The 70,367-nt window shown below is 42.6% G+C and overlaps 4 protein-coding genes across 10 annotated transcripts; 2 read left to right on the top strand and 2 right to left on the bottom strand.

Moving 5' to 3' along the window:
- Positions 1–9,576: 9,576 nt before the first annotated feature.
- Positions 9,577–40,699, bottom strand: LOC142993689 (eukaryotic translation initiation factor 4 gamma 1-like). Of its 6 annotated transcripts, none has more exons than XM_076144413.1 (32): positions 40,648–40,699; positions 34,874–34,927; positions 34,408–34,529; positions 33,058–33,141; positions 31,925–31,957; positions 30,164–30,355; positions 29,419–29,521; positions 25,125–25,264; positions 20,932–21,024; positions 20,519–20,609; positions 18,896–19,987; positions 18,561–18,649; positions 18,175–18,370; positions 17,446–17,579; positions 17,115–17,240; positions 16,568–16,981; positions 15,988–16,131; positions 15,672–15,908; positions 15,473–15,577; positions 14,905–15,192; positions 14,681–14,795; positions 14,457–14,571; positions 14,007–14,251; positions 13,374–13,498; positions 13,044–13,216; positions 12,796–12,921; positions 12,624–12,705; positions 12,429–12,527; positions 12,180–12,311; positions 11,885–11,966; positions 11,416–11,556; positions 9,577–11,112 (listed from the first exon to the last, which is right to left on the bottom strand). In XM_076144413.1, exons 3-32 carry the CDS (start codon positions 34,480–34,482, stop codon positions 10,931–10,933), a joined length of 5,253 nt encoding a protein of 1,750 aa, XP_076000528.1. In that variant the 5' UTR covers positions 34,483–34,529; positions 34,874–34,927; positions 40,648–40,699; the 3' UTR covers positions 9,577–10,930. The 6 variants fall into 6 exon arrangements, with proteins under 6 accessions (XP_076000528.1, XP_076000527.1, XP_076000529.1 ...); XM_076144412.1 differs by having other exon boundaries at positions 18,175–18,376; positions 40,648–40,698; XM_076144414.1 differs by lacking the exon at positions 31,925–31,957 and having other exon boundaries at positions 18,175–18,376; positions 40,648–40,698.
- Positions 40,700–41,810: 1,111 nt separating this feature from the next.
- psmd2 (proteasome 26S subunit ubiquitin receptor, non-ATPase 2) lies at positions 41,811–50,457 on the bottom strand. Its single transcript, XM_076144419.1, has 21 exons — positions 50,276–50,457; positions 48,830–48,886; positions 48,566–48,730; positions 48,029–48,150; positions 47,627–47,851; positions 47,167–47,325; positions 46,819–46,963; positions 46,622–46,682; positions 46,278–46,424; positions 46,038–46,144; positions 45,784–45,911; positions 45,529–45,616; positions 45,279–45,441; positions 45,062–45,163; positions 44,752–44,909; positions 44,370–44,453; positions 44,084–44,252; positions 43,853–43,947; positions 43,617–43,743; positions 43,064–43,182; positions 41,811–42,499 (listed from the first exon to the last, which is right to left on the bottom strand). The coding sequence occupies exons 1-21, from the start codon at positions 50,399–50,401 to the stop codon at positions 42,317–42,319; spliced, it is 2,730 nt and encodes a 909-aa protein (XP_076000534.1). The 5' UTR covers positions 50,402–50,457; the 3' UTR covers positions 41,811–42,316.
- Positions 50,458–51,232: 775 nt separating this feature from the next.
- Positions 51,233–61,614, top strand: prss59 (serine protease 59, putative). The gene is made up of 9 exons (XM_076144420.1): positions 51,233–51,476; positions 51,802–51,983; positions 52,242–52,474; positions 53,383–53,518; positions 56,191–56,299; positions 59,154–59,355; positions 60,217–60,307; positions 60,553–60,755; positions 61,325–61,614. The coding sequence occupies exons 1-9, from the start codon at positions 51,270–51,272 to the stop codon at positions 61,432–61,434; spliced, it is 1,473 nt and encodes a 490-aa protein (XP_076000535.1). The 5' UTR covers positions 51,233–51,269; the 3' UTR covers positions 61,435–61,614.
- A 1,985-nt stretch (positions 61,615–63,599) lies between these two features.
- On the top strand, positions 63,600–70,192 carry serpine2 (serpin peptidase inhibitor, clade E (nexin, plasminogen activator inhibitor type 1), member 2). Of its 2 annotated transcripts, none has more exons than XM_076144421.1 (9): positions 63,600–63,711; positions 65,460–65,741; positions 66,246–66,473; positions 66,714–66,911; positions 67,426–67,624; positions 68,012–68,109; positions 68,735–68,821; positions 68,907–68,990; positions 69,651–70,192. In XM_076144421.1, exons 2-9 carry the CDS (start codon positions 65,477–65,479, stop codon positions 69,686–69,688), a joined length of 1,197 nt encoding a protein of 398 aa, XP_076000536.1. In that variant the 5' UTR covers positions 63,600–63,711; positions 65,460–65,476; the 3' UTR covers positions 69,689–70,192. The 2 variants fall into 2 exon arrangements, with proteins under 2 accessions (XP_076000536.1, XP_076000537.1); XM_076144422.1 differs by having other exon boundaries at positions 63,677–63,801.
- The last annotated feature ends 175 nt before the right edge of the window (positions 70,193–70,367 follow it).

Genomic DNA, 70,367 nt, shown 5'->3' on the forward strand with positions numbered 1-70,367 from the left:
CAAACTTCTAGATGACTTCCCTTCATGAATAGAAGAGCCACACACCTCCACTGGCCCCACAAGGCCCCCCTGTAGGTTGAGTCCATACTGATGAAAGTGTGGGGAAGCTACCTCGGATTCCCGCGACCCAGACGCAGGGCTTGGAGCCCTCCAGCTGGGGTAAAGCAGGTAGGGTTTCAGTGATACAAGGTGCAAAGTCAGCACTCCCCCAGACTTCAATTGATTTGGTCTATTGGGCGATATTAGAAAATGATTCCCTGCTTCAGTGATACACTGCAATGAAAGCCAGAACCACCCAAAGAGCTCACCTAGACACAGAGGCAAAGGAAAGTTGAGCTCATGTATTTATGTATCATGTTCTGGCAGTTTCAATGTGACTACAGCTGTGATCGGGTAAATAATAATTCATCCTCAGTGACATTACTAATGCCAAAGATCACTACAATGGGAATATGTGTCTTCTTAATCATTTAAAATCAGCTTTAGATGTATCTAAAGGGGCAGGAAGTGGTTCTACATACCTTTAAGTCGTTTGAGGCCGAAACCAGATCAAACAAGTGTTGCATTGATTAGAGATAACCACAACAATTAAAGTTTTGTTGCAAAGCTGCTGCATACTGTGGATGCTGATTTATGTAAAGATTGGCGGACAATGCAAATCATCAACTTCATGTGCCAGAAAAAGACAAGGATTAACCACTGAAAGCTTAAAAATAATCTAAACATGGAAAACAATCACAACAAATAGCTTGGTTCTTGATGTGCTGATTTGGAAAAGATCAAACCAGGTGGTCCTATGATTTCTCAACTGTGTCTGATGCTGTGTGCATGTGTGTATTTACATGAGCGGTTTCATGTGTGTGTATGAACCTCAGTTTGAACAAACACATCCTTGCTGAGTAATGGCCAAGATTTCTGGAAGTAATAAACACATTGGCTCTCGACCTACAAAAACAAACTGCACTGATTCTTACTGATCCTGTAGACAGACTTTTCCCATTTAACGTACCTGAGTAATGACAACATCAGTGCACACCTGAGGAAGAGTGTGTGTGTGTGTGTGCGTGTGACTCAGGGGTCAGAGGTCAATAAACTCCTAACGGGGCTGTGTGTGTGTGGGTGTCTCCTCCGTAGGTTATGATTTAGAAAGGTGGAGGGAGAAACTATATACTAAAACTGGCCTGAGTGAGCAAACTATCCAATAAAAATATGTAAACATCTATTGAATGATTGTTTTTGAACCTTTTCAACCTTGCGACCATTTTGTTTCAATCTACTGTTCCATTGATCACCTTTGAAAGAGTTGAGGAGACTAATGTAAGTATAAAGTGATTCTGATATATGAGACATACTGCGCCAATTTACTCTTCTTGAACGTCAACACCGCCCTCGACTGGAGACTAAGAGGAAGTGCATACAAAACAGTAAAGCCAGGACAGAATGCAACAGCTTTGCAGATTCAAACAGGACCAATAAACGAATCACCAAACTCTTTTGTGCACCGATATGTTTTGGAAAGCATTTTCATGGTTTTGACTTGGGTTGAGTTCTGTTCCACAGATTATTTTGTCACTTGTGCACATCATAAAAGCAATTTCTCATTCTTTTGAACAATTTGCAAATGCTCTGGCACATTCATGCAAATGCTTATGCACAATTGTCTGCTGTTTCCTACCTTATTGTACCTTATTGTTGTCATGTTGATTAAAATTAAAAGTATTATACTGGATCTGTGTTGAATAGTCTCACCCTCCAAAACATCAAGGCATTAGTTCATTGTTTAAGTCATTACATACAGAATGGGTGAACAAGTTGTCGTAACATGTCTAGCCTGCCTACTTTCTAAACATTTCTATTAGACTTTGATTTTAATTTGTCCTGAATTGATGAATTGCTCTCAGGTGAAGCGTGACTTTCACAAATGAAAAGGAATGTTTGAACCTCAAATAGCTTAGAGGTGCAGCTTATCAACCTTCAATTGGCAAGACAGAGCACAACACAGTGCTCCATTTTCTTACATGGAACAACAAGGAAATGAACAGGGTCAACAGCCGGTAAGAAGAGGAGGAGTGAGGCTGCGTAGTGGAAAGCAAAAAATGTGAAGAGGTAGAAGAGTTCGAGACCAAGGACATAGTACATTCCTGATTAAATAAGGGCCACGATTGTTGACCTGATCTCAATCATGGCCGAACAATGGCTGAGGCTGGTCGACCGATCATTTAGATGTTTTGTAGAAAGACAAGAACAGACAACAAAAGTTAAGGATGATTCCAGAAATGAACCAAAGCGAAAGTAAATATATCTTTGCATTCTCAGTGTGACTCTCCTCCCCAACACGACCTCCTCCACTCCTACACCACAGCACCCTCTTTTGGCAGTACGCCATATAACAACATAACTGAACACAGCACCCATGTCACCATGGGAAAAGATTACAAAATGAATTGTCTCATTGACTACCACATGGATAGATAGATGTGTTTTGATTGATTGATTTATTAAGCATTTCTTTCAGATTCAAAGGGTTGTGCCTTGGTTTTCAAATCCACTTTTGCTGTCAATTTATTTTCTTTACATAATATATGTTGTATTATATATTTTGATACTGTATACCTCTTTATTCTGTGCAAGGTCTTTGACATAAACATTAACATAGTTCTCTCTGCTAAAATACTGAATTGAATTGAACCAAAATGATGATAGTAAAGAATGCTACTCAATGCCTGCTGCATAATCTATCACAATAGCAAAGCATGGCATTCTGATGGCATAAAGACACAGTATTACTGTCCAGCAACTTCCAGTAAACATCTGTGTCATTCACGCAGGGGCTTCAGGTTCAAATAGTTATGACGAACATGCAGACACACGTGCGTGAAAACAGTAATTTAAAAGCCAATTCATTGCTCTTTTGTACTACGCGGCCTCTGCCAACCTCAACAAACAAAACACAGATTAACTTTGGCAAAACCGGCCGAGATGAATCCTTTCTCCAAACAGAATCACACCAGCTGTGTAATGGTTGAGTATGAATTTGGAGGCTAGTCCAATTATGGCTTTAAAAACAAACAGCAGGACCTTTAAGTCAGTCTTAAATCATACTGTGGGCCAGTGAAGGGAGGCAAGACTTGGGGTAATATGGTCTCTCTCTCTCTGGAACCTGTCAGAAGCCAAGTATTTTAGACTAGTTGTAGGCATGATAGGGTTGATTGGCCAATCCCTGTGTAGTAATCACAGTAATCAAGGCAAATGGTAATGAAGGCCTGGATGACCGTTTAAAGACTGCTGACGGAGAGAAAAAGTTGTATTCACGAAATGGTGCACAGCTGAAAGAAACTGGCTTTTACTACTGCATTAACTGTTAGCAGAGTCAAATGTCACACCGAGGTTTTTGACACAAGGCTTGAGGTAGGTGGACAGTTGACGTATAGTATGCTGGTTAACACCTTAATGGAGGCTGGGGGGGCCAAAGAGAAATTTGGAACCATCCAACATTTGATGTCGTCAAGGCAACCTCTGAGTTCAGTTCAGATTAAAGTGACTGTTTGCCTCTAGAGATCTCATGTTTCTGGATGATTTTGCCAAATAGCAACATGTAGATAGAAAAGAGAATGGAGCCTAGGATGGAACCATGGCTCCATTCTCCCTCCCCTGCCAATCACAGCAGAGATTGGCAGGGGAGGAGGAGCAGTTTCCTATATTTACCATGAATTCCTCAGATTGGAGGAAAACCAATTCAGGACAGCTTCCTCAAGACCAACCCCATTTTTAAAACGGTGAATATATCCGCAATCAACGAAATTGTGTCAATAGCTGCACTGATATCCAAAAACATTAAAATAGCAGTTACCGGAGCCGACAGTGGCGAGGTCATAATAGATTTTCTGTGACGCAGACTCTGTATTGTGAGCTGTCCTTGAAGCCTGATTGAAATGTATCTACAATGTTATTTTGGTTCAGATAAGGCATCATTATAGATAGTGACCTTTTCTAGAACCCTCGAAAGGAAGGGTCATTTTAAGATGGGCCTGCAATTGTTGAGTACTCCGTAGATTAGAAAAGGGCTTTTTTAGAAGTGGTTGGATCAGAGAATGTTTTGAAATAGGATGGGACAGAGTGGGTGGGGAGACAGCTGTCAAGTCAAATCAACTGTATTTGTATAGCTCAATATCACATACAATGTTTTAAAGGGCTTTACAGGCCCACATCAGGAAAATCCCACGATTCCACCCAAAGCTATTCAGGACGACAAGGAAAAAATCCGGAGAAAACTTTAATGTATAAGGAAAAAAAAGGAAGAAACCTCAGGAGAGACAATTCCAAGAGAGATGCGCCCTAGGTACTTCAAGTGGGATTATACAAAGGTGCAATAAAGCATGCAAAGTAGTAAACAGATACGGTGATGGATGAAGTCAATGTCAAGAGGGCAGGTGGAAAACTTCATGGTAGAAGTGGACAGTTTGAGGACAAGACAATGGGATGGGTTTGCTATAGAGAGGAGCTGAAATATTTGATTTAATGTATCTGACTTTGAAGAACAGCGAGAATTGGGATTGTGACAGTTATTGGAAATTAAAATCAAAGAAATATTTTGCTCTCGCTGTCTTCACTGCCTAACTGAATCTGTCAAATTTGTGCCGATTTTAGAATTGTTTCAAAATTCCAGATATTAATCCAGGTGATGCTCAAATTCATTGGGTGATCCACAAATACATGAAAGAGAGCAGAAGGTTTGTGAGTGAGTGAGTGTGCTAATGTTCTGCTGTGTTGGCAAAAGAAATGATAAGACAAAACCAGACATTGGAGTAATTGCTGTCTGTTTAGTTGTCCTGCCTTCTACTGGTTTGCATTTGGCTACCCTCCGATTCCCAAGCCGAGTCCCCTCTGGACTGAGCCACTGCCGCATGTAATGGATCATATCATGCTGATAAATGACGGAAAAGGAGAAATAAAATATAAAAGGTGGAGGTCAGCACAAGGATAACGTGACTCAAGACATTCAAATGCACTGATTTGTCTAGAGTGCGATTTTCCTATCCAAGCATGGAGAGAGAGCTGTTTTGAATGCAGGGAATTTGAATGGCAGATTAAACGAAGCAAAACATGTTTTTCCAATATGCAAAATGAAGTTAAACCAAAATAAATGAAGTGTAAAATATTACACCACACCAGCATTCGATGCGATTTCAGGTTTGTTCTATCTGAATGAAGATTTAATTAAAAGATTGATTTACTTGTGGAATGGAGCCAGGAAATTAAAGAGTGGGAGAAAAAAGAAAGGATCAAGAAAGAGGCAGCAAGTCATCATTCATTGGAATGTGTTGAGAAATAAAGCCAAGCAGGAACACACACACACACTCCTCATAATGTGCTGCTCTCTGATGCATATTCATGAGCTCCGATTTTGAAGATTCAGGCTGAAACCTTTACACTGCACACACATAAAGTTAACAATTACTGAAACGCACTTAACATGAGTGAGGTTGGCAACATGTCGCGCCCCTGCAGGAAGCCTGTTTGAGTTACTGCATCAAATATTGTTTGCTGGATTGTGTTAGATTGCTAAGCAGTGAAAAGGTTTTGGAATACAACAATGGTCAACGTTCTTCACCGTCATTGCGTAACACAGTAGAGGATCTGGACTGTGAGGATGTGGCCAGATGACACTGGTTTACTGGATCTGGTGAGGCGTGTCTACCTGGGAGTGGTCAGGTATGTGACTGCTATATGAACAATAAGAAATGCACACTGAGCTGATTGATGGAGGTAGAACAGCTTTTGCTGGCTCGGCACATCATCTGTAATCTACAGATCAATGTGCTGCTTCTCCACGGATTAACTATTGCTTGAAAAACATCCCTTGAATTGAAGTAGCAGTCATGGTAAACAGTAGGCGCTCTTTGATTTACCTCTTGCTCACGCTCATTGTTACTCTTTGCTTGGGTTCAACAGTCTTGAGGAGGCACTTGTTCTATAAAAAGGAACCCATGACTTGGAAAGATGCTCGACAGTACTGCCTGCATCGTTACTTTGACCTCTGTAGAGTATCACTAGGTTTGGTTAGTTTTTTGGAGGAAAAAGGCGTCAGCCAAGTTTGGACTGATCTGCATAGAGACCCAGCGATGGAATCAGCCTGGAGGTTTATAACTGCACGGTGAGTATCCTGTCTCAATAAAATCTTTTATGTCAATATCTTTAAGTGAAGAAGTGCATTTTTATATGTTTGTTTGCTTTTGTAGTAAAGAAGAACTGACTGGAGCAGATGGCTCTACGGTCGGTGCATGGGCGACGGGAGAGCAGGCTGGTCATTGTGTGTTTGCATATACGGATGGCAAGTGGTACAGTCTGAAATGTTCACATCAAATGGGATTCTTCTGCTCTATAGGGAATAATGTTACACATCACCTTCAGCTGCGGCTTTCCTGGTACTTAGCACAACAGCACTGTCAAAGAGCTCATGATGACTTTTCCACAGTAACCCTGGCAAACACAAACCAGTTTCAAAATGGTTGGATTGGACTGTACAGAGTGGCAGAAGACCAGTGGGCGTGGTCTGACAAAGATACATCTGACTACAGAAACTGGGCACCCGGAGAACCGCGTGTCAGTGACTGCGGTGTTTTCCTTAATGACACTAGGAAGGTCCACAGCAAACCATGCTCGGATAAGCTGACCTTTTTCTGTTACGATTACAACCTAGTCCTGGTGGATGAGAGGAAGACGTGGGAAGAGGCCCTGGTGCACTGCAGGTCCATGATGGAATGTGAGGGAAACGGCACGTGTGAGCATAAGCACGAACTAGTGAGCCTAAACATGCATGAGCTCCACGCCACAGCAAAAGTGATGGAAGGGGCCACCACAAATGAGGTTTGAGGACTGGGGGTGCTTGGGGTGGGGAGGCACATGTTATACATTGACTGACTGACCCTGGAATTCAATCTTAATCTTTGAACTCTCTTTTTTGTTCCTCAGGTTTGGACAGGGTTGCGTTTCTTGGCAGGTTCTTGGTTATGGGCGAATAACGCGTCGCTGGACAGCCAGATCAAAATGCCAAACTGTCCGTCCGCATGGCAACATTGTGGGATTCTGTTCAAGACAAATCCAAACAACTTCCACGCCAGAGACTGCATGGAAAGAAAGAATTTCATTTGCCACAAAATATAAGTTTGGGATTAATGGAAAGGGAATGACTGACTGACTGACTGACCCTGGAAATCAAAGTGGTGTCCTTGATAAGACAAATGCTGAGGAACCAAATATTCAAGTTGACTCTTTCGTACTCTATCGCCATGGTAACTTATGCTCCACGTCAATCCTGTTCTGGAGCAGCATTTATTGGATCTTAATCACTCAGAAATATAAAAAAGCAACACCTCTTGACCTATCACCTCGCTTAGCAAACGGCGTCCCAGTACATGCAGGATCCCCTTTGACACATCTTTAGGGGGTTTCCCCGCACAGGCAAGGAATCACATGTCCTAATTAGTTTCCCGTATTTGTTCCTGCCCTTTTACTACAAGGATAGACTACAGAAGCCTGGCTAGCTCAACACACTGAAGTTGACAGTGTGCCCTTCGGGATTTGCTTTGGCACTTTTGTTTGAAACTAAGGTTCAAAATATAGATCATACACACATGTAGGGATTGTTTGAATGTTTAGCTGCACTAGTATTGGGGTGCTGTTTTGGCTGTGTTTTGTGGATGATGTTGGGATTAAATAATGAGGATATGATTTGTTTATATTCATTTCTTTGTTATAAACAGCACTGATTTGTCCTTTCTTTTCTTTGTCATTGTTTAAGCTCCTTAATAAATAAATCACTTTAATGTGACCAAAGAACAACTCATTGCTTCTCTTTTTCTCACAATGTGGGTGTATTTCCCCAACCCCACCACAGGAGGATCTCTATTTATGTCTGTATAAAACAGGTGACTGGTGCCTGATGGATGTATTTATTAACACATACCATTAAGTGGGAAATGCTCAATTTGATAATAGTCCATGAAGTTTATTCATGACAAAGCATGCCTGAAGTTTGCTAGAAAGTATGAGTGCGCTGGGTAATATGGTGATAGTCTTGACTGATGGCTTCTTTCTAACCAGAGTCCAAATGTAGGTTAGAAGTTGTTCTGAGGCCATTGAAACTCATTCTGAGTAGAGGAAGATCACATTTGCATTTGCTTTCCGCTCAACAGGTAATACACAACAGTACAGGCAAAGGTTTGCAGTCATGGATTACAGACTTAATACACATATGCTGGTTAGGTCTGGAAGACGTTTCACCTCTCAACTGAAAGGCCTTTTAAGTTCTGTCAGACAGGTGGGGATTCACAGGATTTAAGCTCTGTGGAGTCGTACTCACGGTCATTGTTACTCCTGATTAGTCCCCCTGGTTGTGATGATCGTCGTTGGAGTGATTGGAGTCACCTGGCCAGGTGTGGACGATGGAGACAGTCTTTGGAGTTCTTCTCCTCTCTGCTGTAACGATGTTCATTGGTCTCCTGTAGAGGGATGATAGAAGAGCATTGTACGTGACTGATAGGTGGTGTAGACCTTCTCTGTTTAGAGATGGTTACTCTACCTTTAAATACTTTTACTCCTTTCAAACCATCTGTCTTCTCTGTCCAGGATGTGTACATTTTTGTCCTCAAAGCTCACCACTATCCACACAAGACCACAGGTGACTCCAATCACTCTAACGACCATCAGCACAACCAGGAGGACTGATCAGGTGAGCTGATCAATGAGCCTGATTAGGACTCCACAGAGGTTAAAACCTGGGAAGCACACCAGTCTACCAGAACCGAAGAAGCAAGAATGACTGAAGAAGATTGCGGTTCCTTGGATACCGTGACCTGGATGACTGAGAACCTTCACTGACAACGACCTGGATGTCATTGTACAAAATCCCATATTTCTACGAGGGATTTCCATGTAGAACCTTGTGTTCACATTGAAGGAAAAAAGCAGATAAGACTTGTTGAGACTGAGTACAGCCATGACATTGGAGATAAATCATTTTTATGAAATACATACTTAATACTAAATATAAATATGTTCCACCTTTTATAATCAAGTATATCAACAGATAGTATGACATCTGTGATACCACCAGCACTGCACATAGACAGGAAGGAAAGGACTGGAGAAAGACAAACTGTTGAAATGGCTGCCGTCTGTTGGCCATTGATATAATCGACCTAGAAGCTACTGGAAAAAAAAAAAAAGACAGAGTTTTTTGAAAGATCATATCAAATTGGTGAATTCTACATTGACAATTAAGATGTGTACTACACTGGACCGAATCCATAATTGAGGGATGATGCCTAATCTAGTTCCTAAGCGTGTGGGGACAATTGACCTCCAGCTGCTTCAACAGGTAAACCTGAGTGAAGAGACACCACCGACTTTGGATGCAAATGTCTGTCCAATATCAAACCAATTTGTGTTCTTATATATTCAATACTTCTACTCTTTGGACTTGCAGTGTTCTGTTGTGTGGCAAAGACAGCCACAAAGGCGAGATAAGACATCAAGATGAAACCTTCAATTTTCAATCATCACAGAAGTACAAAATGCAATAGGTTTTTCTTTATTTGCAACAATCTTTATTATCTTTTCCAGTTTTGGATGTGAAAAGAGGCATTAATTTTCTTTAATTAAATATCTTTTTTAATAAAGTAAAGCAAAAAAGTATTTACAAATTTTCAATTAAATTGTAATCAATGACTTGGTTGGATAATTACAAGCACCTTCTGCAGCTGAGGAGAGAGAAATATAAATAAAAGGGAAACGTTCACTTTGTTTCATAGAAGGGGAAAGTTACATGGCATTACATTAACCTTTTTTCTTTGAAAACAAAAACAAAAAAAATCCATCCTATATTTACAGCGCTCCTGAAATGCTTTTCCACTCATGGAAGCAAAAAAAGCCTGTAGGATTTGTACTGTTAAACCTTTTTAACCTTTTCTGTTCAAGTTGATTTTTTTCATGTATTTTTCCTCAAGTTTCCATGACAATATATTTTTTTTCAATACTTCTGGCTCTGCCACGTGCCCTCCTCACTGTGCTCTACCTGTCGCAGCCCAGTTTGTTTCTGAAGCGCAGGAAAAAATAAAACGGACACATGAAGGAGGATGGGTTGGGGGAGGGGCTACAGGGTTGGACGAGGGGTGTCGGGGAAAGTGTCATCACCCCCCAGCAGCAAAAGGTCAAAGTTCGTCACCCCTCTTCTCAGTGACATGTACTCTTGAAGTCCAGAACCGTTAGTTTTTTTCCGGCCTGAAATGTCCTTTTGACAACTCGTTCACTTTTGTATTTTTCATCTTTTTTTTTTTTTTCATAAAAAAACCACTCCAAGCATCCAACACCCAAACAGAAACCAAACTAGCGTCTACATAAGCACGTCATGTAGATCCAAACACTGTGCATTTGACACGACACTGCCGCTGACTGGTGTCGACGCAATAAAGGATGAATTTGTTAAAAAATATAATGTGCACAGCCTCTTAAAGTTTTTTTTATTATATCTGTCATTAAGCAAAGTGTCTTGAATAGTGTTGCGGTTTTAAAACGACATGAACCTTAAAAAAATACTTAAGGAAACAGCATTATGTCATACAGATTGCAACTCTTAGCATTCTCGCTCACATCTATTGTCACTAGTACGCTGCGTTTATTTCAAAAAGGACATTCGGTTGCTCGAGGAAAAACAAGAAATCCAAAATTAAAAGAAAAATCAAAAATAACATGATCGAATGTTCGATCCAGAATACAATCTCTCCCAGTTGAAGAATTTTTTTCTTGCTTTTTTCTGTTTATGCAGAAGGATTTTGCTGATTCAGCGTCGCCTGAATCATCTATGAAACATTCGTTCTCCCGTTGGATCTTTCCAGAATCCCACCACTTTTCCCAGTGGTCCAGGGAGGCCCTAGCTGTTGTCGGACTCATCCTCGGCTTCGCGGAGCCAAGTGAAGAAGGCGGTGACGGACTTGAGGGCCACGCCCTTGCCCGGCTGCTCAGCGAGGTCTTTGCTCGTCTCCCACTTGTAGAAGGCCTCTTCTTTGATCACGTCTTCATCGTAGAGTGTGTCGAAGAACATCCGCAGCAGATCTGAAGGAAGGAGCAGAGAAAATAAGTGTCCCATATCTACACGTCAATTTCAGAAATTTGCACATCATTGCATCGAAAATTGTGACAGAAGTCAAAGTGAAGTCAAAGTGTGTGTACGCCAATGTCAGTTTGAAGTATATTTTGAGAGTATACTTTCACGTTTTGAGGGCCTGAATTGGACTCAGATTTGACATGTCAACATTTTCTGCTGCTCTCTAGCATGATGAATACACATTTTGGATATGACTGTAGCTTTTAGGTGGTGGTTCTAATAGACAACACGTGCTGGTGTCAGTCACTCACTGGCAGGTTGCTCCAGCTCCACCATGAGGGCCTGGAGGGCATAAAGCCCCTGCAGCTCCATTTGCTCGTCCTTCAGGTATTTCTGCAGCATCTTGGCCCTCTGCTTGATCTGCTCACCGTCCACCTTGTGAGGGTTCTCATCTGCAGAGCATCAATTTTTCATTTCAGTTTATAAACTTTAAATACACACAATTGATCCATTCTCACTGAAATTTTCCTTGTATCAGAATTTGTGGTGCTCATTCAAATTCAACCGAGCATTGTATCAAACTTTTACACATCAAATTCAGCTTGGTGATGTCATGATTGGTGTTAGCAGTGTTGGTGCTTAAGTAGACAAATGTGAAGTCGCAAAAACTTACATATCAATATGAAGCCAAACAATTCAAACTGAATTGAAAGTGTAAAACGTGTGGACATCCCCTTCAAAAAGTGATGATGAGGAGGGATGACGGTGTGAGTGACTTACAGATGATTGCTGACTGGCAGATGCTGGTCATCAGTGCTCGGACAAACATGTTGGAGGAGATCTGCTGCTCGTCTAGGTTGGCCTACAGAGAGAAATGTGTTCAGAAACGCAACAATGGGGAGGGAATATGAGGGGGAGGATGTTACAGGAGGGTCGGCAAGAAAGATTAGAGAGCGTGTGTCATTTGTTTGTGTGGAGTTGCGACGAGCTCCATTCCCACAATCGCCTCCAATAACTTAAAGACCACTGAACTAATAGTTCCTCAACCCTGCAACACAAAAGCAGGACTGCGCACCTCAACCCAGTCAAAGACCCTCTGGTTGTCGGCCTTGTCCTTGATCAGTCTGTCCAGCTCCTTGGTCAGCTCTGCAGAGCTCAGCTCCTTTTTGCTATTGTCCGAGTCGTCGCCCAGTGTGAACTCCATATTCTAGTGCAGAAAACAGGCACGTTACACTTCTAACATACTTCATGCTTGACGATGCTCCAAATTCACAATCTGTTTCGCACTCAAATTTCCAGCCCCTCAAGAGATTTGACCTCTCACCTTTTCTGTCACAAACTTGTCGATGTCCTCATCCTCAGGGAGGAAATCTTTCCACCTGAGGCCAGCCTCCCTCCACATGGTGCCGGCCTTCTTATGGCTCTGATGAGGGAGAGCACGTTGTTATTGACTGATAAAGAACTTTGCTGATCCAACACAACATAGATAAGTCATATTAGTTATATTAAGAGATCTTACCAATCCTTTGCAGAGTATGGAGAGGATCTGGACCAGCAGGACTCCAGCTTTTCCCAGGGGGTGCAGAGGTTTTGCAATCTCCCTAAAGGAAGCAAGACATCGTGTTTGAGTGACCTGAAATACACTTTCTCTTGCCCATTCCCCTTTGTAATATGTGAGGCCTGGGACTCACCTAAACAGGTCTCCCATGGGGATGCCTCCCTCCTGGAGCATGGGAGTGATCAGCTCGGCCAGGTACAGCCAGATGTGGGGGATGTCTATGGCCATGTCTTCAGCCACCTCCAGGATTTCGTGAAGCCTGAGGAAACACAAGGGTGCATCAGTTCAAGGATTAAGGGATTATGAGTCCATTTAGACAGTATAACTGACATACTGACACTCAAGCACAAAGACCTGTGTTGTGAATAGCCCTGTACTGACCCTTTGAAGTAATGCTCTGTTGGGAGGATGCTATTTTTAACGAGCTGTTGCAGCAGCAGGCCCAAGTGCTCCCTAGCGATGGTGCTGCGCTCCAGTGTCGACTCCAGTCCGTTTCGCACAAACACAAAGAGCAGAGCAGTGCTATTCATCTCCTGCACACACTGCAGCGCCTCCTGATGGAACAGAGCAGAGACAAACAGGTTATGCCAAGCCAATAAGGCGTGTGTATGTTTACAATCTCTTCCTGCTCTCTCATTGTCTCCCGCATCCTCATTCATCCCTGTCGCTTTGTGATTCACACTGATCAGAGGATGAACCATCAGGTCGTACCTTCATGTCGTTGATATGGAGAAACTCCTCAATAATAGCTGTGGACTTCTTCTCCAACTCTTCCTCAGACAACGCAGGCTTCGTGGGCTGGGGGGGAGGAGGGGTAGCAGCCGTCTCCCGCTTCACTGTTTACACACACAAAATGACCAATATAAGTATTACAACTATTTCCACTGTATACCTGTTGTAGGAACATATACTGCGTGTGTGTGTGTATCTCTTGCTTCTCCCGCAAACCAGGCTTCTGATGAAACAACTAACAAAGTTGGAACATGAAACGCTTATCCTGCTTCTGATCAAACATCAACATATACTACAACGACTACTCTGTGTTGTGTTAATAAAAGGATTCAGATTACGATTGATTTCACAGTGACACAGTGTACATAAGAAAAGTAGTCAAGAGACCAAACCATCTGCGAGTGGATTGTGATGGCATTTTTGTACCAAATATCACTGAGAACAACTCTTAAGCTTTAACAACAATTTGAGGAGAAGGCTTGAGTCTAGATGGAAAACCAAATGTTCGCTTGAGATGTGTACAACACACAGTGAACCCTTAAACACATTCAAAATCAATGATTCTGTTGAACCAACTAATCTGGCTTTAAATCTCCACGTCGTGCCACTTACCGTTCTCTTTGCTCCTGCTGCGCTCTCGGTCATCAGTCATGCTGGCCACCCGGCGGACGGGGTCGCCCGAGCCGCGCAATTCTCTCTCGCGGCTCCGCTCCTCGGTCTCCCGACTAAAGCTGCGCTTGGTCACCTGCAGCCGGTTCCTCTCTCTGTCGCCTGAGCTGGCGTCCCTTCGCTCAAAGCGGTCGTTGGAGCGTTCGGGCCGTTCAAAGCGGTCGCTGCGTTCTCGACTTGAGCTGTTTCTGTAGGGAAAGAAAGAAAGAAAGAAAGAAATGTAATGATGGCAATATTTAGAAACGGTACAAGTGTTCAAAGATTTGCACCAGAGGTCTGCATTCAAATAAGGAACTTAAGTGGTGAGATACTGCTTAAAATTTAAAAAGGATCAAACGGCCTTGACAAGTGACAGGTAATCAGATTTCAGGATGCTGGATCATTTGCTCTCACCTCTGAGGAACACGTCTGTCAGCGTCTAAAGAGGAGCTTGTGGCGGAAGCGGCCTGCTGCAGGGCCGAGAACCGGTTCAGTGTGCTGGTTGCTGGTCTGCCGCCCGTCTCCGCGCCTGAGGAGTTGATTAAAACTGCAATTCAACGTGTGCTACATGTGTAGAAAGCACTTCCAAGATCATTAGGTGCCATTGCTTTGCCAAAGCATTATTGTTGGGAACCTACCAGATTCTGCAGGTTTGGCGGCGGCGCTGCCCCCACTGCTGCCCTTTCCCCAGCTTCCCCATGTGCCTTTCCCACCTGGGGCAAGCAACTGATTGTTGAAGTCAAGAACAGGCGTCTAGTGAAGAAGAAGAAGAAGAAGCATGCCAAATATAATAGTTAAATCAGTGAAATTGGTGTCAATATAATCCTGTGATCTATGCTGCACATTGTCTCCTCTCTTCTACCTTAGTGATTTTGCTAAGGCGAGAGGTGTCGATGGGTCGGTTCTTGGAAATGGGCACTGTGTTCCAGCCCTCGTCCTGGGGAACGTTACCCCGGCCTGGGGTGTGAGAGCCCCCACGGCCCCCAGGACCTGATGAGCCCATCCTGCCGCCTGGACCGCTCATGTCCTTCTTGGAGATGAAGGCTTGCTGAACCTTCATCTGCTCCCTGTGCTCCTCCTGTTGAGCCTCTTTGTGGATCTGGTCAATGGTCTTGGGGCCCTGCTCGCCTCGCCTGGGCACCCAGTTGTTCTTGGGTTGGGAGGGAGGGAGGGAGAGACAGTTAGTACATGGCAGTGGTTGAGCATATGCCTATGAGACGCCAACGGGTACAGCTGCTCTTTTTTTTGACAACCGCCTGCGAATATCTGTTGCTGGCCAATGTAATGAAAAACACACCTGCAGTTTGGCAACTATTGTAGATTTATACAAGTATTGGGGCATTAGCAAATACTTAATGTAGCTTAGATGGTCTTGTTTGCAATCCAGTGTTGTGCTAGTTAAGTGTGTGTACACGGTGTGAGCGTCTTACCCGTCGTAGGTCAATCACATCCTGCAACATGAAGCGGATCCTAGAGGTGGTCTTCCTCTCCTTGATTATTTTCTCCATCTGATGGAAGTACTGGTCCATACGAGGCTGAGGACAACCGTGACAGTGGTGAATTTCTTTCTGTTGCGCAATCACTCAAATTTCAAGCTTTGAAACTCGTCTGACTACACGTTGCGTCTACCTTGGCCTTCTCAAAGTCCAGGTCCTTGCCGATGGTGGACAACAGTCTGCAGAGGCACTCGAGGGACTCCTCGTCGTGGTTCTTGAGCAGCTTTACTATGCAGTCATGCATGATGACCTCTGTCAGCATCTTAAGCTTGAACAGCTCACCAATGAACCTGATGTTGCCCAACGAGCGCCTTCTGGCCTCGTCTTTGGCTTGCCGTAGCTCATCCATGAGCCGCTGCTTGTCCTCCTCCTGTTGGGAAATTGAGGTTAGACATGGATAACTTTACTTGCTTCCCCCTCACCCCACACTATTTGAGGCCGTCCCATACCTTAGCAGCATCCACTTCCTTCTGCTTCCTCTCAAAGATCTCAGCATCGTCCTTATCCTTCTCAAACTCCTTCTGGCAGCGGTTGAGCAGCAGCTTGCGGAAATTCACAGTTACTCCCGGCTTATCTGTAGTTGGGACTTTCAGCTGAGAAGAGCAGGGAAAAGTTTTGTTAGAACACAGTGGGAAGAGACTGGGTGCAAGTTTATCCATGAAATAAAACTCTTAATGCCATCACAAGCAGCCACACTAACTCCATCTGAGTTTTGAGGTTTACTTTTTTGCTTTGGCATTAGAAATCAGTTTTGGAGTCAGAAATTAGTTGTTGTTTTAGTTCCAATGTGAGTTTGGTTCATTTGGTTCCGGAATTAGTCAGACAGACTACAAATAAAATAAACACTTGTGGAAGAAACTAATGTGTATACAGCAGAACTTGAGGGTGAAAATATTTGGTTTAAACTGTATTTTGCCTTTTTAACTGAACGTGATCATGACAGGAAAACACAATTATAGAAAGTTGGAATTATGGTTCAACAATTGGAACTGAGACAATTTCATAGCAAAAAAAAGAGTTGTCACTTACCCCCATAAGGCAGCGACACATGTTAGCATAGGCCACTGAAAAGTTTGGCTCAGAGATGGCCTTCTCAAAGGTCAGATCTATGACTCCTTTCAACCTCTCCTCGGTATCTATGGTCAGGTCGGTCACTTGTTTCATAAGCTGTTGAAATTTCTGAGGGGTCAACTTGTTGAGGATGCTGCGGACCCTTTTGAATAACTCATTGGTCTTGATCTGCTCTGGGTCGGTCTCTTCGCTCTCCTCGGCTGCACGGGTGCGTACCACCTTCTTCCCCGATGGCTTCCAAGCGTTCTCTGCCTTATTCAACTGCACGTCCTCGTTGAGTGACATGCTGGTCATGATGATCTTCCTTGGCTCTTTTCTCTGACCCTGCTGGGAGCGACGAGGACCACCGACACCGATGCCCATACCTGGAGGCTGGGAGGAGGCGAGAGGGAAGGACAAGGACGGCAAAATAGAAGAAGAGAAGTTAAAACAAAACAAACAGAAGAGATACAACTACCATTTCATCCCTAGACTATGATTCTGTAAGTGTAGAGTGTTGTCTTACCGGTCCTCTGCCTCCCACTGGCATGCCAGGCCTGCCAAAGTTGGCATAAGAGGGTGTGAAGTCAGGGCCACAGTTCATCCCTGGCAGACGGCTGGGGTCCAGCTGACGCAGCGGGGTCTTATTAGCCTTAACAAAGACAAACAAGGACCATTAGATGGATGACACATCATAAGTTAAAACAAGGAGGGAGCTAAACTACAATATTCTCCATGATGTTTCCTGTTATTTCATGCTAATGATGCTGCTCGAACAGACAGCAGCAACTTGTAACAACAACAACTTATAAAACGTCTTTTTGTTGTCATTGACCATATAGTGTTAATGGCTGTACCTTGTCTAAGACGACATCACTGATGGCTGGTAGACCCTCGGGTTTGTTCATGCTGGCTGAGCTGAACTGGAAGCCCAGAAGGAACTCTCTGTCGTATATCTTTTTCTCCTCTGGGTCGATGGGCTTCCATTGCTCTGGAAAAGAAAGATCATATATTGATGAGAAATGTTCATGTTGCCTTGCCCTCCACTTTCAACCCAGCCAGAACAATAAAAAGGGAATAGAGTTTCCGAGATGCAACACAGCCAAGTGGTATTGCTGGATGAGCCTAGATTTGTGTCTGATGATATTGCTATGCCTCATAAAGCCCACAAGGTGTCAGATATACTAACACATGTATGTGAAATAGTGACCTCTTTTTGGTTCATGAGTTGTGTCTCACTTCACTAGAAATGTCCCAGTTTACTAATGAATATGGGATCTGTGTTCTGAAGAGTGCATTTCTCTGAAAATTTGAACACAATACGTGAATCTTCTCTCTTTTCTTGAAGCAAACTGACAAAAAGTTCAAACAAGATTCAGCAAAGCTCTGTGTCTAGTAGTATAATAATAAAAAAAAAAGTTCCATGTCACTTCGTGTCTTTGAACTCAACAAGATCAATCTATGAAATCGATAAAATGTGACAAGGCAAACTATAATGTCAAATTGGCTGATGGCCATGGGATTTAAGTTTAAGTAAGATCCCTGTTTCAAAGGAATGCCAGTGAGAATCAGTGAACGAGACCCACCATCTTTGTACTGGTACTTCTTGTCAGTGGTTTCCCCGTCTGGTTGAATGTTCTCAGCATCCAGTTTATCCTCCTTATCCTCCTTGTCCTCCCAGGTCAGGTCTGCCTCCTCTGGGGCAGGAGTGGGGGCGGCGGGTGCCTGGATCTCTGGTGCTGGGGCAGGAGCTGGCTCAGGTTCTGGTGCAGCCTCCACCACCTGCTCCTGGGAAACAGAGGCACAGGATGAAGACAGGCGAGTCAGTAATGGAGGAAATGATTTGCATATAGAATTTCGTCTCCTGAGAATAATTGGAGTGCTTTCCATTATTGTGAAAAGGAAATGCTTCCAACGCACCGAGAGGACATAAACTCATTGAAACAGTTGGAACAGGAGTGGGAACACACACCTCTTTGAAGGCATCAAGAAGGTCTCCCACTGCATCCTTTTTGTTCAGGTCCTTCATCTTTCTCTTTTTCTTTGGCACAGACACAGCAGCTACGAGAAGGAAGGCAATGTCAAAACAAACATCAACAAAGCGATCAAAGCATTGCCTTAGAAGTAGCTTGATGATAGTTGATGGAAGATGGCACAATTACAAACCGTCAAGTTGAACCTGCAAGATTATCAATTTTCATTCAATTCTTATTTATTTAGGTATGTAATTGTTTAATTTATTCTCTATTTGGTGAATGTTTTGGCATATGCTTTTATCATAAAACCTGCTGCGAGTAGTTCACTGACCTTGCATAGTAGATTCTACAAGGGCAGGGGTGACTGTGTGGGCTGGAGGGGTGTCCTCCGTCTCCTCTGCTGAAATCAGGGGAGGAGTTGGTGCTTTTTCTGTGGTATCATCAGCCACGGACACCGTTTCTGGAGGGGATGGCATTTCTTCCTTTGCGACGGGTTGTGCCGTGGGGCCGTCTTCAGTCACTTCCAAGGCGAGTGGAGAAACCGCTTCTTGGACCACAGGCTCTTCAGGTTCTGTGTGCGTGACAGGTGCCGTGGGAACCTCTTGGACAACGGGAGCAGCAGCTGGCTGGACAACGGGAGCAGCAGCTGGCTGGACAACGGGAGCAGCAGCTGGCCGGACAACGGGAGCAGCAGCTGGCTGTTCAACAGTTGCAGGTACGTCCTGGACAGCAGGTGTGGTTGTTGTCTGAGAGATGGCCGTCGATGTTGGTGTGTCTCCTTCCTGGACAACATCAGGCTCAGCAATAGGGCTGTCGTCACGCTCAGCAACGTTGGCGGCAGGGGCCTCAGGGTCTTCGGGGGCGGGCAGCGGCAGACCATTGGGAAGGCAAAGCTCCTCAGGCTGTGCAATGGGAGACTCCACAGGGGCCTCCACAGGACTGGGTGGCAAAATGACTGGAAGGCTTTCTGACTCCTCTGTCACTCCATTACTGGTGGATGGAGGTGCAGGTGGTGTGTCAGATGGGGCAGATGCATCTTCTGCTTCTGCTGACTCCTCTACTTTCATCACCTCCTCCTCCTTTATATCTGTGTCTTGCTTGTCTGTTTTGTCTTGTGTGGAAGATGAAGGTCGAGGGTCAGGGAGTGGTGCAGGGTAGGCAGGCACCTCAGGTGCTGATGGGGGAGGTGGACTTGCTTCTCTGGGAGGTGCATCCATCACGTCAGCAACAGGAGCGCTGGGTGCATGAGTGGGAGTAGTGTCGGGAGGGCTGTCTTCTGGGCAGATGTTGGCATCCACAGACAGAGAGCATGCGGGGGGCTTAGTGTTCGTGTCAGAGGAGGGGGCCTCTGCAGGGCTGGGCTCACCCTTTGAAAGCTCTGGGGTTTTTGATGGAGGTGGGGGTGAAGGCTTTCCTCTGTCTTCTTGGGGAGAGGGAGAAGAAAAGTATTAAACTGCTGATAAGCAATATTTATACTTGACTGTCCTGTTCATTAAGCAGGCAGGCACGTAAGCACACTGTGTAAAATACAGTAAATAACATTTTGAAATGGACTCTCATGTACTTAGGTACTTAGGAAAAAGAGATCTGAAGCTGAATAATAGCCAAAATAAGGAACTGAGGCTGGAAAAAGTTGGTCTGGGTTTTGTTATGCAAGGATCTGATAAGCTCTGGAACCAAGAAATGGAGGAAAAAATAGGAAATATACAAGATTCTTCTTTTTGCAATTTGACTTGTAATAACAAGAAATATTTGGATGTTTAATATCAAAGCCCTCGTGCTGGGTGACCTAAGTGGAATGCAGATTAGGATAATTCCATGTCAAACTGTCCACCTACAGAGTGTGTCTTCAAAGTTTCTAGTTCACGTTTGGCGAAATCAGGAAGGTTAAAGGAGGTTCCCTGGCTGATATATCACCGACAAGCACGTGGCCATGTGTTCTCATGACACTTACCTGGTCGAACCACAGCCGGTGCTGCAGCAGCTGTGACGTTCTCACCGTTGGCCTGGGCCACTCCTGTGCTTTCTGATCCAGATATGGCAGTCTGTTGGAACACATGCACAAGTTCAAACTGAGATATGGCCTTGGGGAAGAGGCCACACAATTCCACTTTGAGCCAGGTCATTTTCCTCTTGAGCAGCAAAAACCCCAGCTTTCCCCATTCACCCCCAGTTGGCTTCAAACACTTCCAGCGACAACCTGTGTTATCCAAGTAGAATTATAATATGTGGACACTTTGAAAAATGTCTTCAATAAATGGATTAAACCTGCTTTCCACACTTCTAGTGGTACTGATCTGTTCACCGACATGTAAATATGAAGTAATTTGCCAGTGCTCACTCCCTCACTGCTTTGGGTTTGCTCACCTGTGGTGGGGTTGGAGTAGAGCCACTTCGGCCCCCTGCCATAATCTCCTCTGTAATGTCCCGGCCTCCTTGGTTAGGATCTCTTATTCTGATCTGTAAGGAAGAGGGGGGAACAGAACACAACCAGGTGTAAAACATTATGTACAAGAGGGAGTGTAGAGAATTTCAATCTGCATCTTCGAGGAAAACACCTGAGAAGTAACACAAACACATGATATAAAAAGAGAAAGAAAGTTTCAGGGTGATCGGAGAACCAGAATGTGATCGGAGGCCCGAATCGCACAGCTCCCATAATGCAACATTTTCGGTGGTCAGCCCTTTCTGCATCCACCCTCTTGCAGTGCTTAGCTAGCTGCTTCTCATTCAATGCTACAAAGCTGCATTTCTCACATTCTGAACATGGAGGCACAGCAAATCCAAACATTAGCTGACACGAAAATACACTGGCTGCATAACTGAGCACGCATCGGCCTCTTAGTCACCGCTCAAACCGTTTGACCGAGCTCGAGTCGAGGTATTAAATGTAACACAAAGTAACCGAATGATTCCGCTGTGGGGGGAAAAAATGCCTCACGAGTTCAAACTGAAAGCACGATCTGACTCCACTCGCAGCTTTTTAGTGAAGACAGACAACTCGGCTCTGCTAATGGCTAGGAGGGGAAAACAGTGAAAATCCAATCACATACTCGCAAGGAGTGCCCATAAATAGCAACCACATGTTTTCTATTCTTTCTTTTCAGGATCTCTCTGGCTCTCCTCTCATACTCAGCAGGGAAGGCAGAGCTGTGATGAAACCGGTATAAGCCAGAATGTTACTAAATAAAGTGACAAGCGCTGCCACGAGACAAGGATCAATCTGTCAAAGTTTAACACTATGCTGGCCCGACACTGCTGCTCTCTTGTTGCTGCCCTGCTGCTCCCCTGTCTATTTTGTGTTTACGACCCACAACGCTGTTGCTTTGCCACTGACCTGTACCCTGGTGCAATCTGTCAGTAAGCAATCTTTCTCACAACGCTGGAAACCCTGTCAGGCCTACCTCATCCTGGGGCTGGAGTAGTGCTGTCAGCCCAGCAGCCTCCTCCTGGTCGGCCCGGGCCTGTCTTTCAACTGCGCAGTGCCGAACAGAGGGAGGAAGTAACGGAGTGTAGTTTTTCCTCGCTATAACTCGCGCACATCCAGTCTGAGATATGTGCCCGGTAGTAAAGGGCAGGGACCTGGCTGTCAGCAAGCTAGCTACTAACTTCTATCACCCCTTTCGCACTGAAGCAGTGAACAGGGAGAGAGAGAGAGAGAGAGAGAGAGAGAGAGGAAAAAAAAAAAGAAAAAAGACAGCGCAAACGGCCTTGTAAAGCTATGGCATTGGAATGTGCACCCCCGCCCACACAGACTAACAGACAGTTAAAGGGGCCAGCAAGTGAGGGAGGGTTTTGCAAGTGAAAAAAAAAAATGCCCCAATGTTATCAAATGAGCTGCAGCGAACACAAGAAACTCCCCCTTTCCCTCATTCTCTCCCTGCACTGCTCTGTCATCCAGCACTCACACTCAAGTCAGCAGGCTCACCCCTTCTGTGACCAGAGAAGGGGGGGGATGGGGGGGGGAGAGAGAGGGGGTTGCCACAGCGGCAAAGGAAAAGGAGGGATGACAGTCGGATAGCCCTTCCGGCTCAGAAGGGGGAGGAGACGAGTGGCCACGTGGAGCTGAAACGCTATGTGCTGACATGTCCTTCACCCCCCCCTCCCCTCCACTTCCCTTCCTCTCTGGCTTTTCTATCTGACATACGGCGAGAATCGAGGAGGGGGGTCGCGGAGGAGAGGGGAAAAAAAGCCAATTTGTGAAGCTCTGGCTTTTGCAAGTCACTGAGAACACAGAGGGCACAAAATGGGTAGATGAAGACGGTTATATAACTCTTCTTCTGCAGAAGCATAACTCCTACATGCAGGAAAAGCCTCTGCCAGCAAAAATAGTTCATTAATTTAGGTTTTTCAGTATTCCAACATGTATAGAGCGAGAATCTAATGTACATTTTCACTTAAGTACAACTACAATAGTGTCAGTATCGCAGCGTACAGTCTGATTGAACTATAATTGTAGCACAACTTCTGTCTGTGCGATCGGACACAAATCTGGACTGCTTAGCTTGTGGCCTGGACATGAACCGAGCTGAGCTAGTTCTGAACCATACATGAAGCGATCTATAAAGTGACCAAACAACCGGAGAGGGCTCGGTGCAGAGGGTTTATGTTGAGTAACCTACATACGTGATTAACCCATAGCTGCTGGAATAGGTCCAACAGGTTTTCAGATTAATATGAGTAAGCATGGCATCGTATGTACTCAAGCTGTTCATTTGAAAGCATCTATTGTGAAATCAGACCACGGGTGAAAAAAAGTAACTATCCATTCACCATTTCTGAGCAAAAGCGCTTTAAGTTTGTTTGAAATGTCAAATGGGATAGCAACCGACAGTCACGCCATATACTATATACCGGATCATCATAACCCGGCCCGAAAGACTCAACTGTATCAGAACTTAAAGGTTCTTACCACAACTCCAAGTCCCTTCCTGCCAAATACATTAGTTCAGAAAAACCTAGAACGCAAGACTTTGATGTCCAAATGCTCTTGTGGCTACAGTGCTAATATTACCCCGACATGGTTATGTGTCCCTTCTATAGTTTAATCGTCTTTACTTCTCAATGGGGTGTGCACGTATGACAAGATACAACAAGTGCACATAGACCTTGAAGTCAGTGTTATGGCACTTGTCGGGACCTATGGGAATGGAGCCAAAGTCCACCACATGCAACCACAGTCACTGATAAGCAGTCAAACTCCCCAAGAGGGAACAAGACATCATATGTTGTGGCAAAAGAACAAGAGCTGAGTCCTACACACTCCCAAAAACCAAGTATGCAAATATGTGGCTGTAAACTGGCAGTTTCTTCGTGAAAATCAAGAACACGGACAGTTGGAGAGCACAGAGAGTGAAAACGAAGACAGCCCCTGCACGAATCAGGTCACAGACAGCAACCGCATTCCAGCCAAGGGCCATTTTAGAGGCTCGAGGAAACACCAGTGCCAGAAGTGGGCAATATGTGCTACAGCGGCTAAGGCTTACATCACAGCGTGTTAAGATCGGGTTCACGACTATCTATTTCAACCAGTGAAGTGAAATTCATATCCAGAGTCCAGAAAGTCTCTGGAATCAGCTGCAGAGAGATTGCGACATCTCTCTATGATTATGTGACTGAAGACTCCTGGACTAAAAACCCCAATACACTCATGTTTCATGCCTGACCTACTTTCACACAAAAATGTTGCACTCTTGGAATGTCGGGTATTTGTTTCATACTTTGGTCAAGTTCCATTAATCCTGAAACTTTTGTTTAGTTCATGATCAGTTAGCCGTCATCACAGCAACCCATAGAGGCCATTTTACCAGTTTATCTTCATTTTGCAATTTGATAATAATTCAACTCGTGGTTCTAAAACTGTGGAACATGGACCACTGAAAGGGATCAAGAGCTCACCCTAGCGCCTAAAAGATATATCTCTGGAAATTTCTGCAATTGATTTTCAATCAATGGAAATTTTGTCATCGTGGAAAATAATTCACAAATATAACTATCAATCACATTAGTTTATCTTCTTTTATTCAATAATTTCACTGTTTGATGAAAACTGCCTACCTGTACCCCATTGCACACGCAGCATACATTCCCTTTATTTGGGGGTCAATATTTAAATTTCAATAGCGAACAGATGCACACACGAGGTGTGGTTGATTTTTGTCCAAAGAGGTTTGCACTTAACACAATTTTCCAACACGAGGCTCGATGTCGAAGACATTCTCCAACCATTGCAGATGCTCAATGGATCTAATCACGTCTAGGTCTAGATTTAAATGTAAATCTATAAATGCACTCCAAGTTTCTGAATCCAAATCGTTATGCTATTAGCGCAAAACTCCAATTTTGTTGTTTTTTGTAAGTACCATAACGATTTAAGATAAGCCAGTCTTTGACCAAAAAAAAGAGACAAAAGTGAAGCAAGTTAAAAAAAAAAGGTTTAGTGGTGGCTCCGTTTAGAAATGTTTATTTGTTATTCATTTATTGTGTAATTTAGCTACGAATAACTATCAGTCATAAATATCAGTTAAGTGGAGTAGGTTCGTCGTTGTAGACTACTGTACCTGTTTGCGTTCCCGTTTGGTGGGGATGTGTTGGGGAGGTTGAGGTGCCGGTTGCTGCTGTTGGGGGGCGGAGTTCATAATGACGGGTGCTGCCTGCACCGACTGGGTGAACTGAGGCTGGGCTGGGTAGTAGGCCCCTGCTGTGGATTAAACAGAGAGGAGAATGTAAACCAACACATACTGACTTAATCCTACAGCCATAACCCGGCACTAACACATCACCCTATTGTGCATAGGCAATGCGATAAGACACATACACACATTTACTATAAACAGCACCCAGCTTTTGTTTACGACATGTAACAGCCCGCATCGCTAATGCTCTGAATCTCCTGTTAGGCTACTTTAAAGCTGCAGTGGTGTTCCATGTGTACTGTCAAGTGATAATGTGCCTTTTTTAAGTTCTAAGTTTCTTACTGCCAGGTAGGTTGGGCATACATTTACAAAAGAGAGAAAAGGAGAATTGACACAATGTAATGACCGTGAAAGACAGAGTCCGAGAAGTCCAACATGAACAAGACTAGTTTGAGTTGAAATGTGAAATGGAAAACAATACACCAGCAATTAGGTGATTATATAATGTCAAACATCTCAACTTATACTATTTCAACTTAACACCAAATATCAGTAAAACAAACAAGACAACAAAAAACAAACTTCAAGACTTGCGACCAAGTCATCAAACGATGCCAACCACTTAACAATGTTCATCTCACTTTATTGCCCTTCATTTGTGTTTGAAGGTTGTAATATAGTTTCAGACCAACTGTTTCATGTATTTTTTTACCAGGCCTTTAGCTCTAATTCCCGAAATGATATATAATTATATCAACAAATCGTACAAGTTCAAACTCCAAACACTAGTACTAATACTGGGCCTTCCCCACTGTGGGCGTATGTACGGATGTCCGCAGTCTCATGGACATGTTTTCGACCCAGAGAGAACCAGTCTCACCCAGTTTACTAAGGCAATAAAGCGTCACGTCTGCCCGCACCAGCCCTGCTTTGAGTGACAGACCTTGATTATGAGATGGAAAATACATTTATTCAGGTATGTAAATCTTAATCGGAAGACAACACCTCTGCATGCCTTTCCTGAGATTTGCAATGACTTGTTTATACGCATCATGGAGAGTCGGATTGATTCCTTCCAAGTATATGGCTTAATGGCATTTCTCCATTTAAATGCAGTAAGAACAAATATTGAGTGCATGTAAACGTACAGACTGTGTGCCATCTGCAGTAAACCTGCATTTCATCACGCTCGTGTGTTTTGCACAAATATATTTTTGTGTTATACTGACATGTATTTGTAGTATCTCTAAATCTCACTTCACGGTGTATCCAACTACATATTTGATCAGACTGCACCTTTATTTGTGGTTATTTAGTTTTTAAACGAGGCAACCACACTGGCAGCTCTGCTGTCGGCCGCTTGCTCCAAAAAAGGGGAATTCTTCCACAAGTTCAAAAAACCTCTATTACTCTCCCCAGTCAATAATGCCAACAAGACATCCAGGTCTTTACTAATATAAACTGGCCTTTTCACCGGCCCGGCTACAGTTCAGAACCAGTAACAACCACTTAACAAACTCACTTCCTTTGTCTCTCTGATGCAAAGAAAGACTGGGGTAAAAAATCCTCAAATTGAAGAGGCCTCCCTTTCAGCCTGGTGGTGGTTAGCTCTCCCTCTGCCTCTCTTCCCCTCTGCATGCATTTCAGTCTAACTGGCATTACTGAGTCTGCATTGTTGACTAGGAGCAGCACAGCCTAAATATAGTCAAAAACCCACACCGACTGGGGAGAGGGAAGGGAGGGAAGAAAGAAGAGAGAAGGACAGAGAGGGAAAAGGGGAGCATGCTTCAAAGCAGAACACCAGAAGACAGAATAAGACCTTTCTTGGGCAGCATCCCAATCCTGTAAGTAAGAGGCTTCAGATACAAATCAAAGAGGAGGAGATGGAAAGAGCATTTAGAGGGGGTCACAAAGAGACTCTGTCTGGACGACACCTACCCTCAGAATCCTCCTGCTCTTGAGACACACGATTCCCCATGCCGAATATCTCCCCGCACAACTGCGTACAGACTGAAAAGGGAGAGGGGGTTTCTCTTCAAACCCCCTCTTAATCTTTCCTGTCCTCTCTACAGGTGCCCTCTCAGAAAGACTTCTTTTAATGCTCAGCCTTCCTTTCCTCCAGCGTGTCTGCATTTGGCTCCTCCCTCTGACCTTCCTAATTCCTCAACTCCCTTTCACTTTTTTCCCCCTCCCTCCCTTTTCCCTCTCCCGCTATGAATGCACCGACAGGAAAGCTATCAGGTTATGCTGCTGGGACAGGCTGCGAGTTGTCCCGCAGACTCCCCTGTTTTTTCACGCTCAACAAGTGAACTGTAATCTTTTAAAGTGGCCGGAGCCTACGACACAGAGGGTGGAGTGTGTGCATACTGTGTGAGGTGGGGACTTGCAGTGTGGGAGGGGGGGTTAACATATCCTCTCAAAATACTCCGTCAGCACACCAGAGGCCGTGTGTGTGTGTGTGTGTGTGTGTGTGTGTGTGTTTACCTAACAGAAAGGACTCAGGTGGTTAGCAAGATTGCGCCACTTAGAGGCCTGGAGCGGTCTGTTCGGACATGTTATTCCACTATTGCTTCAATGTAAACTTGCCCAATTTCCAGAAACACAGCTGAACCCCATTTCATGCCACTATGACTGGAACTGAGCTTTGCCCTTCAGGAACATACATATATGGTAGTGAAGCCCGAATGACATATTTGGTTGGACAGAATCATTGCCGGAAGCTGAGGGCCACGTCTTTACGTCCTATGACCAGTTTGTCATGACAAGCCATGTGATTTGGCAAAATGACAAATTATAAAATTATAGTGAGTCAAACATGAGTGAAAAAAAAGAAGAAAGAAAAAGGATCTACTCCAAAGCCGTCTTGTGCTACCAGCTGTGGTGGTAGTAATCATTTTGCAGATAAAAACTTGATCAAACTGTAAAAACAACAGACCAGACAATTTAGATTGGAGCTGGAATGAGCATTTCATGGCTCATATGAAGCCAGTTTTCACCTTAAAGATCAGTTTGCCCAACGTTTCCCAGCATATAGCTCGCTTCATGAGATCAGTTCACGATGCTGCCAGCAACCACATAAGAAATGTTGATGTGAAAATGTAAACGCAAAACAACAACGTGCAATTACTTTAGACGATCAGATAACATAGGCTGAATTCCCTTGTAGTCTCTGTTTGGTGGCTACGTTACATGAAGAAAATACACCCTGACGAGTCCCAGACTTTAAAAGAGTTGACAACTTGTAGGCCCTGGACACATTGAAGTGCATGACATTCCAACAAAATAAAAAGTGAAGCCCAACGGCGGACTGTTTGCTAACAAACACTGTTCTAGTACCAGGCAGATTATACAGCAAAGATCGTGCAAATGGCACAAGCCCTACCAAAACTCTGCATTTGGTTGGTGATAAGACAGTTTAAACAAAGCCAACACATGGCTCCGACTCATGGCAGGTCAGCAAGTTTACTTTCAAGACATCCAACCTTATAGTGTACTGACACATGTCAAGCTCTAGGGGGTGTGACAATACATGAAATAACACAAAATCCAAATTCAAAATGCCCATGTGTTACTAAAATACTCTTGCATAGTTACAAACCTGTAATCTATTTTTAAATCAATTCTATAATACATTTTTTCTATGATGACTTGTAGTTCATTTTTCTGGTGCACTCTCTTTACCTCAACCTGACTTGACCACGGCGTCCAGCGACTTCCTACATGCAGAGCATTGTGATCTATGGGGGCTACTGATGGTAGAGCAACTAGTGGCTGAGTATTGAGGCTTCAATATTGTCATCAAGTGGAAAGCAATAATAACTGGAAGGTTTGCAAAGACGCCTAGGGGGTGTGCACTAGAGGGAATTGGCTGAATTAGTAGAAGACTTGGGTGTCTTATTTCTAACATTACATACAAGGCGGCGTTTGAGTTGAGTTGAAAGGTTAACAACAATGGGGTAGATTCTGATGTACTATTCTTTGCCAACAAATAAGCCTGCAAATCAGTTGACTGAGGCCAACTACCACCTTGTTTGATGAGTGAAGAACCGTGACTGATTTGGGTAAATCTTAAATAAAGTGCAGTCTTTGTAAAATTGCAAGGTAGGAAACCTTTGACCCGACTGGTGGAAACACGTTATTGTGTGTCTGTAAAAGCCATGTGTTTGTCTCTGTGTGCGTTTGTGTGGCTCAGGTGAGGCCCCCACATAGAGCCTCTTACCATAAGTACTATATTCAGCAGGGCTGGTGCCTGGGTAGAAGCCTGGGGTGCCCCCTGGGACTGGGTATTGCTGGGGTGTAGCCACGTAGGTTGTTGAGCGGTACTAAGGGAAGAAAGGTAAGTGGAGAGAAAAACAATATCATTTAGAATGAGTTGTCATTTTAACTCTTTAAACATATATGCTCTGAAAACCTAAACAAGAAATGACTACAATTAAGACAGCGAAAACACACATAAATGTGAAATGCAGCCGCATTTTTAGACATTAATGTTGGCTTGGACCTAATGGAAAGTAAATTTCAGAGGTTGAAGGAAAAGCCAAAGGAGAGACAAGAAGAGCAGTAACCACATGGCAGTGCAAAATGCAGAGAAGACACATCTATCAGACTTGAACACGTTTCGGCTCAAGCGAAGAACTGCCGTGTATCCTAAGATGACTCCATGGCAGGGGTAACAAAGAGTGCCTAAAGGAAACAGGAGAAACAGCAGCAGCCTGGAAACTTTTGGAATCCGTCCAAGAATGAGTCGTCTCTCATAGGCACATACACAGGTACGGGTGTTGTTACCAGCGGAGCTCTGTCCTGACCCGATTCTCTTTATTTCACTTCCTGCTCTTCCTGTCCTGTTATTTTCTCATGCAGTTATTATGATGGCCCACATCTGAGCGGACATTTACACATCGCGTTAACATCTGCTACTCAGACAAAGCGATATGTGCGTAGTCCATAGCTATTCTATCCACTACCTGTCCTTGGAGGAAGTAGGGTCCTTGTGGTGAGCTGGGAAAGGGCAATTGTTGCTGAGGTATCATCATCATTTGGGAGCCGGGGCCTGGCTGGTAGACATGGGTGGGTGTCACCGACCGAGGGGCACTGGTGGGGGGGACACCACGAGGTCCGCTGCTCGGAGGCAGGCTGCCCCTGTTGGTGTAGTAGGGCTGGAGGAGGGGAATAAGGGAGAAGTGCGGAAGACGGGGGAGGAAGGTTGTGACAGACAATGGAAAACCAAGGGAAGACGGAGATGGAGAGGGGAGAGGACAATGGTAGAGAGAGAGAGACAAAGTGTGTATTGGGGAATTGGATGGGAAATGGGGTGAATAGAAAAGGAGGAAGAGACAAATTAGGGAAGAAGAAACCACTTATCTCAAACATTGGAAATATTTATAAATCATTATTTATTCAAATGCCTCCTGTGTCTTTGTGTGTTTTAATCTCTTGGGTCACAGGAGTTTAGTTTGTCCAGACTAGCTACTAATTAAGTACTTTGTCCACGATTTTCTGGCAAGACTCCAACTGGAAGCATATTGACCCTTGCTGCCAGAAGAGATAAAGCAGTGAGTGCTGGTTCATTCAGAGCCTCCTCATTGAGATTCTGCTGCTGGCGTGGCAGCAAAATGCCATAGCAAGGAAAATGACACCAGGCCAACAAAGCACAACCCTGCCAATATTGAAGACACGCATACGCACTTCTCAACACGAAGAGAGAAGGAAAAAAATGACGGGAAAACTGGATGAAAGAGGAAATTGAGTTACCTGTAGTGACCTGAAGCTTCCCTTCAGCAGCACAAACACAGATCACACACACGCGCACACACACACACACACACACAGGAAAACATCGAATGGGAGGAAGAGGAGTGTTGGGAGGAGAAAGAATTGAGAAACAGAGCAACAGAGTCAGTTAGAGCAAAGCACCGAGAAAAACTGAGCCAAGCAGCATGCAGAGAATAAGCAGAATCGTGAACAAAATATGTCTATCATTACTCTGAAATGTGATTTGTCTACATTTTGGATCAAATTACATTAATAATGTATTTTGAGGAACTGGGACTGAATTTATAATTTCACTTTTGCTGAATCTGATTATAACATGAACATATTGGACCACATTTTGCAATAACACAATTTTGGTGCGTCACTCAAGAGCAAGCATTTGCTGATTTTAACGTAGTGGTGTTTACAAAATGAGCTTGCATTATCCCTAACTAAATTTCAATGGGTAGATAATTGTACTGTCTGTTTATGTGACATGGTTCTGAGAAACTGCATTGGTGAATATCTAGTCATTCTTTGTAAGATTATAAACTTAAATATATATATATATATATACACATATATACACACACACACGTGTATTGATGGAAAATTGATATTTTACAATGGAAAAACATTGTTGTGAGCCGAGTGATATACATCGACGCTACATTACAATTCATCATTTAAGATTAAGTACTTTTCTAGCTGTAGTTCAAACTTTTGTGGAAAATCTTTAGTCATTCCATCGTAGCTTCACATGATTAATGAGAAAGTATTAAGCGGCGACTGATCTAGTCAATATCACCGCACTTTAACACAGGTCTAACACAGGAGATTGTTTACACATTCATTCTAGCAAAGCCATTTATCCATCATATGCCTTGAACATTCCAGCACATACTACAAGTAAGCCCTCGGTTAGTAAAACCCTCCCCAAGCACACTAACGTTAGTCATTTGGGGTGTTAGTACCTGTTGGTGTATAGGTCGGGGCCCTGGGGCAAACTAGAGGGGGAGAGGCAGACAGGTCAGAGGTTAAAGACAAAAGCACCAGATACATGCTCTCCTTTCCACAGCCAAGCTCATTTGAATTCTGCACTTGAGCCCTACAAACCTGATTGTATTATATTTAATAGCACGGCATAACATACCAATTTACACATACAGCAAAGGTTAAATCTTTTTTTTTTTTTTTTTTTTTTACAAAGTTTCAATTGATAAGCTGATTTTGACACCCCCCCCATTAATTAAGTACTATCTGAAAAGAAAATTAATTTAATTTAATGTCTCATTTAACAATTGTTGAACAGCTGTTTCAGGTAAGGTTGATGATTCATTTCCACTGAAGCTTTTGACTATGTAGGTAACTAATTTACAACAAAAAATGTACTTTGTGAGGCCACTGCCCTGGATATGTAAGCTAAGGTCATTTAAGGCTAAATATCTTATATTGGAATGTTGGAACGTAAGCCAGTTAATGCCAAATCCATAAATAACCACAGTGTAAAGAACATGTTACCTACTGAATAATTAAAAGTTATAAATAGTGCCAGTTCAGTAGTAGAGTGCAAAGCTCAGGCTGACACGTCAGTTGGAAATGGTGCTGAACCGTTGAGCGGTCGGCAAACAGACATGCAGACGTTCTCAGAAATTCACACAGGAGTTCAGATATCGGGACATCATCCGTTTGGGAAGAGTTCAGCGAGGAACATCGAGTGGTCATAGCACCGAGCATGCACAGTGAGAGATGTCACCCAGGAGAAAAGACCTCCACACCTTCTTTTCCACCATTGTTGGGCTACCATTATTAAAAGATTTGAGCTCAGCTTTGGAATTGTGGGATGGCATCTCCAATATGTTAATAATATCACTGTGGTTCCAGTCTTTGTGAACCTCAAAACTATCTGTGCTGCACAGATAATAAATAATATAATAAATCAATTGAAAGCAGAAATATATGAAGCAAAATGTTAAGAGGAATTCATTAATGCCCATGTATGAGCTCAGATATATGTGGGAGGAATCTTTTTTTCTGGAAGGGGGATTGTCCACCTGTGTATGGGTGCAGCTATGCAGTGGGGTGGGTGAGAAGTGGGTGGGCCTACCTGTCGGGGCTGTGGAGCAGGGTTCATTTGTGGAGGTGGGGTGGCAAACACAACAGAGGTGGGTTGCCCAGGGGGGAATGAGGACTGCAAGAGACAGGATGTGATATCAACAGCAGAAGAGCGAGACGATGGAAGAGCAAATGGGGAGTGCGGGGGGGGTTCAAGGGGAAAAAGGCCGCAGAGGGTACAGATGCTAAACGCTGCAGTGAACTGGAGCGTCACATGCCTGTAGGAATTCATTCGAGTCAGATTCAGACATCATAAAATACAGGTCAGGCTCAGGTCAGGTACAAACATTCACGTTCGGGTTTAGTGTGAAGGAGCGACTCGACTTGTCAGCAGAAATTCTCCTCCAACTTCAAACCATTTCACAATCCAGGAGCTGTACAAATCATTAATTCGGCACCACACTGCTGACTGGATGTGAAAAATATGCGCGATAAACACATAAAAATCAATAACACAAGTTCAGAACAAGGAGATGGAACCGTGCAAACTACAAGAAACCTGTCGCATGAACTGTGTGTGTGTGTGTTTGTGCTGAAGCTCCATTTGTTCCTTGTACAGCACTGCCGACCGAGATGCCGGAAAATGAAAGTAGGAAGTTGAAGCAGATACTGAAAATTAGAACGCTCTAAAAACTGTGTACGTGTAGTGAGTGAAATATTATAATCATCTCAGTTACGGTCATATTAAAATAATTAGTAGTAAAGCAGTCTCAAACTGTGTAAACATGAATATTGATGTTATAATATAATCAGTGTTCTCCCAGTGAAGAAACATGTGAAAATGTAGAGCGTTAATAAATAGTATCCATATGAAAGAGCATCACCTAGAGTGGAAATAGCTTTATTCTTTAGCAGAAGCTTATTGTTCATAGCTTCAGGATTTGAATTGAGGAAAATAATGTACGGTCATATTAAATTGTTGTGATTATGCTTCTTTCTCATTTCTACTGTCAAGTTCTACAGTGAAGCACTTGATATATTGAAAAATGTTTCATTCCATTCATTGATTGTTTTCTGAACTCATTTGCAGATTTTCCTGATTAAATTGGATCAAAACGAAATCTGTGAAAAATAAAAAGGAATTTGATGAAAAATTATTCATAGGGCCCTGAAAAAACCAGTGTAGTGTCATTCTGCTGAAGGTTCTCCCAAAGAAAGACCTGCAGTCTGCATTCTGAGGGCTGCTGCAGCTCCTCTCTTACAAAGTACAGGTGGTGCAGTGTGCTTCTCACCATCAGCAGAGCCAGAGAGCCTGTGCGGTGTTTTCCTTAAGAGTGGGATAGAGGAAAAAAAAAAAACACACGCGGAAAAAGACCTACGGATATTGAAGGATTTCTTTTACCTGTGAGAGGCCGGGGGAGGGGGCCGGGTGGGGGTTGGAGGGGGGTCCCGTTATAGGCTGTGGAGCTTTATTCATTTCATGGAGTTCTGCATGGGGAGGCGGATGTGGACCAGTGCACAGATCTAAAGAAAGACGACAGACACGCGTGTCACTGAAACAAATCTAATGATGGAACATTTTTCAAATTAGTATGGGTACAGGGTGAGGTGCAACAAAAGCAGTCTCAAAGGGGATAATATCATATAATAACTTATAGTAGTACGCAATAACAAATAGTAAGTTGTATGTATGTTAGAAAAGCATGTGCTATTACTGTATGTACATTTTTATAGCTAATAACACTACCAGAGCCGTGGCATAGACAGTATGCTCTGTGGAGAAAGTTGTAGATTCTTTCTTTGTAGCATCTATAAAAATATATACATAATATTTTCCATTCATTATAATGGCTCATCAGTATACTTACATTTATGAATTGTTTTAGGTCCTAAGTGTGGTTACACGGCGGAAGATTTCTGTCCTAGAACACAGAAAGACGGACTTGTTAAGACGGTGAACAGTACAGATAGAAGTGCATTTCAAAAGAATGCTACCAAAATGTTACTTAGATGTTGAAGGAATTGAGCCGATGTTATACTGTCCACGTCTGTGTGGGCGTGAGGGCACGTCACGCAAGTGTCACGGCCCTCGCGCCCACATACAGGACAGTAGAACGCCGCCTTTAGTTGGTACAGAAACACACATTTCCATCAATTATACACAATTAAAGACACAATGTTAAGGGCGTCTCAGACACACTAACAGGAGGTGGAGGAAGGGATGGAGGTGACAATAGGCAGATCAATATCATATCAAGTCTGTATAATGTACAACTTACACTGGTTATACCACCCACACCCATGTTCTATTCAGCCACTATGGTCTTCTAGCGTTAGGGAATCAACAACAAGTCCCTGCAGCTGTGATGAGCATTTAACAATATGGCTGAGAGTGTAAATAAAGTGGACAAAAACATCATCATGACTGCCCATCTCTAATTCAAAACAGGGGCACTCCAGTTCAACCTTGTGTATAATTAAAATCACTGATTTTGCTGTAGTACTTTCCTGTATTTTTCCCGGCAGCGTCTTAATTTTTCCAATAAATCAACAATCAACACCGGCACAGCACCACTTCCCAATCACTTCAATTAAATGCTGCTGGTTTGTGCAGGTGGCTTTGCATTTTTGTCACATTTATGTGGTAAAAATTGAGAAATATGAGGTAAAGCTGCTTGTGGTTGTCGGATGAGGACAACTTGGGACACGTGAAAGCTGAGCCTCATCACACTTATTTTGACTATGACTAGAGATCTGGTAATGTGGCTTTTGACAGGATGAGTGAAAAGAAGTTATTATTTTTACTCGATACAGCCGCCCCAGGCTCATTTGTCAATTTGTCCAATTCCAAGGTGATAATCTTCTTGGGTATATATGGTCCCTGAAAAAATAGTGTCTGAGTTGATATTTATAGCATAAGACTACATTACTTTGGACTTGGACACACACACACACACACACACACACACACACACACACACACACACACACACACACACACACACACACACACACACACACACACACACACACACACACACACACACACACACACACACACACACACACACACACACACACAGCAAAACGCCTGAGTCATGATGAATCAGGGTTTTAAGAGGAGGAAATCACTGCAGAAAATCCAGCAACTGCAACTTACCCAACTACAAAGACAAAAACAAGAAGCATATCAATTGACCTCGTGCCTTTCCCCTACAGGCAGGTGAAAACCCCGTCTTCCTACATTGACTGACATTGATGGCAGGCTTAACCAGCCGGAGACTTGGAGCTTAAGGAGTGGCAGCAGTAAAAGCCATGCTAAGGAAATACTGTACAGGGTGGGGGGTCAGGGAGAAGTTCAAAGTCTCATTCACTGATGGAAAGTATGAAGTAAGAGAAAGTGATGGACAAGCCGGGCTCTGGGATGAGATGTCCGAGTTGACAGCCTCTGGATCTATACTGCTTTACAGGGGTTACTCGGCACGCTGGGGAAGACGATGAAATCTGAAATCTCAAAGGTGTTTCAGAGAACTATCCAAATATCTTATAGCCTAAATGACGCGTAGGCCAAGGTCTATGTCCATTCTTGACAATTCAATGAATCAAAGATGGCGTCGCAATACTGCTTTATAACTGAGACTCTCGGTGAATCTTACATTGGGCAGTAATTCACCCCTCTGTGGCTGCGGTAAAAGCCGGTCACTGCCCACCACGCTGATGACTGAAATGGACTGTAGAGAGCTCTTTAAGTTCTAGATAGTTGGTACACCATCCATGGAGCGGATGCAACAGAAGCCCAAGCTGAGTCTTACAATGGTCATTCACTGTTGGACCAGATGACGAGCCAAAGAGGGCCAGGCATCAGTAAGGTGAGAGCAAGGGGCAGACAGGTCGCAATGCCTATTGGCAAGGTCTTCTAGCAAGTATAACGTGGTAAAGCAGATAGACCAAGACATAGGAGCTGCATAAAACAAAAATAAAAAGTAAACAGTGGGTTAAGATATCTGTGATTACAGTGATGTGGCTACTTCACTGGAGTTTCCAATAAACCAATTTCCTTAATCAACTCCGCATCAAAGTGCGCTTTGGTTGCGTGGTGTGGCGTTTTTGTGGCGTTGGCCTCCAAAGACCACTTTCCAGACAGGAAGAAAATATCATGTCACAGCAAAACCTGTGAAACCTCCTGGGAAGGTTCAACTACGCTATGAACAGCAAGGCAGAGCTGGAAGAGAATGGTATCCCAGGGGCCCTTACTTTAATGGGAACGTGTGTTTGGGACAGTTATCAGAAAGACAGCCCCACCCACCCCCTTCCCCACACAAGCCGGTCATTTGAGCAGGCACGGCCACCGGCACCACCACTGGTGAAACGTACACCTTCGACTGTTGCATAATCCCCCACATGTACTCCCATGACCTGCTAAGGAGGGGTGTGGGGGAGGGGGGGACTGCACTTTGGTAAATATCCCTACTGACTCCCGACGAGTGGGGCGCTACGCATTCTGTCTGTACACAAACCAATCAAATCCACTGAGCCCTGTACAACTACAACATAATCCTTGACTCCAAAAGGCTGCCACTGTAATATTCGATCTTTGTAATGTAAAAAAAAAGGCATTCGAGTAGGTTGTATAAATGTATAAACACAAGGGCCCACACATAGCTGATTAGACACATAGATCCTGTTGTGGATCAAATAAAGAGGTGTAAGAAATCAGACGCAGAGAGGGTGGCGGTCAAATCCTCACTTCACCTGAGTTAGTCACAAAACCCAATGTCACAGAAGCTTTCCTCTTCCTGTACTATATATGGCTCCCATTGCCGTCGAGCTTTGACTGAACTGACCCCGAACCTGTGTGTGTGTTCCCAACTGAGATCACCTTTTTAATTCAGACTTTGTGCGCTTCGTTTGGTGCGTACATGAGTTCGACTTGTGTTTTCACTCATTCAAACACACAAAGACGTACCAAACTTTCAGGTCAAATGCACCGGGGTTTGATTCAATTGAACCGAACGAGGGTTAATGCGAGAGCAGCCTTTACGGTCCACTGCTGATTCCAAGATACTGTGCAGATGCTGTGCTACATATGCTCCCTTATAAAGGGCGTATTATACTGTTCTACACTTCATCACAGCAGCTGCACTGTTTCTCTCATTATCATTACAACACTAATCAAAACCAGAATGTTCTTGCTGAGAGGAACTGAACCAGTAACATAGTGACAGGAAAGGTTCAAGTGCAGACCGCTGACACAACTGTGGAAACATAGAATTTCAAACATCATCGCAAAATCAATGTGTACAGTCTCTGATAAAAACCACAAGCCACAAAGCACCAGAGAAAACATTCTGTCGTCTTAAGATGGTGGATTGCTTGATGTTTGTGGATATGAACCAAAGTGTAATCTACTCATTAGGCCTGTATGCAAATTCACTGCAGGCACCCAAAAAAAACGTGTAACAGACAACTATGCAAGCTGTTGAGGCGTGTCTGTAAAGATAAACACAAACTAAACAAATCTAAACACTAATCCCAACAGGGCGACGACCTGAAGTCACACCCCGTCGGCCAACACAAACAAAACACAAGACCACACTGTCCAGATATTTGAGTAGCGTGGAGCACGACTGCACCTCTGTACTCCAAACAATAAAGGGCCGCTTCTGCCAGATGCACGTCGCAACCGCAGGACAAACGAAAGTTGACTTCCAGCAACAGTATCGCACCAGTACAGCCTGTTCTCTCCCTACGCCCCTCTGTTTGGCTCACACTCTGCCAAACCCCTCGCATGCCAGGACACTTGGCTTTCAAGTTTTGCAACAGGAAGCTGGGCAGTGTCCTTATGTCATTCAAACTGTGGTAGCTCCACTCAGATCATTTAGTCGCCTGACCTCCGGCTGCACTTCTGCAATAATAACTTCCATTCATGCGTACAAAGCATGTCAGTGATGAAAGAATGACAGGGAACAAACCAGGGTGAGAGCTTGTAGACACACAGAACATGGTGTAAGCATGACATATCTGACCTGCATTAATGACCCTTATTAATATCTGCACCGTGCCTGTCAGCTTTCACCAAAAGGCCCAAACATAAACAAGAGTATTTGTCTTTAAATGGGATAATCAAAGCCAAATATCAGCGCAGTTGCATCGCTAACTAGCTATTTGTAAAACGCCGGTATTTCATCAGCTTCAACTGTATGTGTGAGGCGTTCCGCTCTGGCACAGGGGCGTGTCTGTCTCTGTGTGTATTCGCGCATACAACAAATCGCTAACGGCACAGCTACTTTGATCTGATCACAATATACACGCAGATCTCCCGTAAAACGCGAGATCTGGCCGAATCCCGCCGCAAATTTCGGAGGCGAAGAACGCTGTGTTTGTGCCGTTAGCCGCTTTAGCTAACTGTACCCTAGGCCCGATCTGGATTCACCACGTGGTTTACGCTCCTATTGGCGCGATGCATACCCCCAGCTACCGGCTTCACGCCAGCCACACCTCACCTGATACCGACCGTGACATCCACCCAAATGTGTAAAAACACACACATCGGCACCGAATACACAGCGTTTCGTGACAATTATTACTGAGTCAGACACCTCCCGTTTCCTTACGCAGCAAATCATTAGCATCTCACCGACATTACACGTGTCAGCCCACGTCTGCACATGATGCCCGTTTGCCAGCAGCTTGGCTCCGATAAATCATCGACTCCCAAGTATGATCAAACATCGTTACCTTGCAGAGTAACAGCTGAGCGATCTGTTTACCCCAACTGACACTCAGCGAGGGCCATAAAGAGGGTGTCTCCCGGGTTCAAAACAACACTCCTATCAGCCCATCTCCACCTATTTGGCAGCTTTAGATTTCATTTACAAAGCTTGTAAATACGCTTTCCAGTCTAATAAACGCAGTTGCACGTATTTAACTGTGTCAGTTGTGCATGTACAAGCAGGATCTGTAACACTAATGCTTTCAGATCGAAATGAGATTAAACGAACATTCACACAAAATCAGGATCAGATCGCATATAAAGCTGTCGACCTCCTTAGAATAACAACAGACGCTTAACACAATGTCGGGATACAAACAGTGGGCACGCATAACCTACCAGTTTCGTAGAGGAGTCCGGTATCAGGGACAAAACCGGCATGGAGACACACACCGACTGGTTTCACCCAGAGCTACCAACCTAGCCTAACCTGTGTAGCTAGAGAGCTAACGGTTGAATCGCTATCATACCTTACACAAACACGTCGAAAACAGCAATACTATGAGGCGACACAACATTTATTGTTTATCAAACAAAACACCATACCCAATATATAAGATTCACCTCAAGACACTTTACGTTAAGGGCTACTTGGGCTATCTGTCGTAACGTTTGCCTGTTAGCCTAGCGAGCTAACGTAAAGAAAGAACACCCACGTCGCCTCAGCTAGGAATGCTAACAGCGGCTTGCTAGCTAATCCCTGAAAACACAGCAGGACCCAGACAGAAGAAACCGCTAAATAAAGTCACCAGAGTTCCGAGTAACCTCAGATAAAAGTAATTTAAGAGATAAAGGGCGAAGGCGAATTGACACTTGTCTTTGAAATAACGTGTTTTAATAAAGAAATTAGGTATAAGAGCGTCACGTTACCTTTCTCTCCTTGAGTCCGCAGAGCCGGACGGACGGAAACTCTTCCCGGAAGCCGGTAGCGAAGTAATTCCGGCAAAATCCCATCACGTGAAACCGCCGCCTCCCCCTAAACGATGAGCAAAGGACATGAGGAATTTAAAATGCGAATGTTTTAAAGCTTTCGTCACCCCCGGGCAGTGTTTGTGTTTTTCGTGTTCATACATACGTTTTGTATTTTTAATGCCCCTTAAGTGAGTTAGCGTGGTGTTTAAGGTGGAGATCAGTCACGATGTTCCTACGCTGACGCATTACTTATACATTTAATTTGAAATTATAATTTTTTATAATTATTGAATAATATTTTAGTTTTTACTCACATCTCTTTGGAGGGCAGTTACACAATTGATTCCTAAATAATTTACCTAAATATAGCACTAACTGTGATAGTCTTACTTAAGTACTTTCATGATCATAACTACAAGGTAAAATACAAAATACATACCAGATGCTATTTTCAGGACACATCTTTGAGCTATTGTATGGCAACATGAACTTCAAATAATTTGAAGTGCCTTCTCATGTTCTGTCAAACCATAACAATAATACATTTTTTTAAGAAAGTGTATTGTCTACTTTCTCAAGAGTCTACAGCTGTATACTGTAAACAGGCACTAAAGACAGATGATACTCATTGTAAAAGCCAAAGATGAACTAGATGAGTAATTTATATGGTCTATATATAAATATGACATCATTGTTGTTATTGTGCTAGTTATGACATCATTTGTTGACATCATCACTTTTAGATGCATCACCATTGTAACTATTGGATGATATTATTGTCGAGTTTGACAGTATCACCTTATTGGCTTGATGACATCAAGTAGTTGATGACATCAGCTTAAGAACCTGATACTCTTGTAAGCGACAAATCAAATTGGAAGCAATGTTTTCTTGACCTCACATTAGAGTACAGTTAAATGTTATTTTGCAACTATGTTTTTGAATTAAGCACTAGAAAGTTAGCCTCATCGTGGCATGACAAAGCAGTTTCCCAGGTTTACACAAGAAGTGACGCATCTACACTTAAGAAGGCAATGAGTTGTCACTACAGTCAGTTATACATTTCCACCAAGTGGAACTGAAGTTTTTATTTTTAATTAATTACCTTTTACAGTACTGTAACAAAACCAATACAACAGAAGAAAATGATGGATACACACTTCAATTCTCTAATTACAAAAAATTGTGTTGAAGAGGAGGAGGATTGAAATCATCTTAAGATTTGATATGGACTGTCTACTGGTGACTGAACCATACACGGGCAGGTGTTGAAGAGTTCCATCTTTTGGACTGGCTCCATGTCAGTCGAAATTAAAAGAGCCCATTACAGGTGGTCCCGTACATGTAGGAGCAGTTGCCATGGATGTAGAACTGATGAAGTTCCAGTTTACGTTGTGTCACACCGGTCCAATTAACCAGACCCCAACAATCAATTTTGAATGACTGCCGGAGCTGTCCACAGATGACAGTGAGAAGACGCAGTAAGAGAGAAGGATAGACCCGCTTCACTCTTTTCAGTCACGGAAACAATCAACTACATTTATTGACTGAAAAGAGCCACGGAGGGCCATCCTTACAAACGCAGGAAGGAGAATGAGAATGAGAATCAAGAGTGTTTTGGGGCAGTCTAGGTTTCATAGTTGGGGTTCTTGCGAAGGATGACAAAGCCCTCCAGGATGGGGGTGACAGGGAGGTACTCTTCTGTAGCCAGCTCGGCCCTCTCTCCGTGAGCCAGTAACACCGGTGTAGTGTGGGTCTGGAAACCTGTGATAGCCTTTGGCTTTCCTGCTTGGCCCACAACATCCACTGCCTGTGGAAAGATCATACAGAAAATAGAGTCAATTTCTTTCCTTTTTGTATCAAGTATTTTCTTGATTGATAAGATTAAAAGAAACATATCAAAGGATTATAACATTTATTTGCATGGACCTCCCTAAATACAGTAAATGTTAAGCGATAGATCCTAATAGATAATGTAAGGATCTCCAATATAAGCTCATATTTGTTCTTTTGTGTTTCCCAGTGTTATGTTTAAGATCTGCAATCCTATATTTTAGAGCTATCTGTACCACAGTACAGTATTGCATCAAGAAAGCAATGTCCAACTAACAATGTTCTGTAGGGTTGTACACAAATGCACTTTCAACTGCATTTATAAAGATGTTCAGATAGCACATTATTGCTGTCCATCTGTTTACAATAACAGCTACCACAAAATACAAAGTTCACATTAAGTCCTCATTATGCTGACACGTCTGGAGCCTAGCGTCAGCACTTCCTGTACTTCTTCTTCATGGATTCCACAATCGTTATTTTGGCAAGCACAGTGTGTAATAACATTATTATCGTCTCAGCAATTTACAAATAGCTTTACCTGTCCAACTCTGACGGATACTGGCAGTGGCCGAAGCTCCTCGTCAAAGGTGACCAGCATACGTGGCTGCATGGCTGCGACCAGGCCATAGAGAATGTAGTGCGACTTCCCCAGGATTACTGTAATGCACATTATGAACACCAGGTGGTGACATTAACAAAAGGGAAAACTGACAATAGACAATTACAGCAACATGTCCATTTTTTCTAAAACAGCAGGGTATTTTGACAAGCAAATATAATAGGCTGTGTATAATGCTTCACAAGAAGAAAAATGTTGTTTTGCCATACCCCATCAACACTTAGATATCAAAGAGGGTTTAAGTGATCCGATTAATATCTTCTTTTATTTTGAAGCAATTTCAGTGTCACTTGAATGCAACACAGCCACATAACACCACTTCAAACAGCTGATACTACTGTAAATCAAATGGAAGGTTTGGGGACAACTGCAATTTCACTTTCATATCTTTTACCAAAGTTGTCCCTCCTGCTTAATGCCAGGTGAAAGGAAAAACAATAGACACTTCTGTGTGGTAGGAAAATGGACTCACTGTTCTTGACATCAAGGAAGGACACGAGGACAGTGAGGAGTCCAGCCACTGCGACCTGACTCATCAGCTGCCTGTCACTGTGATAGGGACAGAGTGTCAATGTTCCTTTGCCCAGGTGAGTCAGACCCTGCGAAAGCAGAAACAGGAGATGGTGAACAATCACTCAGACATCAAGAGTGTTTCGTACTGGAATGTAACTGTGTCTACAACAGGGAGCCTTTTCTCTTTCCACCCACCTGTGCCAGTCGGACCATGAAGAGATTGTTAGGGTCTTTGGCATGATACTGTGCCAGCTGCCTCAGCATGGCCGCCAGACGGGCATTGTTTGTGCCTAGGAGTAAGAAATGCAGGATCTGTTAGATATGCTAAAATATTCGAGGCTTCAACTGTTCTCTCTGTCTCTCTCTCAATAAATCATTACAAATTAGCAGTACAGTTTGTGTGTAATCCTGATAAACTCTATTTACCACTGCCAACCATTCCCATGGCAAAGATGGAGTTGTGCGAGACTTCAGGGTCAGCGTCGTGAGAGAACTTGCTGAGGGTGTCCAAAATGTTCAGACGAGGATTGGACACTGAAATCAGGGCCAGAGCCAGGGGCACAGCGCGCCTCAGGGTGGGCTCACCGTAACGCAGCTGATAAGGTGAAACAGGAGGGGAGGAAGAATATGATGATGTCCATTAAAACAACAAAAATTAAATGTCATGAGGAATGCGGAAGAGTTACAAACACGATCCAAATAAACTACAGACCAGATGTCCAAATGTTCGCAGTGCCATTTCAGATCCAATTTCCTCACCCATGGCAATGAGGGCGATGCCAAGAACAGCTACACCCTGAAAATACAACACAAGAATTAAGTGAGTTAAGTCTTTCTATCAAAAATCCTCACTAGACTATTAAACCCTGTTGTAGTTGACAAATGAGCTTCTGAATATATAGAAATATTAGTAAACAGCTGACTTGAGACGAGATGGTAATAATGCAGCATAGTGTGTCGATAACAGAAGGAGGGAAACATAAAATATTGGCGAGATTAGAATAAATGACTCATCGCTCTGGTGGCCCAATTAAAGAGTCAATTTCATTAATAATTAAACATATATCCAACTGCTACAATAAGGCAGTGCATACCTGGTGGGAACCCATGTCAGCAGCAGTCTCTTTCTTGTCCTTGTCCTTCTTATCCTTCTTGTCCTTGTCGTCCTCCTTCTCCTTCTCTTTTTCCTTGGCTTCATAATGCTCACTGCAGATGTGGAGAAGCTGCTGCACCTTCAGCACATTACCAGAGCCTTGCGTATTGGGAAGGATAATTACATTAGTTTGTGAATGGAAGATTAGGTACAGAGATCTGAACATGAGCATTTGGCAAAATGTATAGGTTGAATGCTAGATGGCTAGATGGCTGCATGCCCATAAAAATAAATATGGAAGTTCTTCTGACCTGCATATGCACAGATGTCCACTAGTGTGTTGGCAAAGCTGCGGAAAGGCTCTGGTACGACCTGTAGAGCTGCCAGGGTCGTCTCAATCGCCTCTCCTTTACCTGGGGACATGGACGCACAGACACTTAGAGCAGCTACATAACGTAACAAGTGTAGGGCAGGCATGTTGGCAATCCATAGTTCATTTTAATGCATGTGTCCATGATCAATACTTACCCAAGTGGTTAAGTCCCAGGCCCAGAGGCAGCCAACGGGCATACGTGTCCTTCAGCTCCTGTTCATTCTTCTCCATTATGGTCTGGACAATAGTGGAGGTCACGTCGCCATTACAAGAGCCTACTGCGATCATGCCACATGCCAGTGCTGTCACACCAACCACCTAAAAGGGAAAAACGCCCGCACAGGGAATGTTTTTATACTGAACATCAGCGGCGTGAGAAGAGCTCAATAACATACACGTCCGTACCTCCATGCTGGATTTAGAGTCACCCATGACGGGGAGAAGCAGAGAAAGGACGTCCTCTCTGTTGGAGCCGGCATAGGCCAGACCCAATCTGCATTTAGGAAGAGAAAGTGTGAGACACATGCCATCATCTGCCAGCATATACGCTAATAACTAATATGTTACTGTAAACCTGCTGTAATTACTATTACTTCCCTATAGTGCATTCTAAATAGTCTCATTTTACTGAAACGTTACAAATTGAGGGATTTTCCTCACCCAAAGATGGCTCCTATCCTCATGACATTGCTGTTGTGCAAGACATAGTCGGAGAGCAGGGCGAGGGCGGGGTCACACTCATTCCTCACCCCTGAGTTTACAATGCCACAGGCCAGGAGGGCACCAGACTGGTACACAGACAACACGAAAGTCACACATTTAGGTATCTCTTAAAGGGAAACAATGTTAGAAAAGCTTTCAAAGGAGCCCTGCGAGCAAAAATCGTCGTCTGCATTTTCAAGTCTGATGTTTACCTTGATGTAGTCCTCAGAGGAATATAGGTATTTGTCAATCTGGGTCAAACCACCGTCCACATCCCACAGCAAGATCATACCCAGAGAGGCTGCAGCACTCAGCATGCCTAAGGATTTTTAGATCATCATTACTAACAGGCAGTGTACAGAAAGAATAAAATGCATTGAAAACGGAAAAGAATCAGGAATGCACTGGTTACATGCTGTAAAAATATAGTATTTATGTGCAATTTTTTGTACCATGGTCTTTGTTCTTGTACAGCCATTTGTTGCCATCATCTGTGAGAAGCTTGTCCTGTCCAAATGCAGCGTTGACAAAGCCATTGACGAAGGACGATGCCAAATTCATACGAGCAGAGTCCACCTGTGAGCCACTGCTACCAAACCCTGTTACACACAATATACACAGGTAATGCAAAATGCCCAATAGCAGCTGTAGACTGATTCAAAATAAACATTACAAATAAGAACATAAAACACAACCCATAACAGTTCAATATCTGCTTTTAGAATAGCTACTTGATGTGGGTCATTTATAAATTACTAAGTTATTACAGTTTAGACAGAATGCATTATCTACTCACTGTTGTTTTCCAGGTGTGTTTTGTAGATGTCATCTGGGACTTTGGGTTCCATGATGTCCAACTATGGACCACAGGATGGGTGTGTTAACAAAGGTAAAATGTGTTGAGTCATGCAGTGAAACTCAAAGCCATCTGACAGTCATGTCAAGATAAACTCATTATCCTTCATCTCCTATGCACTATCCTCTCCCTCCTACCTCTCTAGCCAGGGCCAAAAAGTTGCTGTTGAGTTGCACGTTGGACATGATCTCCGTCAGATCCTCGTAGTCCTCTACATCTTCATTAAGCTCTAGAAACATGCCATGGCGACCCAGCATGAAGGCCATCTGCTTCTGGATAACTCTGCAAGGCACAAAGGTGACAGAAATAAGCCTTCATACACTTTCCACTACACACAGTGAAACAGAAACTAGTAGAGTAATGCAAAATTAATGTTCTTCCATTATGTCCAAACTCAGTGAGTTAAGCTTCTTTAGCACGTACTACAAATTTTGCACACAGATTCTGACCGTGAGCACATCGTACTGTATTCCTATAGTCCTTACATGTCCTTGCAAGATGTGAAGATGTTTTCTACAAGCTCCACATCATTCAGCATCAGCGCCAGCCTCAGAGCCTCTGGATAACGGTTGAATTTCCTGAAGATGTTCAGGGCGCATCTGAGTAGAGCCGAGTTTTCTGGCTCGGGAACATAACTCACACAACTGTAGGACAGAGGCAGAGGTAGAGAAAAAAGACATTTCAGAACAAGAACAACAATTAAATGGGCAATGAATGCAATGTTCTTTGTCCTATATGCAACAGGTATAATTTAGTAATCAGCCATGTGGGACAATTTAAATAGTTAAAATACTGTCCGACATGGTCCAACAAATAGTTAAAAGACATTTCAATAGTTGGCATGGGCCATAGCTGTTATAAAAGTGGAAAAATAATAATAATAAGTGAAAGGAAACAATGGACCCCGCTTTATTGACATAAATAAAAAGTGAAACCTTGACAAACCTAGTGAGGTAGAGGCAGACTTTACTGTAGGCGTTTTCATCAATATAGTCCTCCAGCATTTCCAGCCTCTCAATCTCCATCAGCAGGTCACACGCCTCATGTTCAGCATTGTGCGCCATATTGTAGGGCACAATCTCCTTCACCAGTTTCAGCAGCGTCTCCTGCTGGGTTTTATCACTCTCCTCCACCTCCTGCCACTCTTTAGCCACCTCACCTGCCAGGTGCCTGGAGGCAGAAAAAAGAAATTTACACCTCTGACATAACAGCAGCCCAAAGCAGCTCAAAAGCACCCCCATTCTGCCATCTTGCCGACACCCCAAGGTTTTAAAGCTTGTTTGTTTTGAGCTCAAGTGGCGCCGATGTGAAAACCATTACCACCACGAGTCTACAAATTAACATTACCTCACATATTCATGTCCCCAGGAAGCCAACTCCTCCTGGGAGCCCAGCAGGCGGTACTTCAGACACTCCCGCTCACCACTCATGGTCATGGCAAGCACAGATACCACATCAGCACAAAAACACTGAAAAATACAAGCATCATCAAAAGGTTAAACTGTATGTCATTGGTCATGTCATTTTTGTGACAGTTTTCATCTTACTTATTCATCACTTACTTATTCCCTTATTCAACATTTTGTAGGGAAAAACTAATTTGAGAATATATATATATATATACACAATACAGACATTAGACCTGAAAATTCTTGTAGAGGAAATCTGTGGATGTGCTGGACTGCTTATAGTCTTTTATTAAAAAGACAGATGGTGGTAACTAATAAATAACATTACTGTGCAATTCCCGAATACATATTTATTGCGCAATTAAGAAGACTAAGGTGCTTCAAATACAGAAAAAGGGACATTTAACACAATGGAGATGAAAGGTGTGCTACTTTTCGGGAAGTTCATAGTGTTGGGCAGGGCACAGAAACCTACTTTGTTCTCCCCGGGCGCCATGCCCTCGAAGATTTCTTTGAGCTTGCCATAGTGTGGCCGCAGGAATTTCAGCGGCTTGGGTACAGAGGTCATGGAGGTGGTCGAGGAGCGAATCAGTCTGCGCAGCTCCTCTAATGCAGGACGATACAGCTCTGTGTTCTTTTCCTGCCAAATTGAGGAGGAATATGGAATCCGAATCATTTGCTTTGAGATCTTTCACATGCATCAACAAAAACTGATTCCAAATGTTTTTTTAATACTCACACTCAATCTTTCCACCATCATCTCCAAGTCCTCTTGTAACTGCTTGTCCTCCTCCGACTGAAAATAGGTAACAGCAGAATGATAAATGATCAGCTATGACTGCTCGAAATATGACAGAAGAAAAATACACATTTCTCACTATGACCTTGATGGTGTGGTGATAATAAGATTTGTTATGGTGTGGTGATTATGACATGATAACACTTACTTAAAATTGTGATTGTACGTGAACATTTTTTCTTAAGACTGCTTCTCTAAACCAACTGCTGTAGTTTAGTTAAGTATCCTGAACAGAGGATTGCCCAGAGATGCCAGAACGGGAAACTATGGAGTGTCATCTAGGGATCACAAGGTTCTTGGTATTATTCTGGGCTCCTCCACCTAGGGAGCCTGTCGAAGTGCTGTTGAGCCAGACACTGAACCCCTAACTGCTCTTGCTGTGCATGTTGAGACTTTGCATGATAAGCCCTTGCCATCAGTGTATGAATGGGTTAACTTATTACAGGTACATGTTAAGCAACTTGGATAAAAGTGCAATACAATTACAGCCCATTTACATTTACAAATTGAATAAAGATTCACATTCACACAAATTACAGCTATTTAGGGGCTTTACAAAGTCAAGATTACAAATTATCATGAACCAAATGCTTGTAAACATTATGTGTCTGTTTACAACAGTATGTTGGGATGTACCATTATTCATTCCCTATGGGGGGGGGGGTGGATGGTTACTATACTTAAATTATAATAATATAGTTATAGAGCAAAAATATTGACATAGTAATAACTTTGTGTGAAAAATGTAACAGACTTTGTAATTGTTATGCGACTGGCCTAGTAAGCAGTGTCTGGTATATTTAAACATCATATAGTTGAAATGTCCCGAGAAATTGTTTAACTTTACCTTCAAGAACTAATTTATTCCTATTTTGTGCTCCATATTCACATCGTCGCTACCACAACATTGCCGGGTACTTGAATGCCAAGTACACACGTGATTCATTAATAAACATACCAAACTAAACTGCAATGTCAGTGAACATTGAAACAGATTCGTTAAATAATCCGCGTTGAGACTTAACACCGCCTTGCTGTGTCATTACCAATGGCAGCAACGGCTAGCTGCGCATGCTAACACATTCAAAAGTAACGTTAACAGATGACAGCACGGATAGCACGGTGAGCTAGGCTAGGCTAGTTAGTTAGCAAAACAGTGCAACATCCCCAGTACGACTATAAAACATATACGTTGTAATAAAATGTGGGTATATCGAATTAACTGTACAGGTGAGGTCATGACGTAATTGTAATTTCATTAAACGGTGTGATTTTGAATGACTTCGGCCTGCCCGAGCCATGTTTTCAGAGCAGCAGTGACTAAGGCAAAATCACACCGCTGCCTCTGTTACACGCACTACCGAGACAACAAGCGCTTCGGTTTACCAGCTCCTGCTCCTCTTTCTTCTCCTTGTCCTTCCCGGAGGACTGCTGGCCCTTTTCCTTGTCCTTCTTGTCCTTCTCCTCCGTCTTTTCAGACTGTTTCTTCTCTTTGTTTTTTGCCTCCTCCATTTTTGCGATTCAGTGAAGTGTCGGCTAGCAAGCGGAACTGAGACAGGAAGAATGGCACTTCTTCTTCGTTGTCATGAAATTGTTTATGGTTTCGGTTATCGCCCTCTAACGGTGACTCGCTGTTAAGGTTTTTTTATGGATATTGGCGTGTTCAAGGACTACAAAGAAATACGGGGACAGAGAAGGAAATATGGTCGCATGGAAGCTTGTTTTACTTCTCATTCCAACAAATTTAACCGTGAAAAGTAAACAATACAAACAGCAGATACATGACTACATAAATACAGAATATAAATAAAGTAAACGATAGGATTCATGGATGCACCCATTGTTCAAATAATCGAAGGAAACTTTTGAAATTGAATTCTTAAGACACACACATAAGTAAAAAATCCTGTGGGAGCGTTAAATGCACGCATTCATGCATTTTTGTGTTGTTATTTGCTTATTATGACAACATTGTTTAAGAGAGACTTTGTTTTGCATTGAGATGACTACAAGGAACAGGCAGAGCATTTTTTGTGGTCAGCCATTTATGTATTCTAATGCCTAACATTTGAAACACATTGAAGAACACATGAAAATGGGTGTTTGAGTGTCTGTGTTACATCATTCCTTATTGGATTGTTAAAAAATCCACAATAATTGCATTTGAAGTAACCCTTAAAAGCTTTAAAGTGTCCAGTTGTTCAGCTTTTTCACATTTAACACAAGTCCAGTTGAGGAGCGCTATGCATTATGTACAATACTGTATAAAGCCGCTTCAAAGTAGAATTGTCACATCTCCAATTTTTCTTTGGGTCTTTAAAGTAGCTAGACAGGTCACATGAGCAAAGAGGGAACCAAATCACATGCCTTTTAGTTCAACATGGCTAGTCAACTGTGTAAGGTGTTTCTGTGTAACGTAACCTTACTTTTGCTGTCCTCTCTCTTGGTCCTTGGTCAAGGACATTATAAGGGCGCCAGGAGGTTTCATCTGAGCCAGAATGGAAGCCATGGAGTTGTGTTTGAGGACCAGTGGTTCACTCAGAGACTGGACCACTTCAATGGGGCAGATAGCCGAGAATGGAAGCAAGTGAGTCTCTTTGTTTGTTCAACACGTCCCAACGAAGTAAATACATAGAAATACATTTTAAGTAAGCGAGTTTGTCAGGTCCATATTCTTATATGGTTCAGTGTAAGATTGGCATTTGATTTAGGGTTAAGATTCCACTAGAGTCATAGGTACAGTTCTGTGTATTCATGGGTCTCTACACCTATTCAGCATTACAGTCAGCACGAACAGCTGTTTGTCTCACTGCAGATTGTGAAGTAGAGAGTAAAATGAACCCCCTATGTTTCACTGCCTGCAGGACTTTGGTGTTGTTCATATAATAATCCTCATTGCCTTCTTCTCTCAGAGGTACTATGTGAATGAGGCTTTCTATAAGCCTGGTGGCCCAGTATTTCTGATGATAGGTGGAGAGGGTAAGGCCAACAAAGCGTGGATGCAGAATGGCAGCTGGCTCACCTATGCTGAGAAACTGGGAGCTCTTTGCTTCATGCTAGAGCACCGCTTCTATGGAAAGAGTCACCCAACAGCGTACGTCTGACTTTGCATTCTCTTTCACATTCAGGAGCGATAAACAGGAAACTGTTGTTTGTTTAAAGGTATTTTATCAGCACTCAGGAGTTTTTGCTCCCTCCAGCAGATGGCAGACCTGCCCATGGTCCAGCCTTTCAGAAGTTTAGTCACATCACATAAAGCTGAGATGACCGTCATAGTGACATATTGAATCTCTGTTTTGTTACTTATATGTACGTATATATGTAATTAAACCCTCTCCTCTTATCCATTTAGTGACTTGAGCACAGAGAACCTGCGTTTCCTCAGTAGTCGTCAGGCATTGGCTGACCTGGCTCACTTCCGCACTATGATGGCGGAGAGCCGTGGGCTGACTGGCAGGAAGTGGGTGGCATTTGGTGGGTCATACCCAGGGTCTCTGGCCACGTGGTTCAGGCTGAAGTACCCCCACCTTGTCCATGCATCTGTAGCCTCCAGTGCACCTCTTTATGCTACAGTTAACTTCCCAGGTAGGACTCATCTGACCTCATGTGCATATGATACATTTAAAAAAGTAAAGCTGGGTTTGTTTTGTTTGTGTTTTACATTGATCAAAAGAGGCTTGATAGGCCATTTTTGTTGTTGTTAAGGCAGCATAACATAGCAGCACAACACAGTCATGTAGATTTGTTTGCAGTGCGTTGGATATTGTCAGTTATTTGTATCAAAGGTAGTAAATGAACAGGGAAGATAGAGAGGGATAGGATGTGATAAGATAGAAGGAATTATGTTGGCTATCGAGTCTACTACAGGATTGCCAAACTCAAATGGTATATTATTAGAGAAAAGCAACTTTGTACGAGCATTGCTAAAGTGTAAATGTATAAACAATAATCCTCTATCTGTGTCTTTGTTGTGTTTGGCTGGTGAGATTGTTTTCGTCAGGAAGGCTGGAGGGCTGAATTCAGGGTCAGAGCAGCTTTGATCACAAATCTGCACTCTTCCACCCACACACACACACTCCTCAGGACCACACACACGCTTGAGTCACACACACTTGGGTCACACTGCCTTTGACATTAGGGAACGATCAGAGACAAAAAAGGAGTTGCAATAGTGTTCACAGTGTATATTGCTTCCCCTCCTAAACTCCTGGGATCAGAGTTTATTTTCCCAAACAGCACTGCAGTGAGTCAACATGAATACCAGTAAGGGCTTGGTTTTCAACATAAGTGGTGCTGTAAGGTTTTTAAATAAACACCTCCTCAGGTACATTAATAGAGCTCTATGAACTTTCCTCATACATTGATTTGAAGCTGAACCGGTGATTATCCAGCGGCTTCTTGAAATGTTTAACCAGGGTTCTTGTGTATTGTTATGGTCTTTTTATAGCAGTCCGGGTTTAAGTGTCCACCCTTCCCACTGTTTTGTTTTCCAGAATATTTGGAGGTGGTTCAGCGTTCACTGGCCTCAGAGAACCCAGAGTGCCCCCTGCTGGTCAAAAATGCTTCGGATACCCTTGTGGAGCGGTTGAAGGACCCTAAGACTCTGGACAAAATCACCAAAGATTTCAAGTATAGTAACCATCCATTTGTTATCATTGTTAGTTAAGTTAGTTTTTTAATGTCTTAAGAATTCTAAATTTAGCAAATATTTGACTTGATTTAGCCAAAGCCATGGGAAAAGGCATACATGCAGTGTTGAAGGCAATACAATGTGTATTTATTGCTCAAAGATGGAGGCAAGGATCGATAGAAACAGGATTACTAGACACAGGTTAACCACTACTCCACCTGCAACTGCTGGAGGGTTAATGGATGATGCACTCAACGCATAAACAGGCCGGACCAGACGGACCAAGAGGACCTTTAAACAACTCATTAGACAAACAGACAAATCTGCCTTTAATCAACAGTCAATTGTAGCATTCACTGTAGCATGACGTTTCTCAAAATGTTGTAGATAACTGAAAGGAAACAAGTGGCATATCAGATAGCAGGATTGGCAGAAAGAACAGCATTAAACTGTGTGTAAGAGCTGTCATGCACAAGTAAGGATACCACACTGTGTAAATCTGTGGACATTCAGTTAAGCAAAGTAACAACTAATCACAACAGAGAAATGGCAAATAATGAGTTAAAATCCACAAACCATCTAGTTTATGAGTAATTTAGGGAGATGCACCATTTTAAAAGCTTTTTGGCCACTAGTGGCTAGAAATTTTCTAGAATAACAATCATGACATATTGTCTGCTTATCCAGTTGTTATGGCTACCGTGGTTCCTCTGTATTCATGTGTCTATCCACTCATGGATCCAGTATTTATTCTCCTTTTTTAGCGCTGTTTTAGTCGAGACAAACCTCTGAGAAAAACGCCAGATGCTGGATTCTCTTCACTGGATATGTCACTTGTTATTGCTGAATTGTTTGGTGCCAGGCAGGCAGGGTGCAGTCAGCTTGTCTGGGCCCGTCTGCTGTTTGTGTTACCATTGAGAGACATCCATGAAATGCATTTGTGGGATGTAAAACAACGAAATGGTCAAATACGGCATAGAGCTGACTTAAAATGGTCTCTGAACCTTTTTTACATTACATTTATGCTGCAAGTTCCACTGAATTTCAAATTGGAATTCTTCAAAATGTCACAGTAAGTGGCTCTGCATCTGATGGACCTATTTTCAAGCTGTGTGCTGCATGTGAAACAACAGATTAGATCAGATGCAGGTATAGAGCAGGAGAACAGGTGGATTATAGTGGAGCTATGTGAGAGGTTTAAAGAGCAGTGAAGGTTGTCTTGGGTCCTGCTTTGAGTCTGGTCCTGTTACAGCTTCATCACCCCTCCTGCTCCTTTCTGGACTGGAGCTGGGACTCTCGAATGTCAGTCTTGCTCCAGAGACGGTCTGATTTACTCTAATACTGAACAGTTAGCGATATGATTGAGTGTCATCCACCTACACTATGATGATGCAGCTTAATATAGTTATAATATATGGTATAGTACTTGTCTATGAGTTATTCAACATAATGATAATTACTGTGTACTTGTCTTCAGTTAGCATGGCTCTGCTGTGATTTACTTAGAGTTCACGTGGAGTGGAGAGTGTGTGTGTGTGTGTAAGGTCAGTTTTTATGGAGGAGCAGGGTTAAATGTCTAAATTAGTGTGGCTGGTCTGACAGAGGGGACACAGTCAGAGACAAACTAAAGCCTTGTCTTTATGTCTGTACTGCTCTGACCACATTTGACATTTTACAGGCCATCGACACAGACATGACCTCGCTCTCTCTCACTCACTCACTCACACACCCACACAGACACACAAAGGTCATACGCTTGTCCGATTTCCAAACCAGCATGTCTCATAGACACAGGATTTGCGTCATGATTTCGCTCTTTTCTAAAATCGGCAAATTACATCAGCAGGTGGTTACTTAAATTACCAAGAGAGGGACTGAGACACAAATACTTTCAGTGAGCTGTAACATATTCTAAAAAAACCTTTCCTCAAATATTTCCACACAAACACTACAAACAGAACTTGAGCAAGTTTGGAGACACTGTGTTTCACTGTGTTTCCCATTCCCACAGATGCGATTTTGCCAAATTAGAGGCAGAGCACAGTGCAGCTGTATCCTGTTTATATGTGGGTCAGAGATGAGAGAAATGGCATTGTGACCAAATGTCAGGGGTTAGAATATACCTGTTAGCAAAGTCGCTCTTTCAGGCAAACATGAAGGGAATGAAAACAATCTGTAGGATGGAAAGATGCACGTTCCTAATGTCTTCCCTGTTTGGGCGATGGGAAAGAAGCCTAGGCCACAAAATGTTTGATTAAACTATCAATTAAAAAACACATCAATGAGAAGAAGGGAACTAATACTTAGATGTTATAGTAAGACATAAATCTATTTTGTGAAAGCTGTATATGTGGCATGACTAGTGGTAATCTTGGCAAGGCAAATGTTAATACCAGAAGCTTGTTCTATCTTGTACAATGTTTTTCTTGCATGGTGCAGAGTTCAATAACCAAAAAAGTCTTCTGTTCCTTCCCCATTTTCCTCTCCAACCCCATATTCCCTCCTTTCCTCCTTCTTCAATTTCTCCCAATATCATCTTGCCTTCCACTTGTTCCTTACTTAAACCTTTCCTATTCTTTTCGCTTCCTCTCCTCCTCAATCCTCCATTCTCCTATTATCTCCCCTCCTTCGCTGCTTTTATTCTTTATTACTTCCCCTCCTCTCTTTACAGATTGTGCTCCAAGCTGCAGATCCAGACAGATACGGCGTATTTCCTGGAAGCGGTGGCTGGCAACTTTATGGATGTGGTCCAATATAATCAAGACAACAGAGAGTTTGAGGTAAAACGTCATACATTTCAGTTTGGGTAGAGACGGTTGTTAAGGAGTTAAGGCCCCATCCTGTGAAAGAACACTCATTCAAAATCGTTATTATTATATTATTATTATAATTCTAGTAATTTATTTGAAATGATTTGATCTTAGAACCTAGACCTAGAAACTCTAAGATAGTGGAAAGTTTACCAGCCATTCCATAGAAGGCCTTCTGTGATGAGGTTTACTTATGTTTGTGTGTGTTAACAGGATATCTCAACAAGTAAGCAACAAAACGTTATTGGATAGGTGGGTCTGTTTAGTTTGAGGTAAATTTGGATTATATCTTTTGTGGTTATTACATTTAAACATTATTTGTAGTCTATAAACAACCATTCAGATTGCTTGTCCTGTGTTAACACCAGGTTACCACTAGATGGTAGCAGAGACTTAGTACAGTACAGCCGGCCCTTGAACCAAAACACTCACAAAGCTATCGATCTCGATCTGATAGTCAGAAAGGGGCTACATTTATCCAGGCGTAGCTACAGAGGAAAATCTGATTGAGTCAAGAACAAATAATGTGTCTTCAATTGTTGTGGATGTTTTATCTAGAACTGTCCCACCATTGTCGGAATACCAGTTTCCATATCATTCATGTCACTATGGATAGGTTTTCAAGGTCAAGGAGTCTGATAATAAAAGTATATATATACAGACATATATGTAATTAAATGAAAGTACACAATGATGCATGCTTTGGATGTTATAGTAAGTGTTTGGCCTTGATAGAAGTTTGCACACACTTTCTTGGTTTGTCTCAAAATTGATCTCCCCTTGATTTTCTTACTATCAATAACATCTGTTACTCTTCTATCATCGCAGTGCCTTTATCCCTCCGTTAGCCCCTCTTTCCTCTCCACTTTTCCCCCTCTTTATCCCATTCTGTCTCCATCCCCCTGGTGACTTGAGGAGACGTGAGTCCGGTTACCAATAAGCTGATGTGAAAAACTAACAAAGACTCTTTGGTCTCTCTGGTTTCCTGTCGCCCCCGGGTAAAGAAACGCTTATAAAAGAACCAAGAGGAGTGGTGGACCACATAGTCGACAGCACTAGCAGACAAACACAGCCAGCAGCTGCCTCTCTCCGCCAAATGGCTGAGTATAGTGCAAAGTACCAGGTTTTAGGTACCACTGAGGAATTTGGATAAGAAGTAGGAGTAAAATGTAACTCAATCAGAAGAGTCAGATCCATGGCTGCACAGTTGAGGGGTTATCAATGGGGTTCATTATAGAATAGGGAAAGACATTATGTAACCTTATACCCTGCAGAGGAAGTACAAACATTTAGTCTTTTTTTTTTTACTGAGAATAGAGGATGCAGAGAGAGAAAGAGAGAGAGTCATTTATAGGAGGCCTGTATGTAACCATGGCTGTAAAATCTGTTTTCCTATTCAACCCTGACGCCACTGACTTGCTTTCATCTGTTTCTGGGGAGCATATTGTTGGTGTTCTGGACTTGTCTTCATCCATCATGCATGACAAGATAATAAGGGTAATATAAATGTCCTATGATAGATCTGCAGCTACAGTGATTGTGGGGTCCGCACTGCCTGATCATAGCTGTTTCACTCATTGTCCTGTTGTGAAATGAATCTTCTTACAAGCTGCTGGCTTTGCACTCGCCACCAAGTAATCAGCTCTTCACGTCCTGGCCTTCCTCTCATAGGGGTAAAACTCTATCGTGTCGGAATCTCTCAATCACCCACTGGATGGTGGAGACTTATTATCCAGGGCTCAGGTTGGCCTACGGGTGCATTTCACAGTCAGTTCTCAAAGAAACTGCATTGCCCTGGTAATCAAACACAATGCTTCTTTGCCAGATCTCTTTTTTGACTGTAACTTTACAGAGCGGCTTGTTACTGGCATAAACTGGCATTCCTTGCTCAGTCAGCTGTTGTCTCTTGGTTGCAGATGTTATGTCTTGATACTGATACTGATACTGCACTAGGCTGATAATGTGAAATGTTGCTAGTGGATGAAAATTACTTTTTCAACAGAAATTCCTCAAAGCACCAGTCAGTCTGATTTTTAGTCTGCGCCGTGATTAAAGCGGCGATGTAAGATTGTGGGAATCACAGAGGAAATCAGAACAACTCCTAGACACCTGCTGCACCCTAGCCCTGTCTACGCAACTCCTCCCACCTGAGAATATGGGACGACATTGACAATTCAGTTTGCAATTCCCACATACTGTAGTACAGTAGTTTGACGACAAAATGTGAGTAAAATGTATGCAGACGGCAGTAATAAAAAACAGAAAGGGGCAGCATAAGAGAAACTTTTCCATCAGAACAAGTCAGATTATAACCGTTTGGTTTGGTAGACGGGCCGCAACCATGCATGATCACCAAAAGCCAACATTAAATCAACACACTGAATATGTGCTCAATGGCAGTAATTCATGAAACATCACCACGTGCCAGAATAAATATGTGCTGTGATTAGTTGAAGCTCATTCATAAAGACTGAGTCACCTTGTGTGCATGTGTGTATGTGTTTGTGAGAAATGCAGGTGCTGGTGAATGAGGCAGAACTGATTCCCATGTCAGTCTCACCTCAGGCTATTAATTTTCCCAGGATTCAGTGGCCAGTTTCAGCACATGAGGAGTACAATGATCACACTCTCGTTACTTTCTCCTATATTCTGAAAAGTTACCTCGTTACTTCTGACTTATTCTCAAGCATTTATTTGTAACACCTATTTTTGTGTTTCTCTTCTGCAGGCTTTTATCAGAATGATCTCTGTGTCATTTACCCACATGATGGAAAAAGTCCTGGGAAGATTGCAATGCTTAAATGATGCTTCTGTGTCATTGCAGGGTGTGGTGGGCACCAACATCACAATTAAGGTGATTTGTGGTATGATGGCCGACAGTTCACTGGGGGAGCCTTACGACCGCTATGCCGCTGTTGCCCGTCTCATGATGGACACCTTCTCTAGGAAGTGCCTGGATGCGAGCTACAGCAATAACCTCAGAGAAATGACCAACACAACCTGGGAGGGACCGAGTGCAAAAGGAGGTGGGTGTGTCAATGTTGACCGGGAGGTTGTGTTTTAGTCACTTACGTGGGCTGTATTCCAAAATCCAACCCCAAGGCAAGACGAGACTCTTCTTACTGTGCTCAGACAAGGAAATATTCTGCTTTGACTGGCCCATTCTTTCAGCTTCCTGTGTTTTTGATATATTTTGCGTACTCATGAGGATGTGATATCAAGCAGAGAGAGAAATGCTGGTTTTTAAGCAATGAGTAGTCAATAAACCAGAACACAATGGCAGTTTGGAATATTTAGTAGTATTTCTAACTAATGCAGAAATGGGTTCCAGTCCAAGTATGTGCACAAAAACGTGATCGCTACAAATGTTTTACTAATAAGCAACCTGTGGAATGATGTGGAGCATGTTGAATTAAATCTGTGTAAGTATTTGCAACCATAAAGTTTAGCAAATGTTAACTTTAGGACTTTCCAGCAGAAAAGTGGACCTTGCTAAAATTCTCTCACTTCACTCTTTGTTGACTATGGTGTCTTTTGACCCACAACTCAGTCATGTACACCACTTTTGTGCTGTGGTTAGAGTTCCCAGCTCTTGTTTTTTTTATTTGGAGGTCATGCAGGGATCATTGACGAGAATTGAACTCTTACTGGACTCCACTGGGGCGCATCTGTGTAAACTCCCCCCCCCCCCTTAACTCTCATGAACTTCAGTTAGACTCTTTCCTGTCTTGTATTGGGGGAAAACACAAACTAAATACTCCATTTTGGAGTCATTGTTAACTTGACCTGCAGCTGTTGTCAAGGCAATGATTTGTAAAAGCTGAGTGAATTTGCTGGCCATGATTTAGTGTGTGTGTGTGTGTGTGTGTGTGCGTGCGTGTTTCCAGGGAGACAATGGCAATACCAGACCTGCACTGAATTTGGATTCTTCCAGAGCACCGATTCACCTAATCAGCCGTTCACTGGCTTCCCTCTCTCGTGTGTAAACTAAAAATTATCACTCTGATTATGTAAAACATATTTTATTGCTACAGTACGACATGATTCAGCTTTCACCAATATGCACATTGTGTGTAGGTTCATATTGCTGATATATACTTTATATTCCTTCCCTGCTTTAATTTGTTGCCTTCTGTTTTAACATTTTAACTTCCTCTTTTACTCTTATTGCTCATTTCATAATATACCTGTTTCATCATAAATTGCATTCATTTCCCAACCAGGTATCATGTCAAACAATGTGCAGACTTCTACAATATCAGCGCTGAGCAGCTGGCGGAGGCCGTGGCCCAGACCAATGAGTATTATGGTGGTTATGATGTCCGGACCACTAGAATAGTTTTCCCTAATGGATCCATTGATCCCTGGCACGTCCTGGGGATCACCACGGACATCACACATGACCTCCCTGCTGCTTTCATCAGAGGTGAGGGACAAGATATCGAGGTTACACCGAAGCAGAGACATTGCAATAACATGTAATAAATGTGAACAATCCATATTCCTTTTAGTTTAAGTTTTGATAGAGATACAATTCTGGGAAGCTGTGGGAAATGTGCTCTGATATAGTTTTTATGCAATCAAGTAATGGTCAATTCAAAGTCGTTAGGCATCATTAAACTGCAGATTATTTTTAGTGTAGTAATGTAGTAAGTGTAGCTTGAGGAAGGATTACCTTGTACTTAATTGCCTGCTTTGACTAACATTGATAATTGAATCTGTGTCAGGTTTTATTGCATTTCTCTCTGCAATGCAAATGTAAGGTTATTTGTATTTCTGTGTGAAATATATTGAGTCGCACATCATTGACAGTAAATTGCACGTTTGCTATACATGCAGAAGCTAAGAAAACATTTCCAAGTAAAACAACGGCTTGGTTGTTTAATTCAACATTTTACAAGGTGGTTAATTGTCCTTGTCCAACAGAAATTGTTCCTTTTACCCATTTTTTTTCTTCGCTTCCCCCTTTTCTATATATATTTCCGTCTAATCCAGGAACAGCCCACTGTGCGAACATGTATCCTGCCAGGAGCCAGGATCTCCCCGGGCTGCCTCTGGTCCGTGACCACATCTTCTTACTCCTTAAGCATTGGTTGGCGAAATGAGTGAACCTGCCAACCAGATGCCCAGAAAGGAAACGTGATTGCTCATTTATCCACCAATGCTGGGATAAGAATTTACTGCCATCTTTGTTGCTCCTTCAAATGGCATTTTAGCTTCAGAAAATATGAAATTCAGGTACTTTGTATGAGCATAAAATTTTAACTGACAAATAAAGATCTGAATTCAGAAGTTATTTTGTCTTGGTATAATCAGTTTACATTCCTAGTTAGTATTGTATTTTGAAATCTCATGTTGAAATTAACATTCCACAATTTTAGCAACTATAGATCTATATTCACCAGAGCATTTTGGACTTAACAATATAACAATATCAAGCAATACAAGCACATCACATTAAGTTATACATTCTATTTTGGCCTGCTTTTTTGTCAAATTAATATTTGCGGATAAGCAGACAATGCCCTTATCATTTGTGCCACTGGTTTCTCAAGTGATAATGATGCATTTCTTCAGTTTAAGTGAAGAAAAGTTGTCTGATTTTACTGTATGGGTCAAATGAAACATGTAAAAGAAGGATAAGCAGAGGAGGAGGTTGGTTTTATGTATTTGCTCAAGTCTTGATGAATGCAATCCACATTGAAAAATGATGTTTCACATTAGATATCACACGACACATCCCATATCAGCCCTCAGCAACTGCAGGCGCTTTCACAATCAGGTTTATCAGCAGCAGTTTCATCAACCTCAATTCATGGTAGAAAACAGGCACTGACTGTAGAGTTTAATGTATAAAAGTCCGTAGCTTGGACAGTAAGTAGCTTAGACTTTGTTTCAAAAACAGGCACACATTTTGTTTTGTTAAGCACAAGTTTAGTCTTGCTGGCTGATATCAGTGTAAGTTCAATTCTGCCTTGGCTGCTTGACAGGAGCATGATGATATCTCTGATGGGACTCAGGATGTTGTACAACAGTGTTGACATAGATGGATTAAATTTGACATCAGAAACTGTAACAGAAAAATAGAAGTGGCCTTGTTCAGTGCGCTTGGTCAGGTGCAGTATGTGTTCATTCAACTCTTCTGCAGAACAACCACAATGACACTGCCTACTTCCCCTAACGTTGTGTGTTTATTTTCACAACAGTGTGAAAACCCTTCAACTCTCTTCAAGCACAACTCACACAAAGACCTCAGACTACAATCATGCCCTGAATCCAACCCCCGCTTAGGCGTCTTTTGGGGGTGGTATTATAATTTGAATTCTTAAGGCCTCCACCTATTGAGCCAGAGGCTACAGTATGTGAAATATATCAATTTACCTGATATTTCGCTCACCTAAGTTCTACCCCTGACTCAATGGGGAATATCTATTTTTATAACAGTCCACAATGATGTCTTTGTTTCCTACCGTTCCTCTATTTACACAGGACTTGATTATAACTTCCTGTACCTACACTCTCACCAAATCCCCTGTGAGTCAGAAACCCCCATGCATCTAGTCATAATGCTGTCTTTAGTGTCCTGGCACCAAGTACAGGCATGGGATGTATGAATGTGTATGCATGTGGAAACAGGCACCCCTAATAGGCAGATTAAGCAAAATTATTGCTTTGCAGGTCTGATCTTTATGGCGCGTATGAACCTTATGTTACATATAATATAAGCACATCAAAGAGAATTTGAGAGGCCGATACCCCATTATCAAAAAAAGTCTTTGGATTTATTTTGTTGACCACAACTTTTGGCCATTTGACAGATAAGAGGACATCATAATTGTATGCTGTTTAGTTTGAGGACCCGTTTATGTCTCTGTTTTGTTGCACTTGTGTGAGCAGGTAAACGCAGCATGTTGACTATGACGCTGTTAGTGTTTTTCCATTTTCATATGACAAAAATGTCAACACAGGCTGCTCTCCTGTATTCACTGCCTGCCATAAACAAGTTAGTATCGCGTCAAGGTAACATATTTAACTAAAATGATAGCGGAAGTATGCAGAACCATTTCTCTTACAAACCAGAGAACACATTTTCACTTAAGAAGACTGAGCACACTGATAAAGATAATATATGATAAGAATTTGTTAGCATTGTGTTAGAACAAGGAAATAGAGGCCATATCCGAATAGTAGGAACGAACACTAGATGATATGGTTGTCAATATGGTTTTAATTTGAAAATATACCGGAAGTTTTACATTTCTGAAGGCAGCGAGAGTTTGTCCCCCTGCGTTTGCGGTTGCGGTGAAGGCGGAGTTGAGTGTAATAAAACCCTGTGTGAAGCTAGACTGCAGCCACAGCCGATCAGCCTCAGCAGAGGGAAGGTTAGTGACTATTACATATCTACATTTTTTATTTACGTTTGTCCTTATTAAGGTTTGCGTATTTGGGAAACGTGACTCACCACTTTTCCGGTAAGTTTCGTATTTCACCTGCTCTTTGTGACGACTAACCTCACAGGTAAACGCTCATATTTAAACAAACAAACGGTACATGCTTATCTCATACTGTCATGTATCATACGTATCTAAACAACAGTCAACTACATACTCTTTCACAACTTTCATAAACAATTAACGTTGCAAATCCAGACTATTTCCGTTTACGTTCACTTAATTCTGCTAAAATGCGAACCACAACACATTGACTTTTCTTACGCTGTAACCCATTGTACTTTGATAGAATACACTTAATTTAAGTTTTTGTTTAAATAAAATAAAATAATGTCTTTAACATGCTGTAACGGGAAGCGCATTGAGTCTCCCTCGTGTATGAAATGTTTCATTCAAATGAGGCCAGGTGAGTTGAGTTTTACACCTATTGCTAACGAAACGACACCTACGCTACTATGTTTGTCTTAAAGATTATAATTGTTTATCTTGCATGAATCATGTTTCTAACGAAGGAACGCGCTCCACACTCACTTGCTTGACAGGATCCTATTTTATCAACAAGAAACATGGTAGTCCACTGCATTAGACAATAACAATGACACATTGGATACGGACTGAAATAAATTCGACGTTTTCATGATAATAAATGATAATATGCATGTCCATGTATGAATATTGTGTGTAAATATATAAAAGCAGCTATTCCAGGCACTCTGAAGGGCTTTTGTGGTAGCGTTAGTTATGCTTTGGTTACAGGCTGATTGACTTTCCAACCGTGTCTTAAACAGGCATAAACAAACTAAACTAGTCACCATTTTCTATTGGCTGGTCATGATTGGAGACGAACATTAATACACTGTGAGCAAGAGTTAGTCAGATCCTGTCCTGGATCTGGTTTAAGAGAATTTTCTGTTTATACATGATAATGACTCACTGGAAAGAGAGATTTGTGTTTACTTGTACTCGGGTAATTTACGTTTTAAGGACAAGGAAGAAACAAATATAATAACCTCCCCACAGTAAAATAGCTAAATTAGATTTGTCCATATATTGCTTTCAAACTCTGACATAATTTACTTGCTTCTATTCCAAAACACACCGTATTACATCCAACTCTTCAGATCTATTGCCAAGGTTATGTTTTTCATTCCCTTTGTTAGTGAGATATTCATCAGGATAACTCAAACAGAAAGAATTTGGAAAGATTTGGAAAGATGGGCTAATTCGTTTTTTGATATATTTCCAGATTTCTTCTTTCCTTGTTTTTGTCAATGTACTGTATATAAACATTGCAAAGTTGTGGCAGATTCATTCATGTTTTCTCATGACCTGTTGTGCTCAACTCAGTTAGGAAGAAGTTGTGAGGTGATTGGTTAGGACGATGTGTATTTTGATGTGCCAAAAATATAAACACCTTCTGTTACTTAAACAGCCCTAGTAAAAGTACTTTTATATGCTTTCTAGTGTTGGAAGTGTTTTTTAATGAATAGCATTGGCTGTATGTTGAGTACCAATGGGGGCTCCCATGAATCTGTAGGTGCTCTGATGTTAAATCTCAATTTTCAAAAGACATGAGAGCATCTCCAGCAATTTGGAGTGATGTTAAATAGAATTTAGCTCTATTTGACGGATAAACTGGTTCATACAAGACTCTGCTATTGTCTTCTGTCCTCTTCTAGGTTCCAAAGAGATCAACATGAAGCATCTCTCCTTCTTGTGCCTATATACGCTCGTGTCCTTTTATGGCCAGAATTGTGTCAAGTCCGAAGCTCCCTCCTCCTATGGTGAACGGGGCTCGGATTTTGGCATAAAGGTGTTTCAGGAAATAGTCAGCAAGAAGCCAGAGGATAATGTGGTGCTCTCGCCCCACGGAGTGGCGTCTATTCTCGGCATGTTGCTACCAGGATCCCATGGAGAAACTCGAAGGCAGATCCTCAATGCCCTTCATTTTAAGAAAAATGGTAAGCACCTTTATGGCCAGTAGAAGCTCAGGGAGTTTGGAGTCCTGCTCGTGAACTACCAAGTTGCTCTATATGGCCAAAAGTATGTGGGCGCCCCTCCTAATTATTGAGTCCCAGGGTTTCAGCCACACCCCTCACCTATCCTGTTAACTTACTCACTCATTAGAGATCCAAACTGCCTCTGGAATCAACATCAGCACAATAAACTGAGGTCTATAAAGACACGGTTTGACCATTTTGGTGATTTTGGAAAGGGATGTCCAAAAGCTCATTCAGGTGCAAAGGTCTGTTATCCACATACTTCTGGCTATACAGTGTGTAAGCTTACTGATTTTGTAATGTACTTCTTCAAATGAACCTCACACTTCCTTTGCTTCCATATAAATGTAGTGTATTTGGCGTATGAAATTAGATATGTCCATGTTTTCCCCTCATCAGTTTGGTACGTGTCAAATTCACTTAATATTTCATCTAAGTATTTCCAAACTGACTTGTTCTGCACAGGCCCTTATAAGATGCTGAAGAAGCTGCACAGGTCCTTGACAGCCAAGACCAACGAGGACATTGTGATGATTGCCAATGGCATGTTCAGCAAACCGGGCTTCTCCATGGAGAAGGCCTTTGTAGCCACCAACAAAGCCAACTACCAGTGTGAGAGCAGGAGTCTGGACTTTAGTGACACCCAGGGGGCAGCAGATAAAATCAACGAATGGGTCAACAACAAGACCAAAGGTGAGACAGATTTTTATCTTGTGTGTGTATACAACAACAACAACATTTTGATGTCCCACTGAAATTTGGATTTTGATCATGCCCCAGTAGAGCGAGTACACAATGTGGCAAGGTTCTTTTTTCACTGTCTGACATGATTGCTTCCTTATCGTTCCTTAACTCAAGTGAGTATGAAAGAGATGTTGACTTGAGCAAACCTTGTTGATTGAGCAATGTCCTCCATGTTGCTTCTTTATCCAGGTATCATCCCCAACCTGATCAAAGCAGACATGTTGGATCCGGTTATGACCCGCTTGGTCATTCTCAACTCCATCTACTTCAAAGGCTTGTGGAAATCACGCTTCAAGCCCGAGAACACAAAGATGAAGCCCTTCAAGGGGTGCAACGGGAACGTCTTTAAAGTCCAAATGATGTCCCATGTATCTGTCTTTAACACTGGTGAGTGGGAGAGGAGAAAGAGAAGGGGAGAAAAGGAAAAAGTCTTTTCTTTAGGGAACAGACATTTCTCCCTGCTTAAGGGAAATGTTTAAAGCGATAATCAGTAATATATTGATTTAAACTGATGTCTACTCCGTCAGAATGCACATGGATCAATATAAGGATAATGCTGATTCATGCTGTAGACCCTTGAAGAAAGCGTTTCCATTTGCTGTTCTAAGCACTTACTGTCTGCGTCGGCCTTTGCTGGGGGAAATCGATTGCTTCTCAGGAAGTGATTTCATTTCCATCTGTAGTTTGTTTAGAAAAAATAAAAAGGGTTATAGGCAGATATGAGCATCAGCCACAGAAACACAAACTGCATTGACTACAGTCGTGGGTATGAAGTTAGAAGAAGTGCAGGGCTAAAAGGTTGCGTCTCAAAATCCAGATCGGTGTACACGATTAGATATGAGGGTAAAACTGAATCAAATGTGATACATACCCCGACCTTTAACCTCTGTTCTCCTTCCAGGTATGGCCACTACCCCCCAGGGACTGAACTATAGGGTGATTGAGCTTCCGTACCACGGCAACACGATCAGCATGCTGGTTGCTCTGCCCGTTGAAGAGGACGCAGCTCTCTCCGACGTGATCGCAGACATTAGCACAGCCACAGTGCGGAGCTGGACCAAACTCATGAGTCCCAGAAAAGTCCGTCTGTTCTTCCCCAAGTAAGAGACACACACACACACACACACACACGCACACAATAGTTGTCTTGGACTTAAAATCCAGATGATGCACATTACTCTTTCATTGATTGTAAATTTAAGGAACGTTCTGTAAAACATATTTAATAATTTAGAAAGAGAACCATTGTTGTCTTTCTGTCACTGCATGCAGAAAAGGTTGCAAAAGTAATGAAGTGTATGATATAAAATGCTATAGTGGACAGCCGGGATGACCAATTACAATCGAGCATTGCAGAGAGCTGTATTGAACAGATTCTGTCTCTTCTGTCATGATTAAATCGATGCATCATCTTTTTTTATTCAAGTTCTCACAAATTGTCAACCAAAGCAATGTTTGCCAAGCATGAATAATTAGCTGTGTTTTAGGTTTACAGCTGATGCAGAGGTCGATTTGAAAGAGGCTCTCTCAGCACTCGGACTGGCAGATCTGTTCAGTGAAAGGAGCGCTGACTTCAGAAACCTGAGTGAGTGAAAGAGCACAGCCAGTCCAAACCCAAAGCGGACGCCGTGCCTCCAAGTATTCCTCCCAGTCTGATTTGGAACCGACCGAGCTTGAAAATATGAAAGGATTGTTGGTGTTTACTGCAATGAGGGCAAGTAATAACTGTGAAACGCTGTCTGGCTGCCCAGTGTGAAAACTGAATCACCCTTGTTCGCTCTCTCCAACAACCGACTTCCCTCTCAGTGGTCCAGGGAAAGTTGGCCTGAACACAGTGCTCTAGCGACACCATGTGGTAAAATAGAAGAACTTTCAGCACAAGATTCAGCATTAATTCTTTGTCAAACGTTTGGAAAGATGTGGGCTTTCAAACCTGGATATAAGAAGGGCTAGACTAGATGACAACATGGGATCCTAAAATCAAACCTAGAATAAATAGAATAACATACTTGTGTGCAGCCAAAGGATCCTGTCCCCATTGATCTAAGTGTGGTACTACTCACTAATCTATAAATGCAAGCATGTAAGGGATCAACATTGGCTGACCAGTATTGAATTTTGATTAAAGACAATGGCAGCATGATGTATTGATAAATTACTTTCTGTTTCTGTGAGCACTGAGTAATGGTTGTTGTCTTGTGTTTGCCCAGGTGCTGAGCCAGTACATGTGTCCAAGGCACTTCAGAAAGCCAAAATAGTGGTGAATGAGGACGGGACAAAAGCCGCTGCTTCCACTAGTCAGTATCTTATTCAGATATCCAATCATGGTCTATGCCATCATGTTTTTTGATGTCTTGACAACGCGTTTGCCTTTGTGTGCAGCTGCCATTTTGATGGCTCGTTCCTCTCTACCTTGGATTTCTGTGGACAGACCTTTCCTTTTCCTCGTCCGCCACAACCCAACAGGTACAGCTCTCATTTCCTCCACAGCTTAGATTATTTGAAATTAGATCAGTAAAGCCTGATTCATTTATTTCCACAATTCTCATTCAGGGCGCTTGATTGCCCCATTATATTAATGTTTTACATGTTCCCACAATTATTTGGGAAGTCCTTTCCCAGCACTGGTAGCCATTACCTCTGTTGGCGGTCTTGTTGAACACCACACCTCAAACCCAAAATAGGAATGAGACACCCTCCCTAAAGGGAGATATGGAGGGCTAGGGCTAAGGAATTGGAACAGAGGCAAACACAGTTAGAGAGCGTCATCAAAAGATCTCAGCCTTGGGTATTGTGAAGGAGCATACTGGATTCCATCCATTTAACCGAAAGGTATATGCTTGAAACCTGTTTGAGAGGAAGGTGTACTCAGCCCCGGGCTACGGGTGGAGATCAACTTTAGAAATGTAGTCAAGTAGTATAATGACATGAAAACACATCAGATACTGCTCAGTCCACAGACACAATCAGCTTTGCCCTATCAAGCCTCGTGACTATCATGAGGTCATCACAGCTGCAACAGAAAGGATGTTTGTCTTATTTACTGTACTTGAGTTTCAGTTTCAGCACACTTGTTAAGCTTTCTGACTGAATAAGCTCCACATGACTGATTCTGTGTCTTCCCAGGTACCATTCTGTTCATGGGCCAGATTACGCAGCCATGAGTCCAGTGCCATATCCTCATTGGGCCGCCTCTGGTAGTAGTATCATAGGCCCACAGAAGAAATGCTTATATACACACACTTTGTTTGCTGTAGACTTGTGTACAATGTGGATATATGATATTTGTTTTAAGTATTGCTTTTTATGTTACCCATTTTCCCTGTAATGCATAAGGGGCTTTATGAAATGGTCTGCAGTGCCTCCATTTTCTAGCTATTTTAATTTTTTGTGTACCTTTTTTGAAGTTATTACGCTTTTTAAAAGATCTTGAATGTCAAACATTTTGTATTGTCTGAATGCTGGAGTTGGTTCATCAGTTTTATTTATCACTCTTTCTGTTGGGAAGTACTCTTTACTCCAGTCTATCTAAGTTCTTTCAGCGCATGTTCCCATATTGAACATTTTACATTCTGCTGCTTTAAAGTGAACGTTTCCCTCACGGAGGAAGAATATTCTGTTATTTACTGGATTCATATTCACTGAAATAAATACAGATATTTATAACATATCATGATGTTGCCCGAGTTATTATGAGTAATGTTGTTGTATAAACATTTTCTGTTATTTGACAGGAACTGTTTTATACTGTTTTAAGTCTGAGGTCATTTTAATTTGCTGCTAAATGTATGTCAATCCTACAGAAAAGATGTTACATTTGTTTAGTTCACATTAGTTTCTAGG

This window comes from Genypterus blacodes, unplaced genomic scaffold (genome assembly GCF_046128005.1).
Source record: "Genypterus blacodes isolate CSIRO-AG114 ecotype Tasmania unplaced genomic scaffold, CSIRO-AGI_Gbla_v1 ptg000003l_1, whole genome shotgun sequence".
NCBI lineage: Eukaryota > Metazoa > Chordata > Actinopteri > Ophidiiformes > Ophidiidae > Genypterus > Genypterus blacodes.

Coding starts and splice junctions, on each gene's coding strand:
- LOC142993689 (XM_076144412.1), bottom strand. CDS start 34,482: ATGAATAAAGCTCCACAGCCTATAACGGGACCCCCCTCCAACCCCCAC. Junction 15,578..15,671: donor TGGACTTTGAGAAGGCCAAG/GTAGACGCAACG, acceptor GGTTGTCCTCAG/CCTCGTATGGACCAGTACTT. Junction 15,193..15,472: donor ATGTGATTGACCTACGACGG/GTAAGACGCTCA, acceptor TCCCAACCCAAG/AACAACTGGGTGCCCAGGCG.
- prss59 (XM_076144420.1), top strand. CDS start 51,270: ATGGCTAGTCAACTGTGTAAGGTGTTTCTGTGTAACGTAACCTTACTT. Junction 52,475..53,382: donor TGCTACAGTTAACTTCCCAG/GTAGGACTCATC, acceptor TTTGTTTTCCAG/AATATTTGGAGGTGGTTCAG. Junction 56,300..59,153: donor AAGACAACAGAGAGTTTGAG/GTAAAACGTCAT, acceptor GTGTCATTGCAG/GGTGTGGTGGGCACCAACAT.
- psmd2 (XM_076144419.1), bottom strand. CDS start 50,401: ATGGAGGAGGCAAAAAACAAAGAGAAGAAACAGTCTGAAAAGACGGAG. Junction 45,912..46,037: donor CCTCTGAGGACTACATCAAG/GTAAACATCAGA, acceptor TCTGTGTACCAG/TCTGGTGCCCTCCTGGCCTG. Junction 43,948..44,083: donor CATGGGAATGGTTGGCAGTG/GTAAATAGAGTT, acceptor TCTTACTCCTAG/GCACAAACAATGCCCGTCTG.
- serpine2 (XM_076144421.1), top strand. CDS start 65,477: ATGAAGCATCTCTCCTTCTTGTGCCTATATACGCTCGTGTCCTTTTAT. Junction 66,474..66,713: donor GGTCAACAACAAGACCAAAG/GTGAGACAGATT, acceptor TTCTTTATCCAG/GTATCATCCCCAACCTGATC. Junction 68,110..68,734: donor CGCTGACTTCAGAAACCTGA/GTGAGTGAAAGA, acceptor GTGTTTGCCCAG/GTGCTGAGCCAGTACATGTG.